The following is a 72,089-nucleotide window of genomic DNA, read 5'->3' on the forward strand; positions in this document are numbered from 1 at the left end:
ACTATGCATTGGAACACTAGAAACTCGCTTAAACTACAGATGTTCTTGCAGAGGAGCGGTTCGCAAACTGTTTGGTGTCAGAACCCTTTTACCCTCTTATAAATTATTAAGGACCCCAAAAATCTTTTTTATGTGACTTATATCCACACATATTTCTTATATTGGAAGTTAAAACTAAGAATTTTTAAGATATTTATTATTCATTTAAAATAACAATAATAAACCATTACATATTAACATAACTTTTTTAATAAAAAGCAACTATGTTTTCCAAACCCCCAAGAAGTTTATTGAGAAGGGTGGCACTGTTTTACAGTTTTGCAAATCTTCTGATTGTCTGGCTTCATTAAACACACCTGAATTCTCATATATGCTTCTCCATCCAACCTGTTAAAATATCACACATCATGTGACCTCTAGAAAACTCCTCTGTACATTCACAAGAGAATAAGAGAGTAAAAGGAAAATAACTTATTAGTTTCATTATGAAATTAGTTTGGACTTTTTAGATCTCCTGAATCAGTCTCCGGGACCTCTGGGGATCTGCAGAACCCACTTTGAGAACCACTGTTCTCTATATTCCATTTGTCTGAAATGAGTAAGGGCATGTGACACAGAGCCAGGTTGGAGGATCACTGGATGATACCCATTTGAAGTCCTGAAATACCAAATGTTATACGAATCCAGAATAACTAGGAAAATGTCCAGGAACTAACTGTTCAGACTGGGAGACAGAACCAAACTCAAGTTAAGCACAAATTGTGGGTGGGTAGATGAACGAGAGAAGTGTCAGAAATCTGGTTTCTTTAAATTTTGCTCTAGAGAAGTTCACAATGCTGACTGTTACCAAAAGACCCTTTTTAAAAAAAATCTGAAAGTTTGTTTTAAAATATAGTTATCTGGGTCATACTTCAAAAGATTCTGAATTAGAATTTGATGGAGGCTGAGCAAAGCTGTCTCTAATGAGCTCCTCTGGTGATTCTGATGCACTGCCAGGTTTAGGAACCTTTGCTATAGATCACACATTCATGTTTTATATATAATAAAAAGGCCACCCAATTGTATTAAAGTGACATCCATTTTTATTTTTATTCCTAAGTGTATCTTCCTAGAATTCTCTCTATATCTGAAAGACACCTAGCTTTTAAAAATCACGTACCCATAATCTAAGTATTACAGGCTTAGTAGCTATATTTCCAGCTTAGTGTTTTTCATATACACTATTTTTTAAAACCTAACTCTAAATTAAAGGGATAGAAAATGATACTGCTATTCATAAAACAAATAGATTCCTTGTTTCCATAATAAACTTTTAAGAGAGTTTGTTCCTAATGGAAACTCACTGTTACTGAATAAAAATCTTCTTGGGGAGGACAAATGTACCTTCATACATAATCTACATTGAGGATGCAAATTGTAGAGAAACAGACACCAAAGGATTTGCATTTAATCAAATCTAAAGCAAGTCATTTCAGAAGCATCACTACCGTGTACAGAAGCCTTTCCCATCAGGATCAGGCTGAACTTTCCAGGAGACCAGGACCCCTTATCGAGGAGAATACGCCATTGCCCGGAAATCCTACATTGGTGTTAAGAAGGAAATTCACCAGAACCATCCAGAATGGAAAGTGGTGAGTCAATATTGATTATTAAAATGTAAAAAAAACTTTAATAATCCTAATGTTTATTTTTGATGTCACAAAGTCACAACATAAAGTAAAGGACAAGAAGAGATATCCCTAACTCTGGCTATACAAAAACACAGACCAGAGGCCAACAATTTAGAACTCCTGGTAATATTTTCATAATTTTACTATTTCATAATAGTCACAATTAATCACTAATTGTTAGATGTATGTTTGCCACATAGAGTTTAGGTATGTGTTTATTTTGAAAGATCAACTTTATTGAACATTATTTTTATAAAATGAGGACTTGGATATTAAAGCATTCTTTTCCAATATAGAAAAATTTTATGTTAAATGTAACAACTCTCGGTAAGCCGTCAATTACTATAAGGAAAGTGCATAAGAATCAATATTTATATAGAACTTGAAATATCTTTTATTTATGCATCTCACTTTAGGCTGTTAGGCTAAGGATGAAGGACTTTCCACAGACACATGCTAAGGAAGAGCATGAGCTGTTATTTAATGAATTCAAACTATATAGAGATCTTTCCCAGTTTGTTCACTCTAGGACACAAATGTTACTGTCAACATAGAGTAAAACCCATCCATTTAGGAACAAATTTGAGATTAAAAAGTTAGCATTTAAAATGTTAATAAATAATGACAGAAGAAGTATTTCAAAAATACCTTGTTAAGTTACCTTGAAAGAAAAATTAATATTTTTTAAAATACCACAGTTCTTCAAAGTCAGATCTCAAAAGATAAGAGGATAGCAAGAGCCGTAAGAGGATCTGTGTTCTGCAGCATGGAATTGGTTATTGACAGAAGTGCTAAGTTCTTGGACCCAGCTATGAGGCTTAAAGTTGGGAGAGAGGGGTGGCTATTGGGAGGGGCATATGGATGCCGATGGTGTGGGCAAACCAAAAGTCTACCAAATCCTAACATGTTAACTAATTTGGCCTCATTTCTTTAAAAGCTTCAGTCTTTATTTCTAGTTTAAGATTTCATAAGTAGGATATACTATTTTATGCTTAACAATTAATATTTTGAACATTTCAAGATTAGTTGCCGAACTTGCCTTCTGCTGGAGTTTTCCCATAACAAAACTAATATGAGATCATTTCCCCAGATCAGAAGTGGAAACACAAACGCTGAGCCTCTAGTGGGTGTAGAGCTAGAACTATTTATTCTTAGGTGGGTTATCACCTCCCCTCAGCAAGAGAGCTCTGATCCTCAGCAAGGCAGGCTGAGCTGGGTTAGTGGGGTGAGAAGAGGGGTCCCCACACTGCCAGGGGAGCACCTGAGCCAGACGGTGGGTCAACACCCGGCACTGCCACTGGACTGTCCGGGACCTCATTCTTGGCGCTTCCCTGACAGGCAGAGAAATGCAACAAACATGGATGCTATCTACCAATAATCCATCATTCAGGATTTTTATTCTGCTCTGTCTTAAGTGAGAGTGTGCCTATGGTCCATACCTTGAGGGACTACAATTCAGCGAGACATCGTCTATCATCTTAATCTTGCCATTGTCTAATGATGTAAATCAAAATGTGAATTGTTTTTTCCTAAAGTTACGGATTTTTTTTGTTTTATTCTTTTTTTGATTTGAACTATCTCTGTATTCTCTTACCTTATATAACAAGCACCTGCTTAGAGATTCTAAAGAATTTAAAAGCAAGCATTCCAGAAAATGTCATCAAAAAATAGTAAAATCAGGGCCAGCCCCGTGGCTTAGCGGTTAAGTGCGCGCGCTCTGCTACTGGTGGCCCGGGTTCAGATCCCAGGCGCACACTGAGGCAACGCTTGTCCCGCCATGCTGAGTTGGCATCCCACATACAGCAACTAGAAGGATGTGCAACTATGACATACAACTATCTACTGGGGCCTTGGGGAGAAAAAGGGAAAAAAAGGAGGAGGATTGGCAATAGATTTTAGCTCAGGGCCGGTCTTCCTCAGCAAAAAGAGGAGGATTGGCATGGATGTTAGCTCAGGGCTGACCTTCCTCACAAAAAAAAAAAAAAATCATTGAAAAAAAAAAAGTAAAATAAGAAGATGCTTCAAATACTATAAATGTACTTGATATTTAATAACTAAAAACAGTTTAGGAATCACCTAATTTTAAATATTGAGTTTCAGAATATATGAGTTTGACTTAATAGAGAAAATGTTTAATTTTCAAAAAAAATATTAAAGCAACAGCACCATGAAATCTATGATAGGCCAGATTCTTCATCAAAGGGAACAGAAATAAGGAGAGGATGTGACTGAGACAATTTGCTGCATATAGATAATCACAATACTACAGTACAAAAAATTGTTTTCCAAATTCTAAAGGATAAATTGATTCTTATTAATAAATTTACTTGTGCTTTCCCTCCGGAAACACGTCTCTGTTTTCTAAACAACTGATCTGAATGCAAGTTTGTATCTAGAGTATTTGAATAAAAACTCTTAAGCGTCTCCTGGTTTATGCAGGTGTGGAGTCTTTAAATAGACACAATGCACAGGGGAAAAAATGTTTGGGAGTAGGAATACCGGTAACATTTTAAACTCTAAATGTCACTCCTCTCCAAAAGAGAGAAGCCAGGTAGATTAGGGAACTTTCAGAATTCTCAAAAACATGAAGAATACTCCAGGTGATAGTTTAAAGAATTTATACTAGGTTCCATTGTTTAGTTAAAATTTATTTTAATTCACCTCATGTGCTGTGTAAAGTGTCGGTTCTCGCTTTTTTGTCCCTCTGTTTCAGAGCATGGTTTAGCCCCACTGCCCCTTTTTTCTTTCCATCAGGCTCTCACAGAGCCTCAGAGAAAGGGTTTCCTTCCCACCTCTTATGAAACTGCTCTCTTCCATGTTCTAAAGATCTGCACCTTTCCAAACCCTATGATTTCTGAGCCTTCATTTTCCTCAACTTCTCCACAGCACTTTATTTACTTCATGGGTATTTACTGAGCACCTACCTGGTGCCAGATACTCGACAACTCTGGTTATTCCTTTCTCTACACTCCCTCTTGCTTTCACTTCCCTGACACTACTACTCTGGTACATTACATACCTACATTGCCGACCTCTCCTCCTTCCGCGTCCCCTGCCTTTCCCTGGGCATCAGAACTGTAGCCATTTCCCAAGGCTCAGAGTTCAAATTTCTATTCTTCTCTTGCTACAAAGGCTTCCTTGGAGAATTTATTTTCACAGCTTTAATTACCATAGTTTAAAAGATATTTCTTAGGTGTATAGTTCTAACCCTGGTCAACGTTCTCGGCCTATCTACAGGGTGGTTGTGTTTGATTATGCCACCACAACCTCAAAATCAACATGTTCAAAACTGGATTCTTCTTTCCTCAGCAAAACTGACTCTCTTCCCTGCCTTCTTCATTTCTCTTTTTAATCATGGTAGTCTTTTTTTATTGTGTGTGCGTATGTTTTCTTTTGAAAGGCCTCTTAAATATGTCCTTTCCTTGTCATTTCCACTGTTTCTGGGTAGCCTCTAACTATTTTACCATTTCCCATCCACTCTGCTTTCTCATCCTCAACCCATCCTGGGATCTACCCTCAGTTAATCTTCTAAGAGTATTCCAATTCTTCCCAAAAATATGACAAAGTCAGGATACTCTTCTGTTCAAAGAGTTCAACGGTTTCTATTTCCTACAACATAAAGTATAAATTTTTACAGCCTGGTTTTCAAGACGTTCAACACTTCCATTATTCTCAATGAAAAAAAAAAGATGCTTTCACCAAATATTTAATGAAAGCCTACTATGTATCAGGCACTGTTCTAGACGTTGGCACTTGAGATGTTTCAGTGAGAAAAAATGAGCAAAGATCCCCACCCTCGTGGAGTTTACATTCTACCAAGGAGCAGACAGACAATAAACAATAAACTTAATAAATAAGGAAATCATATAGGACATTATAAAGGGACAAGTGTTACATAGAAAGAAAAAGTAGAGTAGGGTAGGGGGAATTAGGAATGTTTTATGGCGAAGGTACAACTTTAAATATGTTCTCATTGAGAAGATAACATTTGAGCCAAAACTTGAAGGAGATAAGGGCATTTAGCTATGTGAATTACTGGGAGAAGAATATTCCAGATACAGTGAACAGCCAATGCAAAGGTCCTAAGACAGAAGTGTTGTGTTTGGTACATTTCAGAAACTGGCTGGAGTTCAGTGGGCAAGGAGAGAGTAATAGGAGATGAGATCAGAGGTACCACGGAACAAGGTTATGTAGATCCATTGTAATGACTTTGGCTTTTACTCTGAGTGACATGGGGACCCATTGTATGGTTTTGAGAAGAGGAGTGATGCAATTGGACTTTCTTTTTTAAAGGATTACTTTGGCTGCTGTGTTGACATAGACTGGGGACAGGGGTGAAGAGTGGGAACAAGGAGACCAGTTAGACGGCTGGTGTAGTAATCTACACTATAGATGTACAATCTACTATTGTACGTGGATATTAGCAGTGGAGGTGGAGAAAAGTCAGCAGATTCTGGACCTATGTTGTAGGTGGCACTGTCAGGAATTCCTAAAGGATGAGTTGTGAAGTATAAGAGAAAGAGAGGAATCAAGGATGACTCTATAGCTTTGAGACTGAGCAACTAGAAGGATGAAGCTGCCATCAATTGAGATAGGAAAGTTTTAGATAAAGCAAATATGGAAAGGAGAATGGAGTTTAGGTTTAGACATGTGGAGTTTGAAATATCTGCTAAACATCCAAGTGAAGATAGACAACCAAGTCTAAAGTCCGAGACAGGTCTGGGCTAGGGTCATCCATCTGAACTTATCTATATATTGATGACACATAAATCCATTAACTCCAATTACCCCAGTTCCTTACCCTTTCTACACATGCCTTTCTCCTTCCCACCTCTGCTTTGCTCATGCCATGCCTGATGCTCGAGGCCCTTCTCCCTCCTCCTAACCTATCCACATCCTTCTAAGTCCAACCTAAGTCCCAGCCCTTCCCACAAAACTTTCACCAACAAACCAAGCTGTGTTCTTCCCCTCCCCTACTCTTTCACATGTGAAAGTCTTATTTCTCTCACTACAATAGAGTCTCTTTGAGGACATCTGTTATATGTTCTAAACTTATTTCGCATCCCCTGTGGCATGTAGCCCCATATTTTGCGCTAAGTCAATGCCAACTGGTACATAAGACTGATTGTTTTGTTTGACAAAACTCCAGAAGTTTTGATCTGGTTATTTGTCATCTCATAAACTTTATTCCTCTGTTAGTCACCTTGTGGTTATTTGTTAAATGTATTTAGAATAGATGTATTTCCTCTAGGCTTTTTGGCATACACATAAAGAATAAATTGGTAATTCAAATTGAAATCATCAACTAAAAAGCCCTTTGGAAAAAAATAAAGCCAAGACCATATGCAAACACACACAGGATCTAGCCTGGACCTCTTCAACTTCCAATCCGTCCTCCTTCTCAGATCTAGGTCCACACCCATCATCGGTCAGCCAGATGTTCCCCTTTTTGGTCAGCTAGGAATGCCTAGGTTAGAGTTGGCCCTCACCTCTACAGGAACCTTATAATGTCCTTACCCTTATGTATAGCCGTGGTTCTCAAACTTCAGAGAACATCAGAATCACCTGGAGGGCTTTTTAAAACACAACGGCTGGGTGCCCCCTAAAGTTTCTGATTTGGTACATCCGGAGTAGGGCCTGAGAATCTGCATTTCTAACAAGTTCCTAGCCGATGCCAGTTGCTGCTGGCCCGGGATCACACTTTGAGGGTCACTGGTGTATATTCTCACTTTGACTCGTCTGTCTGGCTTTGACCCCTGCCTGGTTCTGACCTTTAGTACTTGAGTCACTATCCTACTCCAGGCTGCTGGACAGGCACTAGAGCTGTCTCAGTCACTGACCCTACCTCCCAGCCTCCACCCCTCCCCCGCCTTCTTTATTTCAGTCTCAGCGGTTGAAAACCAGCCTGTGCCCTTGACCCCAATTTCTTGCTTCCTCTTCAAGACCATCTTCTATCATTTTCTCCCTCTTTCCTAAATCTTGAGTCCCTCCTTCTGTCCTACTCAAATATCCTCAAACCTGTCCTACCCATAAATAGACATAAAAACATAAGCAAACTTCTCCTTGACCCTGGTGTTCTCTCCAATGATCATTCAATCTGTTACTTCCCTTTCTCATTCAAACTTCAGGAAGAAGTAGTCTCCCTCCCTATCTCTATCTCCTCCCTTGACATTATCTGGCTACTAGTTACCCCACACTTCCCAAATTGCCATTGCTAAGGTCAACGCTAACCACTGAAGGGAAAGAAAAGGATGCTTTGCTGTCCTTATGTTCCTGGATCCTTCTGCTGCATCTTATACTTTTTCCTTCTTTCTTGCAGTCTCTTCCCCTGAATTCTGTGGTGCATACTTCCTCTGTTTTTTTTCTGGTTCTTCTCCTACCATTTCTTCTTCATAGGTTTCTCTCCTCCTCCTCTGACAACCCTTCAAATGTCAACAATCCCCAGGATTCCATCCGTAACCATTAAGTCCAGAGCTTCCCAACCAGTGTGTCAGGAGTCAGCATTATAGCAGTTCCAAGATATTGATCCTCTCAGCCCTTGGGGGTAGCCTGGCCTGTTTGTACCAGTGTGCCAGACACATATTGTTTCTATATGTGCCACCATTTGACTTTGTCTTTCAAACACTCCCCAAAAGATGTCATCCTCTTCCTGGTTTCATTACCATCAACATCATGATGGCTCTGAAACTTACATACCCAGACCAATCCCCTGGTGGAAACTTGAGAATCACCCTTGAATCCTCTCACTCATTTCTCTCCCACATCTAAATAATTTTCAAACCTGTCTGCTCCTTGCCTTCCTATCTACCCCTACTCAAACCCCATTACCACTTGCCTGAATTATTCTAGAATCCCCCTGACTGATCTCCCCGTGGCTTTGTGATTCTTAATCTACCCTCTACACAGCTGCCAGAAATGTCTGTCTAAAATGCAAATCTAACCACACTACTCCCATGCTTAAAAGCCTGCAATGGCTCACTTCTGACAGGATGAAGTCCAAACTCCTTCACCCATGAGAAACTTCATGACTGAGCCCTACTTGTTTCATTTCCCCAGGCTCACTTCCTGCCACTTCCTCCCTCACATATCTCTTTCTATTCTTGCCTCCAGGCCTTTGCCCATACTGTCCTCTGTACCTGGAATGTTCTTGCCCATTTTGCCGTCATCACCCTTCCCTTACCTTAGCTCGAGTATCACCTTGCCTTCCCTAACTGCCCCCCTCACAAGGAATTGACACATTCTATGTTTTTCTGACTACCCTAGGCATATTTCTGTTGTTGCACTTAGCACATTTGCATTATGATTATTTTTTAAGTATTTCTCTTCTCCCACTAGACTGCATGTCCTTTTGTATCCCCAGTTCTGACACAATGCCTGACACATAGAAAATACTCAATAAATCATTGATGAATAAACGTAGCCTTAGGCTTTTCCAAATATTAAGACATTACCTAATTCTAGGAGCAACACTTAGATTCCTTTGGAACAAACATAAGGTTATTAGCTTTAAATTTGAGGCTAATTTGAAAGAAATACTTCCAACTTCTTTAATTAAAAGTTATAGAGACCAAAATTAGATCCTGTCAAAATTAGACCCAAAGGACCATTCAAATAACTGTTTTGGGTCCAGCCTTGTGGCATAATGATTAAGCCCACCATGTTTTGCTTTGGCAGCCCAGGTTCACGGGTTCAGATCCTGGGCGTGGACCTAAACCACTTGTCAAGCCATGCTGTGGCAGTGACCCACATACAAAATAGAGGAAGATTGGCACAGATGTTAGCTCAGGGCTAATCTTCCTCACCAAAAAAAAAAAAACAAAAAACAAATAACTTTGTTTTACTAAAGTCAGGTTGCATGTGGCTTTATTTGAATTGAATAATAAACTGTCTTGGAACTTAGATTTTTTTTTCTCCTTCATTTTGTACAGGTATTTTGTATAAAACTTGGTAGTTTTCAAAGTATTTTCCTATGCATATCTTATAAAACTCTGAAGTCACCTACAGAGAGATTACTATACCCATTTTACAGATGAAGACTACAGGGCTGAGAGATAGTGATTTTTCCCATCAGTGACTAATATGTGGTCATGTGGTCGTGTAACACTGATTCCTAAGCCAGCAGCCTCTTTTATCTAATGCACCACTCCGTCTCTGGTGTTGGTTTTGGTTTCTTCCTTTCTTCCTTCCTTTATTCTTTTTGTAATGATATTTGACTCATAAATCAAATATATCTTAGACTATCTACAAGTTTAACCAGATTAGAGAATATTTTTGGTTATATGCCAAATACATACACATACATATGTACATATATATATATGTTAATATATTCTGCCATACATAAGGATGCTGAATTCTGTGCCAGCTGAAATTGCTGGTAAGCCAGCGACACTTCAATTAAAATGAATTGAAACCATCCAACCTGCTGCAGATCAATGATTTCAGAGTTAAAAAAACTACCTTAGGGCCGGCCCCGTGGCTTGGCAGTTGGGTGCGCGTGCTCTGCTGCTGGCGGCCCAGGTTCGGATCCCAGGCGCGCACCGACGCGCTGCTTCTCTGGCCATGCTGAGGCCGCGTCCCACATGCAGCAGCTGGAAGGATGTGCAGCTATGACATACAACTATCTACTGGGGCTTTGGGGAGAAAAAAATAAATAAATAAAAATCTTAAAAAAAAAAAAAATACCTTATAATTCCTCTTGTTCAACTACCAATTCAGCACCTAAATGCTTTCTCTAATAGTCCAAACAAAAGGTTCTCCTGTCATTGCTTGACCATCCTCAGCGACAAGGAACTCACCATCCCTAGGAGCAGTGTTGCCAATTTCAGAATCTTGGAGAAACATTATTCTTTATCGTCTGTTATCTCTCTGTAATTTCCTCATGGTGAAAATAGCAAATTTTTCTGGTTGTTAGTGCGAAAATCTGACCTAAGTCTGGATCCCAGCTCTATTGCTTATTAGCGGCTATGAGACCCTGGCAAGTAGCTTAGCCCCAGACCTCAGTTTCTTCATCTGTAAAATGGATCAAATGGAATAATACATGTAAATTGCCAGGCATTATAATATGTTCAGTAAGTGCACATGATAAGTGCTCAATAAATATTTGTTAAATGAATGAATGACTCTTATCTTTGGCCTAGGTTCAAAGAAGCAACTCCTCATGTTGAATCACTATATTTTCAAAAATAAAAAATACTTAATTTAGTGCAGTAAAAAAATGAATTTCTTCTTAGGAACAGAATCTTCTTAAAAGAGTCCAGTTGACCTGCTCACCCACATTGGGTAGAAATATGATGCAGCAGGAATACTGTCACTCTGTAACCTGAATCATGCAAATCTGACTTTTGCATCATATAGTATGAAGCATTATTTCAAGTTGCATCTGATCCATGATCTTGCGATTAAAGCATAAATTGTAAATCCTCCTGGAATAAATCTTGACAAATCAGAGTACAAAAAAGAGGATACTTTGAAGATCTGTTGTGTAGAGGATGCTTCTTTCACTTAAGCAGAGCTTGGATGAGTTTCTATCAAAAACCAGGAGATAAAACTAAATGAAGTTTAATTCTATTGAAGCCACTTCAAATTCAAGTGTATCATTCTAACAAGAAAATAGCATCACAATTATCAGCCTTTGAATAGGTCCCTTGGGAGGTTAACCTAATTACTCCATCCGCATTTGATGGTTACTATTTCATTTGCTTAAGTCCCAGGAGACTACAGCAAACGCGTGTATCAAGGCGTGAGAGTGAAGCACACAGTCAAAGATCTACTGGCAGAAAAACGATCCAGGCAGACAAGCAACTCAAGATTTAATGTAAGTCTCAATTTAATACATTCTTAAGTCTTTGGGGGCTTAAGTCTTCTATTAAGGTCAGTTATCCCCCTTCTCCCTATATCTACACATCAATCTCTGGCCTCTGGAGTCTGATATTCTCCGTAGCAAAGCCCTCCTTTAACTGGCACACACTATGTAATTACTATTATTAACATTACGGCACATCTGTCAAGCTATGAGCAAGGATTCCAAGAGCTCTGTGAGCTTATTGGCTGGCTACTTCAGCTAGTGGCAATGAAAAGATGATGTGACCTGACTTTTTCATTTCCCCCAGTCATGAATGAACAAAGGCTCAGTTGGTGGGAATAATGCTGACCTTCATTCACATATTATTCCAAACCTGACAGCAACAACTTAGAAAAATCCTCTCTGTAATATGCAAAATCAGGTTTTAAAATCCTAGTAGAAGATGTCTTTAAGTCTAAAACCTCTACCTGCCATCATGTCTTCATAAATAGCTCCACTCTGTGCCTAAAATGTTTAAGTAGTTGTACCCAGATCTTCATAGATGATTCTAGAAGGGAAATAGCAGTTGGTTATCAAGATGGGTATATAATCACTTATTCTATGAGGTAAAATATAACAACATGAATGTCAGGCATCTGTCAGGCATTGCTGGGTGCAGAACATGAGAGCAGATGACAAGGAATAAACAAGGCACTCACGTACGGCACTTGGACAGAGGCTGGTACACGATAGGTACTGGTTCTTCCAGTGTGTCTGCCCCAAATGTCGGCACTATGTTGAGCACTACTCCAAAATCAAAATTCTGAGACATGTTTTAAATGGCCCAACTCAAGATTGGATTTATTACCATCCAAGGACACATTTTATTGCACATTTTCTTTTTTCCTTTCTTTTAAACCATGCCAACTTCGTCTCTTGAGAGAGAGAGAAGAGAGAGAGAGAGAGAGAGAGAGACAAAGAGAGTTCAGTCTACTCTAAATGAACCACACCCTCATGGAAGCAATCCAGATTTCTTGACCACAACTATAGCTAGAATTGTGAAACTTGATGAAAGTTCCAAGCAAACTGTCAGTTGAGAAGACAAGAGTCACAATGAGGATAACGTCATAGTCCAAGAGCAGAACTGTATCTGCCCTACGTGAGTAACGATATCACTCACTCCTTGGCATCATCACCAATACCCACATTCAAATGATAAGGCACTATACCAGACAATTACACAAAAAGACAGGTTACATAAAAAGATAAGAAGGCAATTATCCAAATGGTGAATATAAATATATTTTTCTTTAAGAAATTACATAACATGACTTCTTGCTCAAGATCTGTGACTATCAAACAGTGTGTTTTCTCTATTTTTTGATGTTTTTACTTTTTAAAAGCTATAACAATATAAACATAATTAATAATAAGCCATATTATTTGATTTAATTTTAAAATGCAGATTCCTGGTCCCTGTCCCATATCTACTAACATACGGTTATTGGGCTGGGGCCAGAGAATGGTCATTTGTAACAAGCTCCTTGGGTGATTCCTTTGTACATCACAGTTTGAGAACTTTACCGCAGAGCAAAGGGCAAGTGTCAGAACATCACACACCACAGCCAAGGTACTGATCTCCACCCAGATAGGAACTTGTTGAGCTGTTGCTATTGGCCCAGTGACATTGAAAGTGTTATAGCCAAAGTGGGTACAGGAAACGCGTAATACACAGTCTGTGCCATTAAACACTAAACAACCTGGGGGAAAGGGAAAATACTTATATGTTTAATAAATACAAGACCATATAACCAAGCACCACATTGAACACTAAAGACAAAAGGCCAGGCAGCATGGCCATGTGACATGAAGACCGTAATACTGTCTATATAAGCACAGTTTAAAGCGTACTACCTTGTGTGTTATCTCATTCATAGATATACTAATCCTGTGAAAGTGATATTTACATGGTTTCTCATTTTACAGACGAAAAAGTTGAGAAAAAGAGAAGGAAAGTGATTGTTTCCAAGCTGCACAAGTGGGAGGTCTTCTGACTTCTAATTCCATGTTCCTTTTAAAGGGAAAGATCAATGTGACTGGAGTAGAATAATCTCTGGCTCATGCTGTCTTCATCCGTTTGGGCTGCTATGACAAAATACCACAGACTGGGTAGTTTAAGAATTTCTCACAGTCCTGGAGGCTGGAAGCCCAAGATCAGGGTGCCAGCATGGTCTGGTTTTGGTGAAATTCCTCTTCCAAGATGCAGACTTTTTGTTGTATCTTCACAGGGTGGAAGGCCCTAGGGATCTCTCTGGTCTCTTTTCTAAAGGCACTAATCCCATTCATGAGGTGTCTGCCCTCATGACCTGATCACCTCCCAAAGTCACCATCTCCTAATACATCATACTGGACATTAGAATATTCATGTATGAATTTTGAGAGGACACAAACATTAAGGCTATAGCACATGCAAATAAAGAAAATCAAAACATAAGAAAACATATCATGTAGAAAGAACTTCTAGGACTGGAAATGTGCAAACCAGCTCTAACTGTGGTAGTTTCTCTCAGGCATCGAGTACATGGGCAGTATGAACTCAGCCTTAACTTTGTGTTCACAAATATTATCCAACGTCTCAACATTAGTATCTTACTCTCATCCTCATTTCAATGTCCTTTTAAATTTGGGTAATTAAATGCATACAGTCCCAAAATGTGGTTATTTGGACTTTAGGTATCTCCATGAATTGAATTGATTTTACTGTCCACTTAGTCATGTTGAATCTTCTCAGCCACTATACTAGAATATCTGTATATCCCAAGAAGGATATCGTATTAATTAATTATCAACTCTCAAGGACCTATTTCTGTCCCTGTTGCAAACACAAACCAATGAGCAGGAATCGTGGAGAATTATGGAGAATCATGTTACCGGCAGGCACCTGTGGGGCTCTACTTTCATGGGTAGAGACTACCTCCTCTTTTTTATACCGATGAACTAGATCACAATAAGTTCAATATCTTTTAATAAGTTCAGATAGGCAATCCATCCTTGGACATGTTTAAAATTTGCTACTGATAACATGGATAATAATCAGTCACAGGCTAACTTGAGGAGATTGAAGGCCCTCCCATGTGGTTTTACCGTACGTATTGTGCTAGGCCAAAAAATGGACCTCCCAAGGATCCTAAGTCAAATCTCTAGAACCTGTGAATGCTGCCTTGTATGGCAAAATATGTGATTAAGTTAAGGATCTCGAAAGGAGGCACTTACCCTGGTAAGTGGTGGGCCCTGAAAGCAATGGCATGTATCCTTATAAGAGGGAGTTTTGAGAGAGACACACACAGAGAAGAAGACACGCAAAAGAGGAAGAGGCAATGTGACCACAAAGGCAGAGATTGGAGCCACATGGCCACAAGTCAGGGAATGCAGGCAGCCACCAACAGCTGGAAAAGGCAAAGGATGGATTCCCCCCAAGGGTCCCATAGGGAGCACAGCCCTGCCAACACCTTGATTTGGACTGCTGGCCTCCAGAACTGTGAAAGAATAAATTTCGGTCTTTAAAAAGACCTTAAAAGCCAGGCTATGGTAATTTGTTACAGCAGCCCTAGGAAACAAATACACATACATTATGAAAACCATGTACCCCCGGATAAGTATCCTTTAGGAAGCATCTATCTGATGCTCAAATTGCTGCTCTTCTCTTTGTGACTACACTTTGATAAGTTTACACAGGCTGTGTTGATCCATCTTTACTACAATTTCCCTCAAGAACATCTGCTTTTGATATCATGAGATGTTTTTTACATCTTTGCAGTAGGACTCAAAGGGGAAAAAAAATCCCTTGCATCAAAAGAGACTTTCACCAAAGACTGGACTTACAACCACTTCTGTATGTTTTAGCCATTACCCTGTGGTTTCCCAACTATTAGTATGGATATCTGTTTTTAAATAATGGCTTTTCTCTTTCTTTCTCACATTTTTCTGTTATTCTTCACTATACTACTAGATCTTGCACCAGAATATTTAAAACATGGGCCATTCACCAACATCTAGTACCAAAAAATATATAATTAGACTTTTCGTGTAGGTTTAGTTGTATTTTTTCTATTACACTATTTCAACTGAGTTCCATAAAAGCTAATCATTGAAATTTTTTAATAACATCACAAAATTCAGTGAACTCTTAGTTATGTATAGTAAAATAAAAAAGAAGTGGCAATAAGCCTAATAGCCACAATTTTTCATTTTGTTTTGAAATTCAGTGAATGATTTGCAGGCTATTGAGCTTTCTAATCAAGTTTTTCTTAAGCTATCATAAAGATTCATTTAAAATCATTGAATATACAACAGCTGGCATGAGGAAAAAACTTTTAAACTTGCTGAGTAGGAAATAGAAAGCAGTTTAGAATTAGAATTGTGTAGTGGAATTGGGGAGTACAATGCAATATCGGGGAGATTAAGAATGGGAATCAGGGTCTGATGTTCACTCTATTTTATTGGTTTATGGACACACTAATAGCTATCCTGCTCTGCTCACTCATCAAAATGTTATAGTGAGGAACAATAAGGAAATAGATATGAAAGTTACTTTAAGTTAATATTCTACATAGACGCGAGGAAAAATAAGTGAAGATTTCTGGTTGTTTTCGGAAGGTCTAAACTGAGGAAAATGTTGAGGAGATCTCTCCCAAGTGGGAAATATATTTGGATTATATCAGCATTGAATTATACATATTTATACATACACAGACAAAAATTGAACTATTTCCACTTGGCATGATTCTTTTTATACCAACCTGAAGTGCTTGCTTTTCAAATAATAATTATTTACAATTATTTTCCCTTTGTGTATTTTCCCAAATCCTTACATTTAAATTAGCTGCTAAAATCTCTACATAAGAACATATAGGATAAAGCTGTACTGTCAGCTGGGTGTTTTGGTTAATAATCTTTCTTAATTATTTTTGGAAGGAAAACATGAAAGGAGCATGACAGTAGTACACAATGATGAAAAAATTTGAAGGAACAGAAGGTAAATGGGTGCCATACAGTGCATTTATGGCATAGAGTAATCGAAAGTGTTTGATCTTGGCTGAGAGGTGCGTAAACTCTAACAGTGGAACAGATGTGCATTGCCTGGCTCCATCCGTAATAACTGTCTGTCTTTCTACCAGGACGGCTAGTTAGAGATTTGTTTAGTTCTATATCCAGCTGCTGTTTTGCAGCACCAATCACATGAACACTTCAGTTACCAAGTGTAAACATTGTGATGTCCATATCTGTGATTTGCATTTGGATTTCTTATGAAGTGTTAGAAAAAGAAAATATGCAATTGGGAACTGTGTATTAAAGCATCTCAAAGTTTCCTTGATTTCCCTGAAACTTTGGAAAACACATCCGAGACATCTCTTCTACACCAAAAGAGAAATCGCTCCTTCCTTAGTCTGATTGAACCCCTCCTTCTGGCTATCAGTGGTCTCAGGCAATTCCGTTCTCCTCACTGGACTTCAGTGTCCTTATCAATAAAAGTAGAGAGCTGGGTCACTCCCATTTCAGTACTCAATTTTAATACCCAAACTTTTAAAAGTTTATCCCATTCCTTTATCTTTTTTATTTTTGTTATTAGTATTTCAAATGTTTCCATCTCACTGTTTAGGATTCAAAATAGATCTGAATCTCTGAGAACTAGCTCACACCCAAGCTGAAGCATCTTTGAGCTGATGTTTCAGATCACTCTGTCAACTGGGAACCTATAGCACTTAGGTTGACTGAAGTTCATCATCACAAACACAGGCCGCATAGCATCGTGAAGAGTTTGGGCTCTAGATTCAGATGGCCTGAACTCAAATCCCAGCTCTGCCATTTGCTAACTGTATGGTGATGGTAAAGTTACTTAATCTTGCTGTCAAGGGAAGAGAATATCCACCTTGCAAGGATTTAATATTTGTCAAGGGCTTCACACATGGTGTGTGCTCAATCAATGCTGTTGCTATTAAATACTTACCGCACTCAAGGAATGTTAGAATTCAAAGTGACATGAGAAATTCATTGACCTGAAGAAATTTACAGTCCAATTGTGGGAGAAGGAATTATACTTGAAATAAGTGATTAAAAATAAAAAGATGGCTTTGCTCCAAGTGCCAAATGCACAATAGTGACCATCAGTGAACTCTATGGAGGTTGAGAAGAGGATGAGCAAAGCATGGACAGGGTAAGAGGTAGAAGACTTCTGGGAGGAGGGTGAGCCTTGAGCTAAGCTTTGAATAAAGAAGATAACTCAGGTGAGCAGTGAGGAGCGGTAGGGGCCAAACAGAACACCTGGAGGGGGCAAAGGTCCAGAGGGAGAGGAGACACCCTGATGTTCAGTGGGTGGACCAACTTGGTCTGTGGGTGGAGAAGTGAAAGCGCAGGTTGAGAGGCCTGGCCAGGCCTGGCACATGACCCTTCAAAATTCAGTTCTAGTCTTGCCTGCTAAGTTCTCCCAAACATTCCCCTCTGCTCCCAGAGCCTCCAGCACACTTATCTGCTAAAATAGTTATTACATTGCACTATAACTGCTTGTTTTCTTAAATGTCACCTCACTAATGTCTTGCTATTTCTGTTTGTTCCTTTTGGACCCTCCAGCCCAGGGGGAAAGGTAGTATGATAGAATGGTTAAGAGATTGTGTTTCAGAGTCAGACAGACTGAGGATCTGACTCTAGCATGTGAAAGGGATCTAACTTCTCTGGGCCTCAGTTTCCTCCTATGTAAATGGGAATAGTGATACACACCATAGAGGTGTCGTGAAAATGAAATTAGATAATGGGTATAAAGCACCTAGTACAGCTGGTGGGTGGCACCTTGTAAGTGCTCAGCAAATGGCAGCTTTTATGGTTTTTATAGCACCTGGAACATGGTAGCATTTGATCAATGTTCCAGTGAAAGTGTGCCATACAAAGGTAGATACCCTCAAGATTGTGGCGAGCTCTAAACAGCAGCCTTGGGAGTTAGATACTTCTGTCTTCATTACTACAAATTCTAATATAATATAAATAAGTCAAACCATTAGAAAGGCCTCTGGGTGACTTTTGTAGGTTTAAAAAATTGATTCAGTACGAGCAAATGAAACAACAAAATAGTAGAAGCAACAGTTAGCAACCTTATTTTTATTCTGACTCAGCAATGCCACCTTCCTCCATTTTGTAGGACAAGATGGCTAGAGTTGAAACTCTAACTTTGTGCATTTCATCAAGATAAAGTCAACTGCTCCCATTCTACGGTACTAAATATCCAAAGACTTAACCAGTCTTGGATAACAAACCAAGTATTATACTTACCCATCATGGACTACTGTTTTATGAAAACTCCAACTTCAAATGGCAGGAAGAAGGAAATAAACGTCTTAACATTTTGATTGGATTTGCCACCAATTTACTGACCTAACAAGTAACGTCACTTTTTTTAGGCCTACATTTCCTCAATTACAAAGGATCATATAATCTTATGAATGGTACAGATGGGAGGGGACCAGTACTCATAGTTTTTGATGTATCCTCTTCTCCCCACTGAGTACGGCTGTTTCTCTTCCTGACTCGATAGCTTCTCCCAACCACAAAACATGTTCCATCCGTAGGTACCTCTGCCCCCAACCTCCAAGGCCAAGTTGAACTCCCTCTTTAATCTGAGAAAGATACATCCCCTTTCCTCTAGTTCCACCAGAGTTTTGCAAATTGAGTTTGCAAGGGAAATAAAGAACAGAACAATCACATAAAGCACAAGAGCAATTATGTGGAATGCAAACATTCTCACACGAACTTTAATATCTGGTCAAAGATGGGCATGGCTGGGACAATTGAGGTAACTTCCAGGCCTGGGTCCCCTTCCATCACCTCAATTCCCCCTGGGATAAATAATAATTCTTAATAATAATAGCTATCATTTACTGCTAGGCTCTGAAGTAGGGACTTTACAATTATTTTCATTTATCCAATTTAACATATATTTCATTTATCCACTTTAAAATATATTTCATTTATTGACAAGAAACACAACAGCCTTAAGAGGATGCCACTAATATCTATTTTTCAGATGTGGAAACTAAGAATCAGGTGGAAAGCAGTGGAGCTCAGATTTGGACCCATGTTTGTTGGACTCCATGGTCTTTATTTTACCCAATCTATTGCCTTCTTAAATTTACATTCCTTCCAAGGAAGGACTAGTTTTGGAATAACCACTCTGCTTCAGGTCCTCTGCTCGGAGCTCATCTCACTCTTCACATTCCATACATGATGTTGGGCCCCCACCATGACTTTTGCCTCCTCTCAACCACACGTCTGTGTCTCTGCCCATCCCAGCAGGTATTCTGTAGACTGCTCAGATGATGCCACACCCAGCCCAAACCAGAACCCGGACCTTCCTTTCCCATGATACCCAGACATCTTAGAAGAAACTAGACATAAGAAGTTCTCAATTTCCTTCTAGAACCTAACTCTAATTCTGTCCCAGAACCTGCTTCCAGAATACAGTTCCTCTCTGTCATTCCCCACCACTCCTGGACCCCCCAGTCTCTTGGGCTCTCCATGGCACCTGGCTCTCTCTGTAAATGAGGAAATATTTCCTGAACCAGAGTCAAAGCATACCACATTGACCTTGCAGAAGCCTCTTTTCTGCTCTCCTAGAGATATCTAGGACCTACCTCACCCAACCCATTTCGCTCTGACCTTTTCTTCTTGCCTGAAGCTTACTCTCCTGCTATGCCTTTTGATGAAGAGTGATATTTTTTCTGAGTATTGCCAAACTGGCCTGAGAGGCTGGTATCCCATGGCTTGCTCCTGGGACTAGACGTAGAATGCCACTTCTCCCACCTTTTGAGGGCTGGAAGAGATCCCTGAGTCCAGTGAAACATAGAGCTTACCAGCTCAGTTGACCTGCTGGCTCTGGTGATCCACCTCTTAGATGCTCTCCCAACCTCCATGGTGTCCAGCATTCTCTCATAGTTTTACACAATACAGAATCATATGCATATTCTTAATAAATATAATAGCTAATAAGGAAAGGGGAAGGTAATTTCCTTATCCTCCTACCTTCTTATGAAATTATGGGAAAAGATGGGGAGGGAGGACTACCAGTGGACTCATTTCCTAGGTGCTAAGCCAATTTTTAGTATTCCATGCTAAAGACAGATGGAAGCATTTACTGATATCGAACTCTAATTTTAATCAAGATATAACCCCCAAAACCTGCTAAAATTTAGACAATTTATATATTGTGCTACTTCTCTTTGGTTCTCTAATGGTAGTCCTAAACAGCAACAAAAAGATAGAAAGAAGAAAGAAGCAGAATGTAAAGAAGACTACAAACTGATTATCTGTGCCTTAAATTTAGGAAGCTGACCATACATAAATTCAAGGAAGAAATCACAGCCATTGCAGCCATCACTGTATTGTCAAATCTAAGAACAGAGCACATGTGTGTTATATTGAATCTGTAGTTAGAAGAAGGATAAGCTTTGGACAGGGGCAGCCTAAGCTTCGAAGACATATGAGTGCAAAAAAGTCTGTATCACTGCTATCACAGGAAATACTCCTGCTCTTCTCTGATTTCTTAAAATTTACCATAAAACTTATTTTTCCTCCCTTCAACTCTCATAAACTGAACCCATCCTACAATGTGTTGCGGCTTTAGTAAGATTTTTACGCTTGCCTGGGTGCAGCAAATGGTCATCAATCAGATGGCCCAATGTGTGGCTTCCTACTTTGTTAGTGTTTTATTTTTCTTATATTATTTTTATCATTTTTTAGAAATACCTGTTCTCTTTGTGTTTGATTACCAAATCTCCTAGGAAAACTGTAATTTTTCTCTAGTAAGTACATCTCATTTGCCCTTGCTACTTTTTTCTGAACTGCGAGCAGAAGGACCCATTTATTTGTAATGTTTGCAAGGTTACTGATAAAGGGAATCAGTGTCTACCCTGGGAGAGTCTCCCCCACATCTTTTGCTCACTCTCATAGTGCTTTGCATATTGCTTGTTAACCTTCCCAAATAACCCCCTTCATGAGCCCAGAAAGAAAAAGAAAAAAACATTTTCTGAGCAGGCAATGCCTTGTAAACTCAAAATGCCAATGTTTGAATACAGAAGTACATATTATATCTTTGCCATTCATTTGAATGAATGTTTTCTCTAAAGCTTTCAAAATGGTTCATTGTCTGACTTAATTAGCCCACTGTCCTGCTCTGTTTAGAGAACTAAAACACATTTCCAGGGCTTTCCATGTTCCCCACCCAACCACCTGCTCCCTCACAATTGCAGAAATTTTTTAAAATAATAATAATAAAGGTGAACCTTTTGCAAGCAACTTATTTTTTCAGCTGTTCTGTTGGTTCTGTAGTTTTTTTAAATGTCATGAAATTTAAAATATTTCCTGGTGGTGAATTCTTTCACACGGCTTGCAAAAATAATCAGATTTTGCAGCGAAACAGCCATGGCAAGTCCATCTGGCAGGGCTGAAGCTCTGCAGATCTGCTCTGTTCAAAGTGTGCGAGACTATTTATCAACTTGTGTCCCAGTGCCTCCTGTTGTTCTAACTTAGCTACGTAAATACAAACAGCATTCCAAAAGCACACCCAGACCCAGGGGTAAAAAATGTGTTTCACTTTGTAAAGTAGGCAACAGAAATCAATTTCTCACAGAGACAGCCTGGACACAATTTTGTGCCAAGCAGGAGAGTTTTAACAGTAAAATTTTAAGAAACTACCAGAAAGTTGGAATTCTGTAACAATGTTAGCTTTCCAAAGGACATAAAATAGTTCATATACCGGAAATTTAAGACATTTGGAATCATAGTTTTTTAAAAATTTGAGATGTACAATAAAGATATAAGACCTAAATTCTATTTTTTTAACTTTTATTAACTATTTGTTTTAATTACAAAAGTAACGCATGGCAAAATTTCAAACAGAATAAAAGAGTATAAAGTAAAAAGTAGTCTACCTACCTTCCCTGCCCCCCCATCCCCTCCTTCTACTTCCCAGGCATCAGCACACTGAGTTTCATGTACAATCTTCCAGAAATTTGCTGACATTTTATTAGGAAGAAACTAAGTTGTTGCACCAACAAGTTAATGAACATCTTTTAAAACATTATGCTTAACGTTTAAAAATTTGTGTTTAACATAAAAATCTACGTTTAACATAAAAATCTATGTTCAATATAAAAATCTATGTTAGATATTTACATGCACTGTTATAAAAATGTATAAATTGGGGCCAGCCTGGTGGAGCAAGCAGTTAAATGCGCGCGCTCCGCTGCGGCAGCCCAGGGTTTGCCGGTTCAGATCCCGGGCGTGCACTGATGCACTGCTTGGCAAGCCATGCTGTGGCGGCGGCCCATATAAAGTAGAGGAAGATGGGCACGGATGTTAGCCCAGGGCCAGTCATCCTCAGCAAAAAAAGAGGAGGATTGGCAGATGTTAGCTCAGGGCTAATCTCCTCACAAAAATAAAAAGTATAAATTAATGTTTTCATGGTAAATTCTCTTCCCCCTAGAGAGAATCTAAATACATCTTTTAGTCTTCATTTTACTTCTATACATTTCAAGGCCTTAAGCAAATCACTTAATTCCGTTATGTCTCCATTTTATGTCAATTACATAGTACCTACTGTCACCTGAAGCTGGTGATAACAGGAACAAGGTCCGAAAAACCAGATAAGCTCTTTCTTTATGAGATAAATCCTCTATAATCTAGGCTTTGTAGACACAAGGTAACTGTTCTTAAGGATATATGTTTCAATATTCCTTCCTCACAAATTCTCACTGGCTTTAGGCTAGGACCTATACAATGTACTATTAAATCATTTAAGAATGTACGGGTTTTTTCTTTTTAAATAGGGCAGTATGAGGGAGATGTCCCCTCTTTATACACAGGTATAAAGATGTATCAGCAGAGAGGTTGGTGACAAAGAAGAAAAGAGAGAAAGAGCCCTGGGAATTGGTACAACTGGCACAGGTGGCCAGCAGCCCTCAGCACCCAAAGGGCGAGTACCAGCCCTTGCCAGGCTCTAAAACAAAGCCAAATGGAGGTGAATACAAAAGTCACCTGTTGGCCTCCTAAAACCTCACCCCTACTGAGAGCACATCAGACCCCCATCACTGAATCTCTGTTCATCACTATAGCCCCTACACTCACCCCATCAACCATTTCTAACCCACCGTTTTCAGCACAAGATTAAATTTCCTAGAATGCCACTGTGATCATATCTACATTGCTAAGGAACTTCTAAAGGACCATTGCCTGCTACCGGACACAGTCCAAGCTCCTTAGCATGGCTCAAAAAGTCCTTCATAGCCTGGCTCCTGCACCCTGTTCCAGCTCCTCTTCAGCTTTCCTGTCTGCACACATTTCCATGTCTCACACGCTGTCCACTCGTTCCAACCTTTGCTTTGCTCCCCAACAACAACGCCCCTTGTCCTATCTGCTCACTGATTTCCTTTCATCCTTCAAAACTGGACTCATATATCACCTACAGTATGACGTGTTCAGTCACCTTCCCCCAAGACAGCAACTCACCTCCACGCCGACCCTCATCCTTACCGCCACCTCCCACCCCTACCTGCACTAAATCATGATTAGACTAGACCTGTGTTAGAATCCAGCCTATGTCACTTACTAACTTTGTGACCTTGGACAAGTCCTTTATATTATCTATCACTTTTCTATTCTATAATCTAGAGATAGTAATTTACAACAATCTATTTCATTGATTAATGGTGAAGATTTAATGAGACAATGCATGTAAATCATTTAGCACAGTGCAGAGTACATAAAGCACACAAATGTTAGTTGTTACTAAAAATGATGAAACACACACTAATATATGTAAAGTGCCTGACATAGAGTCTGGCATGAAGTAGGTATTCATGAAATGCTAGTCCCCTCAACCCTTATTTTCATTATTGCATTAATTACATATATGTTTAAGCAACTATCTTCCTTATGAAACTGTGTGCTCCCTAAGAACAGAATCCATGCCTTATTCCTCTTTGTATTTCTGGAAACTACCATAATTCTGATGCATAATAGTCACACAATACATTTTTATTTAACCAATTAAGTGAAACTTCTGCTCTCAACAAACCCACTTGCTTATTATTCCTTGAAGAAGAGCTGTGCTTTCCCACCTCTGTGCTTGGTTCACAAAATTCCTCGCACCTGGAAGCTTCCTTTCTCCTCTCTGCATCCTCTCATCCTTCAGTGCCCAAATCAAATCCTCAGCACATTGAGTTCCCCCTTTTCTGACTTCCAGAGTATGTAGAGCATGGACCATGCACCTGGAAACCAAGTAAATACTGTTCTATACCATGAGCTCCTTTTTCCTGGTAGATCTGTATCAGGTACTTATTGCTGCCTAAGAATCCACGTGAACCTTCGAAATTGATAATAATGATTTGTTATTTCTCACAATTCTGTGGGTGGCTGGAAGTTCCTCTGCTAGTTTCCCCAGGGCTCACTCACGCAGTTGCGTTTAGCTGGAGGTTCAGCCATGCTGGAAAGTTCAAGATGGCTACTCACATGTCTGGCAGTTGGTGCCAGCTGTCAGCAGGAGCACCTGGATTTGCTTCCACGTGATCACTCATCCTCCAGGAGGCTAGACTGACTTTCTGAAGAAGAAATCATAAGGCAGCATTTCAAGCAGGCGAAGGTGAAAGCTGCAAATCCTCTTGCAGTCTAGACTCTGAAACTCACACGTGACTTCTGCCACATTCTATTAGTCCAAGCAACTCACAAAACCATCCCCAATGCAAGGGGTAGAGGAATATAGACTCTACTTCTTGATGGGAGGAGCTGCAAAGAAATTGTGGTTAGATTTAATCTACCACAAATGGCTTGTGTCCCTCTGTAGATCTTTTTTTTTTTTTTTTTTTTTTTTAAAGATTTTATTTATTTATTTTTTCCCCCAAAGCCCCAGTAGATAGTTGTATGTCATAGCTGCACATCCTTCTAGTTGCTGTATGTGGGACGCGGTCTCAGCATGGCCGGAGAAGCAGCACGTCGGTGCGAGCCCGGGATCCGAACCCGGGTCGCCAGCACTGGAGCGCGCTCACTTAACCACCAAGCCACGGGGCCGGCCCTGTAGATCTTAATCTAAGCACTTTGGTTGCATTTTTTCTAGCACCTGCAACATTCAGCATCATGCCTTGCACATCAGAGGAGCTCAGTAAATATCTGTGCTTTCATGGAAGGGCTAGTGCACAGAACTTGCTTGTTATGTCATTGAGAGGTTGAGGGAGCATAAATTTGGGAGTCAGAGAGTTTGGGTTTAAATCTTAGTTCTGTAATTTACTAAATGGGTGATTTGGGGCACATTACTTAACTTCTCTGATGTTTGGTTTCCTCTTTTGTAAAGCTGAGATGGTAATATCTACTTTATAATAAGATAACATTATATAAAGCACCTGGCATGTGGTAGATGCTTATAATTGTAGTTCCTATTCTTTATGGAGTATTTTTCTTATTTGTGATTAAATTACTATGTAATTCAGATAAGTGGGCCATAAATCAAAACCTGTTTCAAACTTTGCAAAACTAATAAGACTTATTAAAACAGGTTTGGTATAGTTTAGTCAGTGTATAAGATTTCTCACCAATGAGAATGCCCCTGGTTCTACTGCATACTTGGCACATTAACTAAGCCTTCTAATTCTCTATGCGCATTTTTGTCTGGAGGAAGAAGATATTCTGACCTAACATGGGTACCCATTTAAAGTCTAACTTGGTTACATCTGGCATTAACTTTACATTCATTTCATAGTTGGAGGGAAATCATATGACCTACTATGGATCTAAGTTCAGATATTAAAACTTGGTTTTAGAATGGTCAGTATAGTATCATAAGCTCCACTTCTCTCCCAACCACAGATATGATGACAAAGAGAAATTAAATATATATAGTACTGTGAATCCCTTCCAAAGTATCCCAGCTATTCATAAGTGGCAATGATTATTATTATTTAAGCATTAGTAGCAATCTTTAAGTTTAAAGAGACACTTTCTAAACTACGTAATCAGAATTAAGAAAATGTATTATATAGCAGTGTGAAAAATTTTATTCTAGTCGAAGATCTCTTCCTTAGTACATCTCAATATATTCCTTCAACTAGATTGGCACCTAAAAATATTATAGGGTCATAAAAATGACTATAAATGTATCCAAGGGAAACTTCTAATCTTATCACTTTACTACCTTGGTGACCTATTAGTTCAAATTAACTCATTTTCATGGAGGGGCTTTGGGGCAGCTGTGAGGCTGCTGTATTAGCTACAGGAAGTTGCAGACTGGCAAATTTCATTCAAATATAAACCTCTAAATTTGGCTACCTGGCATTGCAGGATCCTGTTGTTTGCAGTATGCAAAATAAAAATTATATACCATCTCGGTCAAAGTTATCGGCTCTTCAATATTAATTTCAATGCTATTTCTGGAGGATTCATATGGTGAGAGGCAGCTGTGTGAATGTAATATCTTGAACAAGGAAGAAAGGAATGTGAGTTTTCCCTTCACTTGAGCAATGACAACTAGTGCTCGTGCTGAACACCCACGTTTTAGTCTGCTCTTTCTCAACGCATAAAATCTGGGAGTGGGATGAGGGAGTAAAGGCCAGCTCTGAAATCTGTCCAGTGAAATCCTTTCCAGTCCCAACACAGGCTCTTCAGAACTTTTCTACGCTCTGTGAGACGAATGAAGTGGTGTATTATCGTTCCGTTTTGTATTTATCCATCCAAATATTTCCCAGGCCACCATAGAGGGGGCAGCACTAATTATAGCTATAAAATAATTAATTTGATGGAAATGTTTTATGTCATGATTATGGTATTGGGTCACAGGAGTCTGTCAAAATTTGTCAAAATTCATCAAATTGTACACTTAAAATTTGTGAATTTTATTATATGTAAATTACACCTCAATAAAGCTAACGCCCTAAAAATAGAATATCAATTGAAGGACTAAGGGTATATACATATAGATATATATAGATATACATATGAAGTATTAATCCCACTTGATCTTCTTTGTGAGCTTTTATATAATTATATGATCTCTCTGGATGTCCCTAAGTTTCTTTTATACTAAAATTTTTTTTTAACTATGATGCTTTCTTATGTTTATTTTTGAGTTATTAAACTGCTTGGAAGGCAGTATGGTGTGGTAGTTAAGAAACAGGCTCTGAAATCAGAAAGGTCCTTGTTCGATCCACCTACCACCACCACCACCAACCTCATCCTGTGAGGGAACTTGTGTTATATGTATTATCTCATTTAATTATCACAACAACCCTAGAAGATAAGTAATATTATTCTCGTCTTAATGCTGAGGAAACCAAAGCACAGAGAGAATAACCCATTTGGCCATTTGCCTAACAGTGTGTTTATGAAATTACCACAAGAATGTGCTTATGAATTACTTCTATTGTAATTTAAATCTCTGCTGGAAAATGTTGGAAATCATAGAAAAATAAAAGATTTTGTGCTGTGTGAAAAACAGGAAGGTTTCTGGGGCCGGCCCTGTGGCATAGTCGTTAAGTTCTCGTGCTCTGCTTTGGCGGCCCAGGGTTTGCAGGTTAGGATCCTGGGCGGAGACCAACGCACCTCTTGTCAAGCCATGTTGTGGCAGCGTCCCATAAAAAGTAGAAGAAGATGGGCATAGATGTTAGCCCAGGGCCAATATTCCTCAGCGAAAAGAAGAGGATTGGCATCAGATGTTAGCTCAGGGCTAATTTTCCTCATTAAAAAAAAAAAAAAACAAGAAGTTTTCTACATCCAGTTTCCATATTTAGGCATTTGATTCTGTTTCAGGCAGACTAGATGGTCTGGGGGTGGGGAGATCTCAGCCACAACAAAGCTGGATCCTGAATAAAACACATTTTAATGAGTTGTTGAGCTGGCAGGAAGTAAAGGAAATCTCCAAAGCTCAGATGGGAGGGAGGGTTGTCATGGGAGATTGGGGAAAAGTTTGAGCAGAAATTAAGACACTGAATGATGAGAAGGTGATCACAACAAAAAGGCAGGTTCCCCTGAGAACAGGTCTTCAAGTTAGCTTTACGCATGAAGACTGGTCCTTGAGCTCTTGCCAAGGTTGAGAGGCTGAACCTGGGACTCCATTAATCTGCGAACCTGGAAGAGAGCTGGCTCCCAAGAAATATAAATATAAATCTTCTAGAGGAAAGCAACCTCAATTTAGGACTCTGGCTTTTCACATTTTAAGGTTAACCAGATACGAGTTTCAATCAAATATCACCAAATGCATAAAAAAGCAAACCACTATGAATGAGGGTTAGCATAAACAATAGACAATAAATGTAAATTCCCAGAAGTTTCAGATATCAGAATTACCAAATACAAAACACACCATAGCTTAATAAATAATGAACACTCAACAAGAGACTATCAAAAGTTACCGAGCAAATTTTGTAAAAATCACATGGCATTTATAGAAATGAAAAAATAAGTAATTATTGATAATAAAAAAAATACAATGTATGAGTTAAACAGCAAATTAACTACAGTTGAAGAAAGAATTAGTGAACTGGATGCAGATCTGAAGAAATCTATACCATTTTATAACAAAATATAGAACAGAGAATCATGGATGTAGAGAAAGTAACATGAGATTAAGGGATATAGAGGACAAAAGCAAAAGGTTTAACATACATCTAAACAGAGTCCCAGGAGGAGAGGATAGGGATAATACAGACAAAGCAATCTTTAAAGAGAGCATGGTTGAAACTTTTCCAGACCTTATGAAAGATATGAATCCCCAGACACATGAAGCACATCCTATATCAAGCAGGATAAATTTTAAAAATCTACTTTTCAGGCCAGCCCGATGGCACAGTGGTTAAGTTCGTGCGCTCTGCTTCTGCAGCCCAGGGTTTGCGGGTTCGGATCCTGGGTGCAGACCTATGCACTGCTCCTCAAGGCACGCTGTGGCAGCGTCCCACACACAAAGTAGAGGAGAATTGGAATGGATGTTACCTCAGGGACCATCTTCCTCAAGCAAAAAGAGGAAGATTGGCAACAGATGTTAGCTCAGGGCTGATCATCCTCACCAAAAACAAAAATCTACCTCTAGATAAAATGAGGTGAACTTGAAGCACCTTAAAGACAAAGAGAACATATTAAAAAGCAATCAGAAAGGAAAGAAAGATTGTCACAAAGAATAACTGTATGGTTAATAGCAAACTTCTCAACAGCAATCACGGAAGTCCAAAGACTGGAGTGAGATCTTTAAAGTGCTGAGAGAAGAATACCTATAAAGTTACAGTTGTGAGCCCAGTAATATTATCTTTCAGCTACAAGGGCAAAAGAAATGATATTTTCAGATAAATAAAAACTGAAACAGTTTACCACCAACACCACCTACTCGAAAGGAATTTTCTAAAGGATTAGTTTAGAAGAAGGAAAATGAATCTAGAAAAAAAGCTTGGAAGAAGAAAGCAAAGAACATTGTGAGCATGTAAGTAAATCTAATACAGATTTACTTAATAAAATGATGATGATAATTATGACATCTAATTTGTGGAGGTTTAATAAAAAGAAACAAGCTGAAATGCAAGAAAACAACATACTCGTCAATTAGGAGAAGGGTAGTAAGAGTTAATGTTCTAAGGATCTTGTCTGTCAGGGGGATGTTTAAGATATTGTTTGTAGTCTTTGTTAAATATGCAAGGTAAAATTTTGTGGGTAACCACGAGGAATGGAAATAGAGTGTTTAATTTCCACAGCAGGTAGAGGGCAAAATTATGTAGAAGAAACAAATACAACAGGCTTATTTTCATCAAATAATAAAATCGACCAGACTTGTAGTTGTGAAACCTTTGTAGAGTATTCAGGTATTAAAATTGGGTTGGGGTGGGAACAGTGCTGGCATTTCCACAGTAATAATTAAACCCGAGCAGAAAAAGAAGAAGGAGTGTAAGAAGATTCCAGGGATTGTTGGTAGAAGGGAAAGATAGGAAAGCTTTTGTACAGAGACGTCAAAAGCTGAAGGGGTTGTGTCAGCATAGACAGATTTCTCCATGCCTTGGGCAGAGGCCAGAGGCCAGAGGCAGAGCCATGCCAGTCGATGAATGAGGCTGACAGATGCTGAGGGAAGAACAGGGTATTGATACTCATGTCCATCAAATTAGCACGTGTACTGCATCTCATAGAAGCCTTCCTCCTAACCTCAGCCTTGGCCAGAGAAGTTTAAGGGGGGTGAGAAGGTAGGAGAACAAGGTGACGTCTCCCCAGGCAGCACCCAGGACAGCTACCACCCTGCCACTCCCTACTTAGACATGGAGGGAGGCTGAGGCAGAAGCGACAGGGTGTAGGCCTTCGTACAAGCCTTCGAGGAAAGACCCAGACAGACAGACAGAGCTGGAAGCTGGAGGGAAACCCTGGATATCATGGGAAAATGTGCCCAAACACAAGTGCTTCTATGTTTAATCACTGCCTCCTTGCCTTCCCAAATAAGACGTTAGGGCACCCTGATCTACACCCATCTCTGACCCTGCATGCCCAGAATTCTCTTCTGCTACTTAAAAGTGTCAACTTATTAAACAGGAAAACACACAAACAGAACATGTTTAGAAGAATACACCATAAAAATAAGGGACATAAAAATGCATCTGAGGGGCCGGCCTGGTGGCCTAGTGGTTAAGTTCACACACTCCACTTCAGCGGCCCGGGGTTCACGGGTTCGGATCCCAAGCACGGACCTACACACCACTCATCAAGCCATGCTGTGGCAGCGTCCCACATACAAAAATATAGAGGAAGATTGGCCCAGATGTTAGCTCAGGGCCAATCTTCCTCACCAGAAAAAAACATGCATCTGAGTGATAGTAACTAACATTTCTATCCTGCTTACTCTATGCCAGGAACTATTCTAAGTGCTTGACATATATTGATCATATATATATGATCTCATTGAATCTTCATGTACCCAAGACCACACAGCTAATAAGAGGCAGAGCTGGGATTCAAACATAGACATTCTGGTTCCAGAGTCTTCACTCTTAAATACTATGCTACTTCTGAGTGGTTGGTGGATATTTTACCTGGAGAAGATAGAATTCCAGGTTGGTGCTATGGACTGAATGCTTGTGTCCCCCCAGAATTCATATGTTAAAGCCCTGATGCCCAATGTGATGGTATTTGGAGGTGGGGCCTTTGGGAGGTGAGTAGGTCATGAGGACAGAGCCCTCATGAACAGAATTAGTGTCCTTATAAGAAGAGACATACGAGAGAGATGATCTCTCTGCCACGTGAAGACACAGTGAGAGGTCAGCCATCTGCAAACCAGGAAGAGGGCCCTCACCAAGAACCCAACCATGCTGGCACCGTGATCTCAAACTTTCAGCCTCCAGAACTAGAAGAAATGTTGGTTGTTTAAGCCACTCAGTCTATGGTATTTCTTAGAGCAGCCCGAACTGATTAAGACAGTTGGGAAATGATGAGTTATCTTCAAATGTTTGAAGGATTAAACTTATTCTTTATGGACCAAAGAGATTAGAATTAAGAAAGTGGCTCTTTTCAGCTTACTTTGTAACAGTCAGAAGTCCCCGAAGAAGAAATGAGTTTTCTCAGATGGTGCTGATTTCTCCATCACTGGAGGCCAAATGCACCGAGTGTTAAGAATATGGAGAAGATTTCACCATTGAGTAGGTAGTCAGATGAGACCCTCGATAAAATCTCCTCCAACTCTTGAGAGTCTATAGGACCGTGAGGGTCAGGGCTAAGAGCTCAGATCCAAAGAACTGGGTATTAAGGACTCAACTTTTACAACAGCCAATTTTCCACTTAGCTTTGTTCCTGGTCATCTTGAAGCCAGAATTTGCATTTGTATATTTTAAGACTCTACACACCTGGATACCCTTCCTTCAACGGTCAGCTTAGATGTCGCCTCCTCCAGGATGTGTTCCCCACTCCATCCCTCATGCCAGCTTAGGTGCCCACCTCACCCCCTCTTTCCCCAACCATGCCACTTCTTATACTATAGTGAATTGTCTGTTTTGTAGTCAGTCATTCCCTGTGTTAGTTTCCTAGGGCTGCAGTGATAAATTACTACAAATGGGGTGGCTTAAAACAACAGAAAATTATTGCCTCACAGTTCTGGAGGCTAGAAAACCAAAATCTAGGTGTCCACAGGGCCAGGCTCCCTCTGAAGACTCTAGGGGAGCATCCTTTTTTGCCTCTTCCTGGCTTCTGGTGGTTGCTGGCAATCCTTGGTCTTCCTTAGCTTGAGGCTGTATCACTCAAATTTCCGCCTCCATCTTCCCATGGCCTTCTCCCCCTGTGTCTGTGTCACTGTGTGTCTCTGTCTTCTTCACATAAGGACAGTAGTCATATCGGATTTAGGGCCCACCCTAATCCAGTATGACCTCATCTTAATTTAACTAGTTACACCTTCCAAGATCCTATTTCCCAATAAGGTCATGTTCACAGATACTGGGAATTAGGACTTCAGTATATCTTTTGGGGGGATATAAGTCAATCAACAACATCCCCCAAACTTGCATGCTCACTAGACTGCAGTTCTTTGAAAACCGTATCTTTATTCCACATATTTTTATTGTGTCTACTATTGGGCACTGAGTACAAGTCACAGTCAAGGTCCCTACTCTTGGTAGAGCTTTGCTTCTACCTGAAGACAGACAATTAAAAAGTGGCCATTCAATGTTGAAGCCAAATGCCAAGCATATAAATGTATATATATAAACCACTTAATATATATATGATGAAGGATATTAACACAAACAGCAGAAAACGAAGGATAACTTGTTCTACTTCATCTAGCCCACGCTTTTTGGTATGTTCATCAGTCTAAAACTTTGGTTTCTCTCTGTCCCTTGCAAAACTTTGTTCTCTGGTACTTGCATTCTTATTCTGAGTTGGTCCCCCTAAACTAACCCTCCAAATAATGTTTTTTAGTATAAGACAATAAAGTGTGCAAAATGTATTCCTAATCTTTTTTTTTAATTCAAACTTGCAACTAAAGAAGAAAATGCTTGCTCTCTTTGCCTTCCAGGGCAGCGTCAGTTCCTCTCAGTCTCCATTTGTCCAGACGCCAGGTGAGTGCTTCAGTTCAATGAGCAATTCATTAATTCGCTTTTGAGTTTAAACCGGGCATTTGGGCTTCCATTCTTTTATAACAGCTTTACAGCACTTTCAAAACTTTGCTTCTTTAAAATAGTTATTTTTTAAATACAAAATCAGTGAAGACAGATCTCATTCAGTCATTCCTGAATTTAAAATTCATTCTATATTGAAGGTAAATCCCTTGCCTAGAAGAAGTTTATTGGGCAAAAGCAATAGCAATTAGGCCCTTGATACAATTTAAAAATGTCTGAAATTCTGGCACCATGATCTGATAGATTATGCACCTGCTTTAGAACAGAGAGGGAGACCTGCTGGAAGATGCAGGAACTACCGTTTACCTGCGTGCTCTCTATATGTCAGGCATTTAGTTCAGCATTTTGTATTCATTTCAATAAATATGTCTCATACAATATTGCTATGGGGATGGAAAAGGGGTATTGTTAATAACAGTGTTGGGCACTCCCATACCCGTGCACACATGCACACACGTGCATGCACGCACACACACACACACTCCTTCCAGATCTCAAACTCAAAAGTGGCATAGGCTTTCTCAATAATTTTACTAACCCTCAGAGTTGGGTAAGGGAAAGGAATTAAAGCAGTAGAAGATCCCACATATCTGAATGTCTCCATGTTGTGTTTCCCAATCATATTTACAGTCACTGAAACCCGGTTCCATCTTCTCCTTTCTATAGAAGAAAATCTCTGCCACTTCTCTAGAATTATTCTTCCTTTTTAAGGAGAAAGGTATATGCTTAAGAGAGTGGAGGGTTTTTTCTTTGTGATTGCTTTTATTTAGAAATTGGAAATATAGACATGAGACCCTGGAAGCCCAGTTTACATATTCTTCATTCTGTTCTCAGCCTTAACCACTCCTGTGGATATAAATTCCTGGTGTGAAACAGAACCTTATTTATTGATATTAATTTTCACTTGTGCCAATTTTTTTCCAAGGAAGGATGCTTATGATGAAACCCCCAACTGCAGCTTTCAAATTCATGAGCAGATTAGAAGTTTGGGGCTATAGAATTTAAGATGAAAGTGGGGTGAGTAGAATTGTGCTGTAAGTTTCTATGAGGAATTTTGATTTCCTCTGAATAAATGAATAAATTTACATGTAATTGTTGAACACAGTGTTATACTACTGGGTTTACAGAAGATGTGTAAGACATAAGCTCTGCCCCCATGGAGCTTGCAGGTCAGAGGAAAGAGGATTGTAACTCAGGTGAGAGAGTAGTGAGCATAATCTGAAGTGTCATTTCATGTGGCAGGGGCCAAAGTGCTGTGTATGTAGAGAAATGCATGACTGAGCTGTGATAAGAAAGGAGAAGGGTCTTGATGAGTCTGTCTCCTCTCCCTGCAGAAGAGTGGGCAGGGTGGGCAGGGACAAAGCTCAGAAGTGGTCCACTGTGGTGGGGGGAGGTAAGAAAGGCACGCACCTGCATCTTCCTCCCAAGTCCGGCTTCTGTGACCTCTGGGTGTAGGTCTTAGCTAATTAGACCACACCCACCCCAGCTGGAAACAATCAGTTCTACAGACCTTGAGTCTATGCCCCTGAACATGTTCTAGATGATAATGTGTTTCCTGCTACAACTGAGCTCTGGCGTCAGAAAGTCTTTAGCAAACACATCTCTTCTCTTCTGGGACCATTTCACTGGCCTTCCCCTAAATGAGACTCTTCTCAGTTTCAGCCTCTTCCCTGTTTTTGCCAGGGGAAACTTGCTCTTCGCAAACTTGCAGTGCCCCGGAGAGCTGAGTGAGGGACTCAGTATGGCCACAAGAGGGCAGCAAATAAGTGAGACATCAAAGCCAGAGAACATTTTTTTTGTGTGGTCGTCTTAACTTGACTGCACAGAAGCCATATGATCCCAAAGCACTCAAGCCATTTCTTGATGCCTGCTAGGTGCGAGGCATCAGGTTAAAGATCAATATACAAAGAATTAGAAGAAAAGTACAACCCGCCTCTGATTTGGGGTGGGGTTACAGTATCATCTTATCTAGAGATGCTGAATCTCAGACAATGTGCCCAGAAGCAGCCTCTTGTTAACAGTCCTGTGTATATGGGGACAGAGCTCAGAAGCCGTGAAAAAGATGCTCATTCTATAAAATGTAAATGCCAAGGGATTCTTATCTCTTTAAGCCCAACCCCTTCCTAGGAGTGCCTGGCACATAGATGATGCACAATAAATGTATGTTGAATGAGTGAATGATTGACCAGTTATTGCACTGCCTAAAATGAATTCATCCCCAAAGACAGAGTGAACTTGAAACACAATAGTCATTGGGTTGGACCAGTTAAAAGAGGCAATGCAGCAATATTTAATGCTTTTCAAGACATTTATCTATTTAAATGTTAGCCTTGGTGTCAGTCATGTGTGAGACACACCATTTCACACGTGGAGAGACTCAGCTGCAACACAGATGCCTTGACTTTGCCATGAGGAAATTTTGCCCTTTTGTTTTTCATTTGCCAACAGGTTCACCGGTAATGTCAGGTTACTATGGCGTCAGAAGATCTTTCCTATCTGACTCAGACTTCCACAACACTAAACAGTTTGCAAACGACGTCTGCACCTCGGGCGTGGCGAAGCCCTTTCCCTGCGAGTCCTCCGCAGGGCAGAGCCACCCGGCCCTCCTGGATTCCTACTTCCCGGAGCCCTACGGAGACCACCGCCCCCCGGCCCTGACCCCCAACACCGGCTCTCTGTTCAGCTCCTCGCCCCTGCCGCCGCTGCTGCCACCGCCCTTCCCCAGCGATCCCACACACTTCGTGCTGGTGAGTAGACAGAGATTTCACGTTTAGGGAGTAAGGTAAGGTCTGGACTCATGCGCATCTGGCCAGTGCATGCACTCGGGTCTGGCTCCCGGTCTGGCTCCCTGGAGACCCCTGAGGCTGCTCTGCAGCTGGCCCGCGAGATGCCAGGACGGGCCACTCTGCCAGGATACACTCCGAGGAGCCTTCCTCAAAGATCCATGCCAACTACCACAGCAAGAGGGCCTATCCCGGGGTTTGGGCCAAGATGACTAATAAGGCAGGATTTATATCTATTTTGTTAATACTCTGCTTTTGCCAAATGTCCCCCGTCATTCCTTCAGAACATAAGGAAAGAGCACTGAAGTTACATCTCAGACACAATCTCCCAGGGCAGGCACGTCGGTGCTTCTCTTTCCCTCCCACTCGGCTGCCTCCCCTCCCCCACAATATTTCTACCCTACAGAATCTTGTCCTCTCATAATCCTTCCAGAAAGATGAGTTCATAATGATCTGAAGAATACTAACACCCTTCTTATAAAAAACTGTAAAGCCTTCAACCACAAAGGAATGAATCTCTAAAGATGGAATTTTAGACAAAAGGCAGTGGGGATTAACATTATTGAGTAGCTACTCTAGGGAACTTTTATGTGCCTTTGTTTATTTAATACTTGGGATATAGTTATTAAAGCACCATTTTACAGATTAACAACATGAAGTGCTCAGAGTCAGGAAGGTAGTAAGTGGCACAGCCATGCGTTGAACCCAAATCTTTCCAGCTCAAAGCCTACAAGGTTCCTACCTCTTTACTCACCGAGGGCAGGGTGGTTTTCCTAGCCCACTCAAAAACCTACTCCTTCCAGGAGTAGCCGGCGCTGACTCCCCAGCTGTGGAAAGGGCGTTCTAGGACCCCAGGATTGTGAAGCTCAAAAAGAATGCAAGACACAATGTGTTGTAAATCGTAAAATGCTGTATAAATGTCCATTTTGTTATTCTCACATTTCACTCATTTAATGTTGTTTTCTGGGGAAAGGAATCTTCGTATATATAGGGAATCTAATTCTAGAGTAAGAAAGGAGCTAAAACTTCCACTGCTGCTGTCAATCACCAGAGGGAAGCGCTATGTGGTAAGGAGGATTCCGAGAGCAGAGGGAAGACACCAGGTCCGCTCTGGAAGCCCTGGTCCAGCAGCGCGCCCTGTTGGGGAGGAAATCTGTCCCATCAGAGTCTCAACTAATGACTAACCCCAGTGACCTTTCCATTCTCCTCAGAGGGACTCGTGGGAGCAGACGGTGCCCGACGGTCTCAGCCAACCAGACCCCGTGCACGCCGATGCCCTGCAGACCTTGCCGCCCGGAACAAGTTGCCTCTCCCAGCTGGAATCGGGGAGCTCCGCCCAGCACAGGAGCCCTAGCTGGGGGGTCCCCCTATCTACAGCTCAGTCCTACTCACTGCATGCTCTGGAGGATCTGTACCACACGCCGGGGTACCCCACCCCGCCCCCCTACCCCTTCACCCCTTTCATGACGATGTCGAATGACCTGCCGCCCAAGGTGGTGTCCCTCTCCCCAGACGAGGGAGCAGACACCTCTGCCCTTCAGGACCCTTCTGCATGGGCGAAAGAAGATGGGAGCACGGCGTGGGGGCTGTACGAATGCCGCAGAGCTTACTGAGGGGTGCGCCAAAGGACTTCTACTATGCTTTTCTTTAACTTGGGTCTGTATTCCAGATGGTTTTCAGTGTGGCAGCTCATTCAGGACTGGATTTTCAGGATAAGCCATCATGCCACCCTTTGTTAATGGACATGGCATTTATTTGTAATCCTCCCCACCATAACCCCACTGAAACACAACACAATGTTAATTCAATACATCAGGGACCCTATTCTAGTGAGACAACCTGACAGTGAGGTCTTTGGGGAACCTTAGGAATCCATTACATTCTGAATCTTCTGTTACCTTTGAAGTATCATTTTTGGCACTGGTATTTTTTTCTTAAATTACATTAAAATTTATGAAGATCATAAAACATACTGATTTTCCTGTCCAATTTTTCTTAGTTATGAACTATGAGTGTTCCTTAGTAAAAGAGAATGAATAGAATATAATATAGATTAGGGCACATGAAACAACTGACATTCAAGTATGAAGCGTTATATACATTTCTCTCCTTACAGTGACTTGTAAAGGCCCAGTAACAAATATTGGCACCACACACGAATGCTTTATTGTCATTAAAATAGGATGAGGTCAGGAGACTCTGGCTTCATAAACATATAGTTTTGACTCTGCCCTAAAGCCCAGGATGTCCAAAAATTAGGCTAATCCAAAAAACAATAAAGGCCAAAAACTTGCTTTGATCAATGGTAGCCTTAATTAAGCTAGACCTTGTCTCTCTGATGGAATAAAGTTACAATTCAGAGTGGATTAGTAACATGGGAATTCTGGGATCAAATAAGAATGCATGCATGGGGCCGGCCTGGTGGCATAGCAGTTAAGTTTGCATGCTCCACTTTGGCAGCCTGGGGTTCACCGGTTTGGATCCTGGGCACCGACCTACTCACCACTCATCAAGCCATGCTGAGGCGGCGTCCCACATAGAAGAGCTACAACTCTACAACTATGATACACAACTATGTACTGGGGCTTTGGGGAGAAAAAAGAAAAAGAGGAAGATTGGCAACAGATGTTAGTGCAGGGCCAATCTTCCCCAAAAGAAAAAAAAAAAGAATGCATGCATTGTAAAGAAAATACAGAGAGGAGGACTGGGCTCCTGGCAAGAAACAAGAGAACACAGAACACCAAGAAGCAAAGGGGCTTTGGAGAAGGACCTATTGTCAGGTGTGCACCAGTAGCATTACACACAACATCTTCCATTTGGAGGAAGACCTTGTTGGTGGCTCATCGGTCAGAAATGTACCACTCTTACTATGTATAAGTGAAGAAAGTGACATCTGAAGCGTTCGTCTTGGGAGAGTTCGATTGGTGTAGATTCCTTTGCCATTATGTTCCCAGAGTAATTCCCACCAAGCAGTGTGCCCCTCTGCAGACCAAGCCCATCATAAATGCCTTGCACAAACTCTGACTTTGCATTGCATGAGCCGAGGCCCACGGGTTACATCCACACTCCTGCTCCCAACTTCCTACCACCTTCCTTTCTTTACCACGTTTTTCGGATCCCCCTGGTCCCTCCTGATCCAATGCCTTTTCCCTCCATCTCCTGGGGTCCCAATGCTCTCATTTTTTACCTGGTTTCCCAAAGCCCCTCAATACAGTCTCCATCACATCCTCTGTGACAGTGTCCCATGCTGTCCCTCAGCTAAGTAGGAGTCCAAAAAATCTAATTAAGGATATTAATTCACACTTAGAAGTGAATAATTCTTATTCTTCCTTCTCCAGGCGTTCAAGGGCATTTTCTGGTCAAGGAAACATACTCCTAATTTATGGAGTGCCTGCAGAAATGCCTGGATAGGGAGACTTCTTTTATCTCACACCCCTCAGTTCCCTCCCGGGAGAGCATCCCCACAGGAGCAGATCAAGGAGGAGCTCTGGGTCCTCAGCTCTGGGCTGCACTCTGCCCGGTCCCTTGCCTGACTCATTCCCTCCTACCACTTCTTTTCACAGCCTGATCTTCAGTTTCTCAATATTTGCTCTTTAATGAAAGGAGGCAACTTCCACTGTAGGAGAGAGTGCTGCTCTTTCTTAAGTCTGGTGACTTGGGACCTCAGTCCTGGTTCCCTGTGTCCTTGGCAGAGCCACCTGCCATCCAGCATCACTCATACCTGGACAGCAGGCCTGTGCATCAGAAGAAAGAGACCTGGCCCTCTCTATATATAGATTTAGGGGTCTTCACAAGGATCTCAAAGTCATTTCTCTAGATTGGTTGTGTAACATTTATAATAATCACAATTATCTCCTGCTTACCACATGTTACTAAGTAACACACAATAATGGTTGTGTAAATCACAAATATGGGTCCACATCACTTTAACTTTGATTATAACACTAATGTTGGGCATGCTCATTTCTCTTAGTTTGCTGTTATCTACTCACGAACAATGTTCATCTCACAATCTGAGGATGCATCGGCTCTCAGACAAGTAGAGCTCAGCAACCAGACCTGGAATTAGAAGTAAATGCACTGAGTGCAGGAGTGTCTACATTCTTCTTAAAGCAGCCAGGCCCTGTCACAGTGTTTGAGAAAATTAATTTCTAAAGAAGGAGACCTACACCAGCCCATACTCCATTTAATATCCATTCCAGTCACCTCGTCTACAGTGGGGTCCGGGAGTGGGGAGTGGTGCTAGTGATTCCAAATGGTAAATGATTTTTAAGAATTCTATTTAGCTTGACACTGTGTTGCTATATTACACATATTTTAATTCAGTTCTGTTTCATTGTTCTGGGAATTTACAATACTTTGTTAAAAAGTGAAAGCAAGCTACAAAATTATGACGGAAATTAATGATATTTCCCTACCCCATTTCCCAACCAAGCACGCTCTATCTCCTACTGCATGCTGGGGACTAACTGCAACACTTCATAACACTGCACAAGGCCAGCATAAGAAAAAAATACACATTCTTCTCTCCCTCTCCTTCCTTAAACTTGCTGTTCTAGGACTCATAGCCTTCCTGGGACAGCCGGAGAAAATTAAAGAGCTCAGGTTCAAAATGCCATCTCTTTCAGGTCCCTTAAGATTCAAAGTAAGCAGAGATGTGATGTCGAGTTCAAGCTACTTAAGAAAGTTGACTAGAGGATAATGTCAAGAAGAAGTGGAAAGTGGGGCTGGCCCTGTGGCATAGCAGTTAAGTGCGCGCGCTCCGCTACTGGCGGCCCGGGGTTTGGATCCCGGGCGCGCGCAGACGCACCACCTGTCAGGCCATGCTGAGGCAGCGTCCCACAGAAAGTGGAGGAAGATCAGCACGCATGTTAGCCCAGGGCCGGTCTTCCTCAGCACAAAGGGGAGAATTGGCATGGAGGTTAGCTCGGGGCTGATCTTCCTCACAAAAAAAAAAGTGGAAAGCAAAATTTGCCCAGGCAAAAGCTGCATTATACATAGTCCTCCCATAAATCACTGGAAACAGACATTACAGTATGTAGTTGACAATGTTTGTGTTTCTCTTGCAATGTTATACAAACCCCAAAGAATGAGAGAAGAAAACCACATCTTTGCCTCATTTACTTAATAAATGCTTTTAAATGAGCATTATGGCTTGCTACAGCTCAGTAAACAATACAATATGATGGTACTATTGTGGTAGGGGAATAAGTACTTTAGTACTGAAGTACTAGAATACTCTAAAAGAAATTCTACAACGGGAAAAGAATTACCAACCCCAATAGTAAAACATATATTTACATACATACATACATACATATATATATACATATATATAAAAGTATTACTAGCATCTTTATGACCCATTTTTCAATATGTAAATCTAAATAATACATTCATAATAAAATATCAGTTATATTTAAAGAACTGAAATAACAACTAACGTCCAAGATTTAATTCACATTACATTATAGTGATTCTACCAACTTTACACCAAAATTATACTCTTTCTTTAGGTTCTATGATTAGGTTCTGTTTACGGTATCCTCTCTATTCAAAACAATATTACACTGTTCTTCTTATACACCACATTCAGTAACTATTGACTCTAGAGAGGTTATGTACAAAATCATATACTCTAGCTTAACAAGTGAGTCTCTAACTAGACCCACCTAGCAGAGGACTCATGAATGGCTCAGCAATGCGTCCCCAGCACCTGGTTTAATGCCCAGGATGTTGTAGTTGCTCAGTAAAATCTTTGTTAAATGGAACTAAAATTATACCACAAAGATGAATAACTATTTAGACCCTGACTCTGCCGGTAACCACTCTTGGAAACTAAGGGAAGGAGAAAATGCTCACTGTGTTTAGTATTTAACAATAGCCATACTCTGCAAATTCTGACAGTAGTAGACACTGAGCTTTAGTGATAATATATTTAAGATGATTGATTTAGTATTTTTTTTTCCCCCAAAGCCCCAGTAGATAGTTGTATGTCATAGTTGCACAGCCTTCTAGTTGCTGTATGTGGGACGCGACCTCAGCATGGCCAGAGAAGCGGTGCGTCAGTGCGCGCCCGGGATCCGAACCCGGGCCGCCAGCAGTGGAGCGCACGCACTTAACTGCTAAGCCACGGGGCCGGCCCCTGATTTAGTATTTTTAAATGTCTTTAAGAAGGATAATTACTGAACCTTTGAAGTAGCACAGAAAAATGTTTCATTTGGTATCTACATGTACTATAATATATTGCTCAAGTCTTATAAATAAAAGTTATTCAGTGTTTGGTATTATCTCTGGTGTGATTAAAACAAAGATGATAAATAGATCAGGAAGTAGAATCCCCCCAAATCAGGCTAAATAAATCATAACTGAAATCTTCTATAATTATTAGCAAATGATGACACTAAGTTAGCTTTGATCTTTGATATAGAAGTGCCCTGTAATCATAACCTCTGACAAATGTGTGTGTTTGCCATATTCAATGTCATTGCCAGTACATTACAAGCTAAAAGGAGGGAAGAGTAAAAGATTTTTACGAGTTCTAAAAGGAAAAAAATGTGGACAAAACAAATAACATCTAAGAATTAGCTCTTTTGCATTAGGAAAGTTGATAGATGTCCCTGCTAACCTTCTCCCTAACCAAAGAATAATCCAGAAGTTTATGGGTAATAAATTAATTTAGTCATAAGTGAAAGATCACTCAACTGTTTTATTTCCCAACCTTGGTAATATATTCATAGATTTTTAACATGGTATTCTGTATATGTTTTTCTATGTCTTAACATTGCATAATAAAAATGTTTTAAGTAAAAGATGAATTTTCATGCAGTGTCTGATGGTATTTTCCTTATTTAAATGATAAATTATCAAATGCCCATTCCCCCATGGAAGCCTCTTAACGAAAAGTTGAAACTTTGAATATGTTTTATGGGAAGAGACTGACTTAGCACAAATCAGTAAATAATCTCCATCTAATAGTCGTCCTGGGCATTTTCATATGGACCAAACATTCACTCTAGGGCCCAGTAAGTACTTGTTTCCTCCATGTTTTTGGAACTTGATATTTCCCACAAGGTTTGGTAACAGTGTCCCAAAGTCAAAATGACAAAAGAACTTTGCATTAATAAAGAGAATTTAGAGCTGTAGTCAAATTTGGAGGGAATAAACTCTCCCTTTTCCTTATACTGAAAGTCTTTTCATATTCATGTGTCTAAGTTTAATAAAATCTCCTTCTTTGGGGGAAAAATATAATGCTCTGCAGTGTCATTTGCATACAAAAGCCTGCCAAAAAATTTCAGTTGAATATTCGGTTTAAAACTTTAAAAAGAAATGTATTCCAGTCCCATTATTCCGGGTGCTAAGTGACTTTAAGAAGATCAAAGACAAACTAAAGGGTTTCTGAGCTCAGTGGCTCAGAGATCTGAAAAACTATAATATATGAAGAACTAGAGAAACTACAGAGGGCGAGCCTCAGAAAGAGAAGGCTTGGAGTGGAGGGTGGGAATGGGCATAACTTCTTCAGGCTTAGCACTCCTGATCAGAGTAGATAATCAGTATATGCTTGTTGAATGAATGAATGAATGAATGAACCAAACAAACCCATAAAGGAGAAACAGTAGCGTGGAAGTGGGAAATCAGTTATTCCATGTTAATCACAGAGCAGTTAATGGCACAAACCAAGACTTACTTATCTTTGTATTCCTAGTGCTTGATACCATGACTGGTACATAGTTGGTGCTCAATTAAGTCATAATTGGATTTTGGCTTAATCAGTGATCATTGTATTCAAAGCAGTCCAACAGTGGAACAGGCTGCCTTACAAATAGTGAGCTCCCATTCCTCAGCACAAATCTACTATGGGCCAGGAGCTCAGCTAAGGAGTGGAGGGAGCCAGAGGCTGGACGACCACCAGCAGGGATGTTGGAAAAAGACTTTAAGTCTCTCTCGGCACCTCAAAGATCCCTTTCAATATCCAAACGCCAGAACCCCGTGTTATATTTTTAAGCAAGTGAGCATGTTAAAGCCTGTTCAAAGCCCAGAACATTTTTTTCAGTCTTTTATTAAAACCCCAAAATGATTATCAGGACTTCAAGGTAGACACCCTGGAGGTGACAATGCCCCCAGCAAAAGGAAAGAGTTCCCAGTCTGCGAAGCACAAACTGTAATGAGCATCATAAGTGAACAGCTCACTGTCACCTCTAGCCAGCCTCTTCCTCAGGGTTCTGGCATTCCCAGCCTTTACAGAATAATCGCAATTCAGTAGGCTGCACTGCTTTAGTCTCCTCACACACCCCGTTAGTAAAACAGACAGCTCACCAAAATACTTTCATATGCACAACATTGACAAGTGTATTTGCACATCTTACAAGAAGTATTTTTCCAAAGGAAGTCACAACTCATTAGTGGGTCATCAAATTATCTTAGTGACTCCCAACCAACACATATTTTTCATAAACTGAATGAAATGGAAAACACGGAATAATAGAACAGAAAATATCAGAGTGCCTCATATACATAGGTGTAGATTGTTTTATGAAAAGTTTGTTTTATAAATATGTAAATATTGTTACAGATATAGTATGTGAACACGTAAAATGAATTTCCTATTGCGGGTTGAAGTGAAATGAGTTTGAAAGCCTCTGCTATAAAAGATCAGGAAGACAACAATAGTTAAGAACAAGGGTTTTAGCATCAGATTTAGGAAAGTTTGATTCCCAATCCTGCCATTTCTGTGTTCAATAATCTTAGGCATGCTGCTTACCCCTCCAGGCCTGTTTCCTCATTTGCAAAATGGGGAAGCTATACAATACAGTGCCTGACATCCAATAAACACTCAATAAATGACAACTTTTAACAGTCTCCTAAGAGGAACATCCAACTCTATGGGGTGTAAGGGTAGCCCTGGTTGCTCCAGGCCTCATGACACCTGCAGATCTGTAAGGAGGATTCACAGGAGGCATTTAGAAAGGATTCTCCCTTACCCCCACAAGCATGGCATTCAGCTCTTATACCTGTGCTGGGGTTTTGCAATTATAGAAACAGCAGGAACCAAAATTCCTCAACGTTAGGCTAAAAACTGGGAGGCTTCTTTCTCCAAACAGGGCTCAGGCCAGGGGAAACCCCGTTTTCTGAAGTTGCTGGCCAGCAATCACACTAGAACATCCATCCCAGCAGCAGGGGCCAACAGAGAAGCCCCCAGAACTGCTGCATGGTTCAGGCAGAGGCTCCTGGAGGAAGGGACAAAGAGTTCTTTGCTGTCCCTACAGACTTCCAGTGAGCTCACCTAGCCCTGCCTGCCCTATCTACAGGGCAGCCAATCATCAGCATCAACCTCAGTGATGTTGCCAAGGGAACTCAATGGCCTCCTGCCATCCCTGTCCATCTCCACACAAAAGGAGAGGCTTGGAAGGAGATTAAACCTAAAAAAATGAGACAGCACCCTCAACAGGGGAAAACAGAGATGCAGAAGGGGCCAGGGAGAAAAAACAGCAATGCAGACAAGAGACAGACGAAAGCAGTGACAGGAAGAGAAACAAAGAAAAAGAAACTCGGAAAAAAATTAACAGAAAGGACAAAGTGGGAGATTGTAAAAAGCAAACCCAAAAATAAGTAAAACAAAAAGGAGGAAGGCAAAAGAGAGAAGAAGTAATGGAAGAAGCTAGGAGGACGAGAGACATCCCTAATTCCACGCTGCTTTGCTCCCTGTTCATTCAGGGGGTGCAGAGCCCAGGCAGGGCAGGGCAGGGAGAAAGGACCTAGGGGCTCTCTGAACTCCCAGTGTCCTTCCCCTCTTCCCAAGTCTGCCTCAGCCTGACCTCCATCAGGAAAACTCAGGACACAGGCTCAGGAGCCTTTGGAGAAAGAAGCTCTCGAAGCTGATGGATTCCAGCTGGGCTGGAGACAAACACACCCCAGCCTGCCCTCCAAGGTCAGGTGCCACCTCATGTGTTCCCAGCCCTCATCCCTTCCCCCAGAGACTTGGCTTCAGTTGCCAAGCAAGTCTTATCCATCACAGACTCTGGTGTCTTGTCACTCTCAGAGAGCCCCATTCCCCGCTCTCTGAACGCTCCACCCTGCATCGGGCATTCAGGTCTTTTTCTGGTGGTCCGTGGGGCTCAACTCCACTTAGTGCATTTCAGAGAACTCAGGCAACATAGAGCAGAGGCCTCTAACCATCGCCTGGCCTGGTATCAGGGGAATGTCTTGGCTCATTTGGGAACCCCAAATGACAGACAAGGGAACCCCCCTGTCTCTCTGTCTTCTAGGGCTGCCCCCTCCCCTCAGGGCCATGAGAGGATTTGGCCTGGCACTCACTCCCTCTCTGGATCACTCCTATCTTCTCAAGCTTCCAAATCACACGAAAGAGGCAGAGCCAGTGCTTGGAAAACATAACCCAGCACAGTCCCAGTTATTTGAGAGACGCGCGGGCCTGGACCACAGGGGCAGCCTGACCTCAAAGCCCTCTCACCCCAACGTATGAAGGCCTGAACAAAATCCACGTCCTTTCAGCTAAAATGAGCAGGAGCCAAGCTTATCACTGTTTCTCAATACATGCTCCTGCAGCTAAAAGGCAGGCATGGCTCTAGAGGGAGAAGGAGGAGGGAAGAGGGAACTTTACAGTGAAGAAACAGCAGCCTCAGAAAATCTCTGAAGGGCGAGGCCCCACAGGCATCCCCAGCTCCTTGGGGAGGAACAAAGGGTCTTACTGGGCAGGTATTCTCTATGCAAACCCCAGTGTCTGGGGCCCAGACAGAAAGTGGCACAAAGGGAAGGGAAGCCGGCACGTGGCCAGGCGGGGCAGAAGGAGATGAGGTGCAGAGCTAAGGCCTCTGCCGGGCCTCCGGCCTGCAACCCGGGCCCACAGTGACTCTCTGCCATGCCACACCTACTGGCTGCCAAGTTCACTCCCCAAAACCTGAGATTTTCCCTTAAAACGGAGTTTGGGGATGTGGGAATCAGTGTGGCTGGCCAGCCTGGCTCAGGTGGTCATGAAGAGCAGCCTAAGTCCCTCAGAGCCCCTGGAGCTGCCTTTGAGGCAGAAATACAGAGCATCTTTGAGGACTCCTGATCTGTCTGTGGGAAGGTGGGCAAAATGCTCAAAATACAATAAAAGCAGGGGCCAGGACCCAAAGGGGTCTCACTCCCTGTTTCTCTGGACTCTCTGTGGGGTGCCTGTGTGCAGGATTTCTGCAGAAGATAGTCCATTTTGTTAAGCCTTTGAATATTCAAATTGAAAGTATCGCGCAATCATTGATTGTCAAATCATGGGTTTCTAGAGGTTTTAAATACTTGGCATGAGGGGGAAAAAACTCAAACCTATACCCGAAGGTATAAAACATTAATTCTGTTTGTCTCCTGCTCCAGGAACCTGGGTGCAACTGGATGCTTTGTGAAACTTTAAAAATGTTGCATCTCTGCTTCTCTCCTTGCACAGGAGCCCTCCTAGGCGCAAAGTCCCTGCAGCTGCAGCATCCAGCCACCGGCCCAGCTTCTGCTGACCACGATGTCCGGTAACTCTGGGCTGCTTCTCCTGGGGTGGGGTCATGCGGGCCAGGGGCGTTTCGATCCCAGTGTATTTCCACAGCTTCTCCTGCATAGAACAGAGAGGCACGAAGTCAGGGCATGCAAGTATGAGCCCGGGATCCTGAGAGGGCCCGGGCCACGCTGTGGCCGCTCCCATTCGGCACCTGCTCCCAAGGGCAGAGGTCCAGAGGCCGAGTTGGCCGCTGCGGACGTCCGTGTACCCCGGTCCCCCACCCGTCCTCCCACTTTGCCACAGTTGTGACCCTGGGACTTCGCGGCGCGTACTCTGCGCGCCCAGAAGCGGCGGCTGGGGGAGCTAGAGGCTCACGGTGAGGCCGGGACGCGAGCAGGGCGCGCCGGGCGCACACGCCTGAGCTGTGGCGGTCCCTGTGCGACCCCGAGCCGCGCCCGCTACCTGCAGAGCCGCGACCCAGGCGGGCAAGTTGGGAGGAGAGACTGGACCGCGGAGAGGGCGCGGCGCCCAGGCCCTGAGGGCCGGGCACGGGATTCCCTGTGTCTGGGCGACGACTAGCGCAACCTCCATTGCTAGGGAGACCCCTAGCTCCTGGGACATGGCCAGGGGGGCTGCCTGCTGTCCGGCTGCGGTCTCCGCAGTGACCAGGCGAGGCGCTGGCGGCCTGGCACTGTCCCCAAGCGCCCAGGCTGATCGCGCGGCCGCCCCAAGGCGCGGGGCCTGTGGCCCCTCCCCGCGCGATTCCCCCAGCGCACGCTCCAGGGTCGAGGTCAGGGCCGGAGTAGCACTGGACTCCTGTGGCCACCCCCAACCTCGAAAGCTCGCCCGGCCCGGCGTGGCCTAGCAGCCCGGCCCAACCTACTCACTGCGGCTCAGCGGGGCCCGCCCGGGGCCGCGGCTGCCCCCGCTCCCGGCGCGCAGGCACTCTCTGCCCGCCGACCCCTCCGGCCTGCGCTCGGCCTCTCCCGCGAGCGCGGCAGTCCCGCCCGGCCCCGCCAGCCCCAAGGGCGGCCCCTTCCGGAGGGCGGCCTCCCGATGGAGTGCGCGATCCTCGGGGGCCCGGCCCGGCCTTCCCGGAGCTCGCGCCGCGCGGACTCGACTCGGAGCCTCCGTGCGCCGCGGAGAAATGCCTGCACCAGAAAGGGAGGGGGTGGGGAGAGAAGAGAAGAGAGCAGGAGCGGGGCCGAAGGAGGGAGGAGGAAAAAAGATGGAGAGCGGCAAAGGCGGAGAAAAGGGGCGACGGAGAGAAGGCAGAAGGAAAAGATAGACGGGACGGAGGGAGGGATGTCCCTGGGCCTGGTCCCTTTACTGGGTCAGTGTAGCAGGTCCCTCACCGGCCCAAGGGCAAAGCTCGCCAAACCGCACCTGTCCGCTGCCTGCCCCAGGGCTGGCTTTCAGACCAAGGGCACATAGAGGTCGGAGCCTCCCCAGGAGCCACGCCTGGTCTGGTGGAAAAGGAAGGGGCTCAGAGCTTGCACACGAGTGGGAGAATCCCGGTGGGGTGGGCTAGGGCAGCTACTCAGATCAGAGAGAGCGCCCCTGCTCCAGCGCCCAGCCCCTCCCCAGGTCCATAATACCCTTTCCCAGGCCAGCAGGCTGGGCCCAGAACACCAGGTTCCCCTAACTTAGCCAAGATGGGGAGCTCTCCTAGACTGGTCTCCACATTCCTAAGCAGAAAAACCTGTGTGCTAGTGGTTTAAGGAGAGGGCCCAGCCTGAGGTGGGTGGCCCCACAGATTTCCATAGGTTCTGTCCCCACTGGGGCCCTGGACACCTGCCCAGCCTCTAGAGCTTCATCCTTTCAAGTTTGAGAAATTTGAGTTTCTTTCCCACCTGTCTTTTAGCATTCTCTTTGCAATCTCCAAACCTAGAAACCTGACCTGAGGTGCTGTAGTCTATAAAGAGGACCTCCACACCCCAAACCATGCACTTGACCACTGACTCAGTTGCCTTTCCCCAGAAAAACCGAAAGTGTATCAAGGTGTCCGGGTGAAGATCACGGTGAAGGAGCTGCTGCAGCAGAGAAGGGCACACCAGGCAGCCTCAGGGGGAACCGTAAGCATAAACCTTTCACTCGTTCAGCCCAACTCGTTCAGCCTCATTCAGCCCTGTGTCTGGGAAGGTATAGGAGGCCGCCCTAGGACCCAGTCGCCCTCTCCAGACCTGGCCTTCCTCAGCTGTTCTTATGACTTCTGTGCCCAGCTTCATCCCAGTACATCACAGCAAGCCACAAAGAACAGCTGGGGCATGTTGTGGGGCTCAGGATGTGGGGGAGCCCACTCCTCACTGATCATAGTTAAGCATCAAGGGCTTGTTGGTCCTGTGCAAGGAGAGGAGCAGCCAGCAGGTACGTAAGTCGTTATTCTGTTAGGAAGACAGTGTATGTGCCCTCGCATATCCAAAGAAAATCTCTCCCAGAAACTCATTTCATTTTAGGGAGGCCTTCAAGGAGGGAATCTCTGTGAAACATCCCCCCCTCCCTCCTCATTCTTCGAGAACCCAGCCTCAGAGGTCATTTATCTGTAAATCACCAGGCACTGAAAGTTCCCGGCAGAAAGGGGCCATGTATCTGCAAAGGAGACAGCTTAGAATATAGAACTACCTCCTTATGATGGAATGAAGCCGGAAGCAGTTTCGGTTATGACGAGATGGATCTGGGCAGTCACAAGGGTACCTGCCACTTTATATACGTCCTAAAACAGATAGTGCTGCCAGGATCGCTCAGGGCAGCAGCAGAACCAAACAAACTAGCTAAGATTATCCTCCAAGAGAGGGCAATTCATCATACCATTACTTGTGGCTTGGTTTGGGTGTGGATTTAGGAAATTACAGATGGGGCCCATATTGCCAGTGTTAGGATTGGTGTTGTCTCAAGCTTATTGGCATCTGCCCCACAATGGTTTTTGTACCTGATGCTATGTGCAACGCATGACTTCATGAAATGGGCCTTTGTGGGAAGAGGCTAATGATGTAGGGGCAGTGAGCACAAGTTCTAGAACCTGTGGACTGGTTCTCAGCTCCTCCGTGGTGTGTATCCTCTAGCAAATTATTCAGTCTCACTTGCCTCAGTTTCTTCATCTTTAAACTGGAGATAATAGGATTTTGTGAGGGTTAAATGAGTTATTGCATAGAAAACACATAGAAGATTTCCGCTTAGTAAGTGCCCACAAAATGTTAGCTATCATAATTATCATTTGTGAAAAGTGACTAAAATAAAATTACAACCAAGGATTGAAAGCCAGCTGTTCAGTAATGTTCATTCACAGCCTTTTCTCAGAGTTTAGAATTGAGTTCAGGTGTGAGTTCGCTGTGCTGTGGCACGTACGGCACAAATATTACATTTGCTGGAGATGTTAGTACTTTTGTATGCAGAATTTCAGCTAACGCAGTAAAACTTCCTTGCATTTTTATAGGGTTTTACAGTGGTTCTTTTAAAGCACTTTCGTACATTCATGGTTTCATTTAGGTCTTATAACAACCACAGGAGGTAAGTAGATTAGGGATCTCTATGCTTATATTACAGCTAAAGTTCAAAGTCTTGCAGTTACTTGTGGTAGAGCTAGAAATAAGACCAAGGTCTTCTTATTCTTAATATAAAAAAAACTTCCCACCTATTGGTTCCCTAAATTCATCTTTCTGCAGATCGAGCTGTGCTGAGCAGGACTGGTAGCCTCAACCATCAACTCTTCAATTCAGAGATGGTTATAAAATTAATAAAACCAGGAACAAGGGAACTGGGAAATGCTTCTGGAGTGAAAAAAAAAAATCATCAAGATGTTCATAACAAAATGTAATCTTTCATTAAGGAGCTTTAGTACATGGTAGAATTCTGCTTCAGCTGCACCTGGAGAAGTCTCATTTTGGGCATAGCGATTTTATTGCTGTTGGCCTCTTCCAGGTTGGTTTGGCTACTGTTCCCTTGTTAGCTAGCCACAGGAATGAAGAGCATGGGTAAAACATTTCATCGTGTATCTGACCAGTATCTGTTCCCTGGAGCAGTGTGACTTATCTAAGTTTTTCTGAATTTCCCCCTGAGAAATAATAAAGCAGTACTTCTGAACCAGTGCCTTGCAGGAACATTCAGAGCAAAGCCTGCTTTACTTGGCTTCCTGGAAGATTCTATCTTCCCATGCCTTCACAGGCATGTAGGAGTAACACAGAGATGGTTTAATTACAAGAGCAGATGTAAAATCCCTCACTGGGAACCATCAGAAGGATCTGGGATTCTAGGAAAGCTGTGAGGGTATAGTCAGTAGGGAAGGATGGCAGATCCCAGGAGATGATGTATTGCCTGCTTCTTGGTGTAGATCTTTCTGGTTTAACAGAGATGATCTCCAATTTGTTCGATGGTTGAAGGACCCCTCTGGGAAGCTTTAAGCCAAGGAGAGAGTTAATTTTATCAAATATACAAAGCAGGAAGAAATTTATCTTAATCTGTTATAAAGTCAGAGTAGGATCCACAATTTGAAATTTTAAGAAGGCAATCGTGAATGGAAGTTATAGATTGAGACAAATATCAGGATCTCAAACAGTGCCAGGAGAAACACGTGCATGCCAGATTTGTAAATTTCATTTAAAAACTTATTTTGGCCAGATAATTTGCAAACAGTCCTACACATACACACACACACACACACACACACACACACACACAATTCTTTTCCCTTTAGGATAAAAGGAAACTTGAGTTAGTACTCATCAAAAGATATAATTTACCCTTTTTTTTTACCATTAATTTTTTTTTAAACAGCCTTGATGTGTTGTTATAAATTGTAGATTGTGGATTTTTGTGCTGTTTGAAATCTAAGAAAGAGGTGCCTTTCTTTGTATTCTTGGAGCAAAGTAGAAAGTGAACCCATGACTAGAAAGATCATATCAAGTAGGATATTGTAAACATACCTGAGGGAGATAACATAGGGAGGCAGACAAACACACCATTCGGGGGACAAAGGGGGTTAATGAGAGCTCCACAACGAAGCAGATTTTTTAAAACCCACCCCTTCCAAGTCCTTTAGCTCAAGCTGCAGCCAAATATTTGCATACAGAGCTGGTGAAGGATTCCAGCTTCCTGGTTCATGACATTACAGCATGGATCATTTTCAAAATTAACACCACCTCCTTTTTCAGCAGTGGCTGACAGTGCAGTCTCCCAGTGGCTAGGAGGACAGGAGTAAGTACACCCTGTAACCCAAGAGAGAGGTGTGGTGAGCTCAGCTTCCCAGCACAGAATCACAGAGCAATGCTGGTCCCTTTAAACTTTAAAGCCACCACCTGCAACGTAAGGGGGAAAAAAAAATCCTACATTACTCGTTTAGTACAATTATCAATTCAACTGGAAGATAAAGGCTGCTTGACTTTAAATAGGAACAGTCTCATAAACTTTAAGTATCTAAACCTTATAGTGAAAAAAGCAACTTTTATAGAAAATAGTAAAAGAAAATACAGAGTTAAATATTTCCTGACCATTAACTAGAAATGTAGATAGGCTCCAGCTTACTGATTACAGCTTTAAGAAAACATTTTCTATTTTAATATTTCATAGCTAGTAAGAACATGTGAATATTTTGAGCTATCCAGGATTAACAAAGTTCAGAATTGTGTCCTTTTGGGAAAAAAAATTCCTAAGGCTAAGCCACCAGATAGTATATGAAAATTTTGAGGAAAATGATTGACAAAGTTATAGATAGTTGAGATTAAATAAATGTTGGTTCTCATTAATTTTAAATAGTTTAATAGAAAGGCTCTTCACTGAGTTTTCTCAAACTGTTACATTTCTGTAATATAAAAATCATTTAAATTAATTTTTTGTTAAAATTAATAACCTTTAAAATTTAAGTGGGAGAATTTGATATTAGGAAAAAATCCCCCAGCAAACATAAAAATTGAATCTAAATAAAATATAACATTGGTTGTATCTAACAACAGCAAGTCTTTTTAGAAGAAAGAATCTGGCTTACCTTAGAGCAGAAAGCAACATAGTTCACGTCAAAATGTCTTAACTTTCCTTTTACAGAACTTTTATTTCACTTTGCTTTATGGTCATATTCTTGCTTTGGCAGCTGTCTGGAGGCAGCCGTGTCCACCTGTCCGACTCAGTCGCACCATCTTCTGCAGGTCAGTACAGCCAGCATTACAATTCCCTCACAAGCTCTTTCAAAGGTCCATCTAGAAAGCCTTTCAGTGCTTGATTTAGGGGTTAAAAGAGGCACCACCATTTAATTGGAATCCAACCAATCAGAAGGTGAAAAATGCATAGTCACTCCAGATGCAAACCCAGCAAGGAAACAAGTGCAAAATTGTGTCCTCCTTTCTGAACTGTCTATTCTCTGCTGTCTGCTCTGTCCCAGGAGTTTGTTCTTCACATTTAGTCCAGGTCCTTGTCTCCAAGTACCTAAGCTTGATTAAAAGAGCAGAATTGTTTTCAGAAATTTATATTTTTTAGTGTATTGTTAGATGGAATACAGAACATTCTGAGATCCTAGAAGAATGCCTTTGCCCTTGTTGATTTAGTCTCTAGCCGACAGGGGCTTCCCTCTCCTTTTCTCTCTTCCCAGAAAGCAGCTCAAACAAGTGTAAGTTTTCTCAGCCCAATACGAATAACTCTATTACATAAACACTCCTACCTATGCCACTCAACAGCCAAGAGTTTAAGGAGGTCATATATAAGGAAACCTGTGCTTATGGTCGCTCACCACTGAATGTGCCACTTTGACTTCACCTTAAAGGAACCTTGAGACTTCAAAAAATCCAGTGTTCCGTCGTCCCTCTGATGGACACACTCTAAACCTATCTTCTTTGAGCATTTAAGGGTAATAATCAGAAATTGGGCCTATTAATACCAAAATGGAAAAGGAATCATGTTTTCAGAATTATTCTTGTTTGGTATTTAACAATCTATATTAATTTCATTATCATGTTAACATATTCACTAAGAAAACATTTTTGCTTTTTGTAATTTGAAACAAGTAATACTAACTTGTACTCTACATTCCTGGCTTCCATTTTTATAATTTGTGTTGCCATTTATATCAATCCTCGAAATTTAAGTTACTGAGTCAGTGTGAAAAGTTTGGGAAAGCAATAACCCTAAATCAAGAGGATTCTGTGCCATGGCATCAGAACTTTTCCTAAAGCCTCCAACAACTCTGTAAGCTACTTCTGAGAGGTTTACTTGAACTGCAAGACAGGGGCCGGAGTAGATGCTTCATAGTCCAAGAAAGTGGAATCTTGAGCCATTTGACTGTGACAATTGGCTGCAGGTTGGATCACCATTCTTTTATTTTTGCCCTAGGCACATTTACAGCCAATTTCCACATTATTAACCAGATTCATTTCCTTGGGACTTGAATTAGCTAAGGCAACTAAAAACTCCAAATTACCTGCCTGTTTACTTTTCAAGAATTTCTTAAACCCCCCTTTCCCCTAGACATAGTAAATATTCAGAATATAGAATAGAACTCCATTCAAATCCATAAGTGCAATTTTTAAACAAAAAAATCTGTCGTTTTCCTTTCTCTTCTAGGACTGTATTTTGAGCCTGAACCGATTTCTTCCACGCCTAATTATTTTCAACCCCGAGAATTTCCCAGTTGTGTTTCTTGTGAAGAAAACCCGAGCTACCTCGACCAGATCTTTGATTCCTACCTTCAGACAGAGACACACCCAGACCCTCCGCTCAATTCCATGCAAAGTACTCCACACTACTTCCCAGACAGCTTCCAGGCTGCCCCTTTCAGCTTTAACCAGAGCCTGGTAATTTATCTCAGTTCTTTACAAAACCTGATTATTGCTTACTATGGGGTAGTAATGCTTTGTAAGGGAATTCGCATAATCTCATGAGAAATCACACAAACACCATCAGCAAGGAAATTATCCAGGAAACAAGCAGACAACCATTTAAAACTCAATGGAGGTGGGAATAGCCACACATTGCAGGGCACAAACTTTTGGATACACACGTGCAGTAATAATGATTTCCCAAGTTGGCTACGCCCAAGTAAGTTGGTGTGTGGCAATAAAAAGTTTTCCTGGCAATATTCATGTAATGTTTATAAAACTGTAAAGTTAAGACATCTACTCATTTGGAAATCACTCATTTCAACAACAGCCCTTGGATTTTTGAGTTCTTGAAAATGGAATTAAGGCTCTTTCTACACAGTACCAAACTGTCATCCTGATGAGGAATTTTTGTTTTATTTTGACACTAAAGTGGTTCTACTAACTGGTTGTTTTGTCTGCTACAGGCAAAGGACTGTTTTGGGTCTGAGATGGTTAGTGAAAAATGAAGCCCGAGTACTTGAAAGAATTTGGCTTGTCTGTTCTTGATGGACCTCAAACATTTGAAAACATGTTATCATTTAAAATGGAGTAAGGTTTCCATTAGTAGATACCAGTTGTTTTAGATGTCTTTTAGATACTCTTATAGTTTTTTTTTAACCTTAAAAAGTAGTTTTTAAAAAATGTAAATACTTTTTTCTTTTGGTTTGTCAAAAGTCTGTGTAGGTATCAGACTAAATTTTAAAGGGATAGGAAGTTAACTGCACAGAATATGCATACAAGGCCCCAGTCATCCAGTTCCCTTCTAGCTTCCAAATTAGGCTTTGTCAGTAATAACTATAGACCCACTTAAGAGAAAGCAGAATACACCTTTCTCCTCAGGGAACAAGACTTTAGTGACAGTGAGAGTAGTTTCGCATCTTAGAGTCTCCCAGACGGTGGGTCATTGAGGATCCCAGTTCTACCTGTGTATGTTCACCTTGTTCTCCAGTCAAGGGTGTGGAGAAACATCCACGGAGCCACCTGCAGCTTATACTGTGACACGCAGCAGGATTTGATGTGCAGGTGACGGGGAGCACAATGGGATTTTATGGTTTAAGAACAAAGCATCCTCTTAAGTATGGTTATAACAAAGGCAGCCAGTGGAGCAAGGCAGTTTATTGTTGGGAAAGAAATAGGTAAATATAGAATGTGGTATCATGAAATCACACAGTCAGCAAATAAAATTACTTCTGCAGACTTGGGTTGGGTTGGGTGTTCTGTTGTGTTTTTTTTTTTTTATCCCTAATGTTCTTACCCTGGGTTAATAAATCCACTCTATTCAGTTCTTTTAATCCTGTCTAAGTTATCAAGCTCTTTGTTCCTTGGTTTTTATTTCTGTAGACCCCCGGATCGCCTTCAGATTGCTCCACTCTTTCTGGTTCCTTAGACTACAGTTACTCGCCAGCTCAGCTACCGTCATATGTTCCGGAGAATTACAATTCTCCCCCTTCTCTGGACACCAGAAACTGTGGCTATCCCTCAGAAGACTATTCCTACCCTCTCCTGCCCTCTCATGCCCAGTATGACTGCTTCTCCTCAGCCACCACCTCTGTCTGCTACTGTGCGTCCTGTGAGGCAGAACACTTGGACACCATCAGAGCGTCAGAGTATTTTTCCTATCCCAGCACAGATTATGTGAACTTTGCTCCCTCAGCAGCAGGAACCAGTGATTTCTATAAAAGGGAAACAAACTGTGACATCTGCTATAGTTAATAGAAATCACATTCATTTGGAACATGGCGTGTGTATATCTACTTTTCTACCACTCCAAGTGACAACTCAAAATATGCAACCTGTTAACAAAATATCACAAGCACGGTTTACATGTCACCATTTTCAACTTTCTGACACTAATTTAGGCATAAACGTGAAGTCCTCAGACCCAGTCGTGGTTCCACTCGTACTTTGTATGCTTATAGTTAAAATTTTTGTAGGGAATGTTCAGTTGTTTGACTTTTCTGTGTAACGAACAAATACTAATTTTTTTACTAATAAATAATTTTGTATTATCAAATGTTGATTTCTTTTTTTAATTTTCCACTATTACTTTCCAATTGGTTAGAATATCAATTAATTCTGGAAATCACTAATTACTCTTCAGTAGTTTAATCTCACTTACTCATGAATTTAAAATTATTTTAATGTGATGGGATGCCTTGGGTCCCAGGCGATGGAGGGTAGACACAGCTGTGGTGGCTGAAGAGGGAAAGTCGGCCTCACCTCTAAATGAGAGTGTACGTCTTGGACCAACATCAGAGAAAGACGTTTATGAATCATTAGTCTCTCATATCTAACATCAGCCAATGAAATATTAATATGACCAAAAAGCACATCTTACCTACAGCGATGTTAACCTGTAGATAATTCTTTTTCATTTCCAAAGTATTGTTTTGTAAACTTTCTGGGCAAATACTTGATCTTTCTCTTGAGAGCTGCCATGCAGCTGATGTATCACAAAGCTTAGAATTCATTATAAATACGTTATATGTACCTTTATATAGAAATACTTTACATATGAATTTCTGCTTTAAGTCCTTAAATATGTATCCTTCGTGTTTACAGATTGATTTATTGGATTGACCATGTTGTTTACAACTGAATTTCAGAGTTTACTTCCTCTGATCAATCTATTTAAACAAGCACAACCATCTTTCAAGATGAAAATGAGTTACTTAAGCTACCTATGCTAGACTGTACTGTTAAATCCTGTTTGCGGAGGGCATGAAGACACAGGACTTAATCCCTGCAGTGAAGTCTGGGGGGCATTTCCCATGTCCCAAGGTTCAGCACAATGGCAGCAATACTGGCACCATTGGCACTGGCCACAGCTACCATTTTCTGAGCCCTTCCTGTGTGCCAGAATTATCTAAGGGCCTCTCACACTTAGTCTTATTTCATCTTCACAACAACATTGATAACAAAATGAGGAGTCTGAGGCTCAGAGATGTTAAGTCACCTGCCCAATGTCACACAGCCAATGAGCACCAGAGCTTTGGTCTGAAGGACACCAAAGCCATGCTTTTTACTCATTCTCTGGGGGTGAAAAATCTGAGCCACCATTTGTGAAAGACTGTTCAGGAACCTGTGGAATCATCCTCTATTAAACCCTAACTTCCTCATACACACAAAGGTGTGTCCCCATGACAACTAGTCAGAGCTCACCAGAAGGGCTGAACTATCCACAGGATATAAACATGCCAAGCACAAGAGTTGCCAGAGTCCCCTATTTGGGGACCAAAGGGAAGAAGCTGACCAACTGCCACTTCAGTGGGCCTCTTTCAATCAGGAGACAGATATGCTTTCGAAATGACACTGTCTGATTGTCCCCTCCCTGGGGACTCCACTAAAGCTTGGGCAAACAGGACAAGTTGCAACCTGTCTCACAGAATTAGATGTGCCAGGGAAACAGAACAATTACCACCTTTCTGAGATGCCAATAAAACTACATTTTTAATAGTTTCAAACTAAATTGAAACTGGCCTGTTGTCAAAAATATCTCTTCACACAGACCAAAGTTCCTGCTTACCCTCCACCCCACCCCCGCAGCTGTCCCAAAGGGACAAAGAGCAGAGAACCCAAAGATGTCCAGTGGTTGGCACCAAAATATCCCTCTCCTGGATGCCATTCCTTTTTTTTTTGATTCCCTACTTCTATCCTTTGCCTTCTGAATCAGCTATCTTGCAGCTCTCACAGAGAACATTTTCCCACCTCTTTGTTTCTTGTTCTTTCTTTACATTGCCTTAGTTTTTGCCTAAATCTAGTATGGATTGAGATTCATAAAAGAATGTGAGACAAGGGCTTATATAGCTACTGTGCATCATGACAAATAACTCTACCTTAAAATGATCTTTAAGACTTTTTCAAAAATTTGAGCCAACTGGTCACCTGGCACAGTGTGAAGTGGATGGATGCTGCCCACCAGTCTCTTAACCACTTCACCTCACACAGAACAGCTCAGGACCCCTACAGCAGCACTGGGACAACCTAGAATGCCTCTCATCAACATATGCCTGGGAAGCTGGACAAAATACAGATGCCTACACCTCGGTGTGAGAAAACATGAGCAGTAAGTCTATGGTAGGGCCCAGGCATCTGCATTTTTTAAATGTACCTAAGTTGATTCTGATATAGGCAGTCCTCTGTCTACATTTGAAAAACATTGACATATGCAGTGTCTGAATTGTTCACTTGCAGGACCTAGAAGCACAATACTAATAGCTTACATAGACTAAGCTCTTTCTATGGGCCGGTGCAGCAGGCATTATCTCATTTAATCCTCAAACAACCACACAAGATAGATACTATTATTGTCCTCATTTTTATCAATGATGAAACTGCAGCTTGGAAAAATGAAGTAACGTGCCAAAGGTCACACAACCTATAAATCAGGGTAAGAATTCTCCAACTCAAGTTGTCTGATGTCATGGTCTCAACTTCCAATAGCCTCGGTATACTTTCCACGCATTATACCTGGAGGAATAATCTGTTTGGAATTTGATCTTTTGCCTTAAAAGTCACATATACATCTGTAGCCAGTTCCTCATACCACAGAGGCATTTAGTAAGATTATAAATGGAAGTTCAAATCAATGAATAATTTTGTTATTCAGAACCTTTAGAGAGATTAATAAAACAAAATATTAAGTGCTTACTGTATGCAAGACAGATTACGTGCCTTCAAAATGCAGTCAAGGGTTAAAAGGGGATGTGATTTTAAAAATTTAAAACTGGAATTTCAGTTAGAATGGGCATGGACTGATTTTCAAATTCTTGGGAAGTGTAAGTTAGGAGTCAACCCTTGAAGCCTGAGAGAGATAAGATGAGACAATGTTGAGAATAGTAAACATTTGGAAACTATTACCTCAAGCGATGGCCCAGAGCGGCGACATCTTGGCAGCGGGCCTAGGCCTGCAGGTGGACATCAGAAAGCAAGGAGTAGATAAGGGTAACTGAAATGATGGAGCCGAGGTGGAGGATGAGGAGGAGGCGGAGGTGAGGTGCTATCTTACGATAGAAAATATTTTTTAAAATCATTATTCAGTCTAGAAAGATGAAGGCTAAAAAGAGTGAGAATCAAAGCCAATGAAAATTGTGAATAATAGAGATTAAAATAAACATGGATTTACCATCATTTCTAAATCCTCAAACCCTATGTAACCCCCAGCACAATCCCTGGCAGGGCTGCTCAGGAAAGTCATCAACTCTCACACTGCCTCCCTTCCTCTTACAGAGAAAGGAATGGAGATGCCCTGTCTAAAAACAAAGGAGATTCGGTCTGCAGTAGGTGGGAGGGTGGGGAGTTGGGCCAGTATCTCAAAGCCCTGGGGGCTAGATTTTGGTGTGGCCGGAGGGAGCCATTCAGGGCTCAGTGGCTCTGTGCTTTAAAAGGCAGAGTGAGTGGCCCCATTTCTGATGCTCCAATAGGCCTCTGGGCAAGATGTAGGGGCTGGAAGATGAACAAATCTGAGAGGACACAGCTCTGCATAATAATAAAGCATCAAACTCGTTGAGGGCAGGAATCTGTGTCTGTTTAGAAAACAGCTTTTCTTGCTTAATGTGAATAGAGAACATGCTGTTGGTCCTTGGGAAATGTGGAAGAGTGTGTATGTGAATGTATGTGTGTGTGATCCTCTTGTTGCCACCTGGATAATCCGGAGGAAAGAGGAGACATCTGCCCTTTAACCTGTCCGGGTTGGTCCTAGAATGCCAAAGCTCACCTGGGACTGTCCTACCAAAGCCACCACCTCCCTCCCACATTGTGTAATTCTTGGTTGAATAAGCCAGATTTTGAGAAGAGCTCTGCTGTGGGTCACTCAAGGCCTAGGATCATCCTGATGAGAGGAAGGAGATGAATCCCAGGGAGAGATCAATTTGTGGGTAGGCGATACTTTCCCTAAAGGGGGCTAGGGTAAGAATTTCACTGTAGTCGTGCAAAGAAGGAGTTCTCTGAAAAGAGGGCTTAACAGAGGACAGAAGATTTAGAATAAGAGTTAGGGTACATCCTCAATGGGATCCCTCTGAGAAGTTTAATTTTAAGGTGCTTTTCTTTCAGACTGGGAGCATAGTCCCATTCAGCACTATGTTTGAATTTTTCTCCTCCCACTTTATAATTCCTATTGGTTAACTCCAACTGTTCAGGAAAGTCTGGTTCCCCAGAGAGCTTTGGGTGGAAGTACAGAGAATCAAGGGAAGAGCCTTTAAAGAGAAGCCTGCCCGATTCACCCTTCTCTGCTGAGACCTGTGCAGAGCTGGTGGCATGTATTGCAGGGGCTTGTGGTCCAGGGCAAACAGGAAGTGATCTGCAGCCAGTGAGAGGTGGCCATGGTGGAGCGAGATCATGGAAAAGAGCATCAACTGAGAAGCAGCGGCGCCCAGATAGAGCATGAGGATCACAACGCTTGAAAGTGAAAGAGGCTGGAGCTTGGGTCACTCAAATAAGGGGTAACTTCAGGACAAATAAAAGCAAGTTTTTACACAGCGGGTAATAACCTGAAAAAACCGTACAAGTTGAACATTTAAATAGTTTCAAAAAGGGTCGAGATTAATTTGACTGATAATATTTGAGGGCTGGAAATGGACCCACATCATTTAGTTCAGTAGTTCTCAACCTTGGCTGCACATTATAATCACCTGAGGAGGTTTTAAAAAATATTGACGTCCAATACAATCGCTAGGGTGGGATTCGGGCATTAGGAATTTTTTTAACTCTTTATTTTGAAATCACAGGAAGTTACAAAAATAATACAGAGAGCCCTATGTACCTTTCACGCAGCTTTCCTCAGTGATGACTGACATCTTAATTAACTATAGTACAATATCAAAATGAGGAAGTTGACATTGGTACAATACTGGTACCAATGGTACAAGATCTAGACTATAGATCTCATTCAGTTTTCACCATTTTATGCATTTATGTGTTGTAGGTATGTGTGGGTTTTTATGAAACAAGCATTAGGTTTTTTTAAAACTCCTTTGAGGATCCCAATATTCTCATCTCAGAGATGAGAACTAGTGGTTTTGTCCAACCAACCCGCATTCCACAGGTGAGGAAATTGAGTCCAGAGTGGCAAAGCGACTTGTCCAAGGATACCACCATCTTTCAGTAGGGAAACAGTGGACTCGTTTAGTCCAGTGTTCTTTACTGTGCGTAAAGTTGTGACAGGTCAACAACGTGCCACTGAAAAAGAACTGATTATCTGAGGGTTGGAACAAGAGGTAGAAGGGGCATGTGCCTAATTTCTGAGGTCATCTTAGGGGACAAACACAAAACACAACCTTTGGTAGCCCTTCCAACCTCATAGGGTTATGGAAAAACATTTCTTAAAGATACGTAAAAAACATGGGCCCTGACCAATAGTAAACATCCCCCATGTTCATTATTATTATCAGAGAATTCTGGCCTGGAGGGATCACAGGTCTGGCATGATGTGGAAATTCTCATATGCTTGACTTTCTCTCTGAGTGGCTCCTGTTGCTTGCTTCATGTTGCAAATGGACTCTCAGTGGCTGGAAACACATAGTCAGACTTGTTCATATGACCACCTGCTGTCCTCTACCTGGGGAACACTCTTCCCGTCTCCACTTCAGACATTGAAGCAAGCAGATGGGAGAACTCACTTACTTTCTATGGGGCTCTGTGTCTTCATTTGATGTGCTTTTTGGCCTGAGTAAGCCCCAGAAATATTTTTTCCTTCTACAGTAGCCTGCACCTACACAGTGAGCCTGAAACTGCTCTCTCTGTGGAACATGGCACACCCAGGGGAGGGCATGGAAGATGGCCCCCACAGGGGTGATACGGTTGCTGCCCAAGCCCTTCTCAGCCTGAGCTCTTCATCTGTCTTAGTCAATCTTTTTGCATACCACTCTTCACCTGAAATAGAAAAATACAGCAAGGACATCCATCTAAACTTGAACTGTAGTCTGGGCTCAGGACAGCTGCAGTAGATGGAGGGTCTCCAGAGATGGATGTGGCAGATTAGAACTCTGCAGCGCCTGACCCCGACTCTCCTCCTCTGACTGCGCTCCTGGCACCTGCTCATCATTCCACCAGCTCCAGCCAGTTTGAGTTGGGTTTGAGGAGCCAGACTATTCCTGAGCTGCTTGTCTCTCTGCCACGGGCTTAGTGAGCAGAGCTAGACATAGAGTGCTGGACAATCTCTCTGCACCTTCTTTAAATTTTCCTTTCAAGAATTTTAAGCATTGATTTCCTGATAACAGCAACAATAAACAAACACATAGAGACAGAGAAAAAAAAAAAAAAGAATTTTAAGCACTCATTCACAACCAAGCTTTGTGAATAAGAAAATGCAAAGGTTGAAGTTTTCTCTCTTCTCCAAAATTTCACAGGTTGTAAAGGAAGGATCAAAGTGTCAGTGTGCTTGGCTGCCCTCTCCTAAGTCTTCATCTCCCCTCCTGCGGGAATGGCTGGAGGAGGATGCCCTGTTTGGTGAGCAACCATTTGTGGCCGTGCTGGCATGTTGCCTCTCCTTGGCTGGGGAGCAAGAACTCAATGATTAACTGGAGGAGGCCATCTGTGGAGGACAGAACTGAGTCTTCTAATCTGGTTAGCCATGCGGAGCCTGAGCCTCGGTGTTCCCTCCCACTCTCGCTACGGGAGAAAGGTGCATTCACTTATATACTTCTTCCTGCAGCAGGAAGAGGGGGGTGGGAATCCAGCTTCTCAGACATTGCCTCCATCATTTCCACACAAAGCAGCACAGCCCAGACTGAAGAGCTCTGGAGCCAGACAGACCTGGGTTTGCTTCCTTGTTCTTCCGCTTATTTGCTCTGTAATATTGAACAAGTGCCTTAACCTTTCTGGGCTACAACTTAGTGACAAAAGCACTCAAATCAATGGAGTAAAACCTACTCATTCAGAAAAACTCTTCAAAATTGGGTTTGTCCTGGGAACAACTTGTGGAATGCTTTTTTTTCCTTTATTGATCAAAAGGAGTTCATATCAGGTGTCATCCCAGAAATTCAGGTCACATCACATGGCCAGATCATCCAAGACCTTTCCAAACTCTCTAAGACATTGAGACAAGAGGCCACCCTGTCTTGGAGAGATTGGGGATTGTGAGAGCATCATCAATGGCACAGACATCTGGTAAGAGTCAATTCATTCCTGTGGAACAGACTTCCCTTCTTATTTGGTTTTTTTTTTTTTTTTCCCTGTGAGGAAGATCAGCCCTGAGCTAACATCCATGCTAATCCTCCTCTTTTTGCTGAGGAAGACCGGCCCTGAGCTAACATCTATTGCCAATCCTCCTCCTTTTTTTTTCCCCAAAGCCCCAGTAGATAGTTGTATGTCATAGCTGCACATCCTTCTAGTTGCTGTATGTGGGACGCGGCCCCAGCATGGCCGGAGAAGCAGTGCGTCGGTGCGTGCCTGGGATCCAAACCCAGGCCGCCAACAGCAGAGCGCGCGCACTTAACCGCTAAGCCACGGGGCCGGCCCCCCTTCCTATTTGGTTTTTATGCTCTCTCTGCACTCGAGGAGAAAATCATGGTTTTGCCGACTTCAGCTGGTCACCTCTGCAGATGGAGTTCGCAGTTATTCTGTGTCTGCCAGACCACCTGCCTATCTCATTTAGTCCCCACAGCCAACCAATGGGGTAGGTATTATTATCCCATTTTATAGATAAGGAAACTGAAATTCAAAGAAATTGAGTCAAACGCCCAAGCCAATAAGTTATAGGACCATAATTCAAAACTAAATCTGTCTAATCCCATAGCCTATGTCCTTCTTCCACTAGGAAATGTCTTAGGTGCTTCTAGAACAGAATTCTCCTGAGATGGGTAGTTCCTACTACTGACCCACTCTTCATCCATGCTCAGCGTTGTCCGTCAGCAGAGTGAGGGCATCTTTGACTCTGACAACAAAATGCTGAATTGAAAAGCTATGCAGTAAAGCATGGTGCTGCTGAATTGAAAAGCTATGCAGTAAAGCATGGTGCAGAACAGAAAAGGAACTGAGAGACTTTGACCAGACATCATCATGGCCTCTGAGGAAACTGCTCCAGTATAGCTCTGCTCCAAATGATGCCATGGAACTATTATTTTAAATGTCCTAAAAAAAACCAAAAGGCCCCTTTAAGAAGCATTTTTGGGACGAGCTTGGAGTTGCTAGGCTGTTCCACATTCAAAAGACATTATACATAAAAAAGCTATTATATATAAAGCACCGCACCAGGCACTCCGAAGGATTAAGGATTAAACCTCACAATCCTATGTGAAATTCTCTTCTGTAAGATAAATCAAAAGAGATGCAAAAATTAAAGTACCAAACAAAAAAAATAATAGAAATACAAGCAAAGTGCTATTAACTCTAAGTGGAAGTACTTAATAAGTGGTTGCTATCTTTATTCTTCTCTCTAACAAGTGCACCCGGGTGGCTAAATGCTTTTGTTGAGCTACTTTCAAGGACCTAATCCTGTAGAGTGACTCAGAAAGTGTCAAGGTGTTAGAATGAAAACAGGTGACATTCAGTCGACAGAGTACTTATAGTGTGCCTAGGTATTTGGTTTCAGGTCAACTTCACTGTTTAACTGTTTTTAAATGGTTAGTTTTTATGAGCTGGTCATTGTTATCAGTTATGTCATGAGTGGTTAAGTATTTTTTAAGTAATAAAAAGTTATGTTCTGATAGAAAAAATGATGGGGACCGGCCAGGTGGTGTAGTGGTTAAGTTCACACGCTCCGCTTCGGTGGCCCAGGATTCGTGGGTTCGGATCCCAGGCGCAGACCAACGCACCGCTTGTCAAGCCATGCTGAGGCGGTTGTCCCATATAAAGTACAGGAAGATGGGCACGGATGTTAGCCTGGGGCCAATCTTCCTCAGCAAAAAAGAGGAGGATTGGTGACAGAGGTTAGCTCAGGGCGAACCTTCCTCAAAAAAAAGAGAAAAAAAGATGGACTGAATTATGCATCAGTTATCTCTGCTTTCTGCTCTTGAGAAAAATCCAGCTGGTTAGGCCACACAGCCACAGGCCAAGACTGAGCACGTCTCACACTTTCATGTGCACAGGAGTCACCGGGCTCTCATTAGAGCAGAGATTCTGACGGGGCGGGTCTGGGGTGGGGCCTGAGACCCTGCATTTCTAACAGGCTCCCAGCCGATGCTGACACTGCTGGTCTCCTGACCACACTCTGAGTAACAAGGGACTAAGATGCTTGTTCACCTGGTGGCAGCTACACAAATTGTAGTGATAGTGTCCAGAAGTAAATAGTGTACTTTTATAGGGCTTATCTAATGGACCCAAATGTACAAAGGCAAATATCATAATCCTGTTGTGATGATTTATTAATCCGAGAGTTCATTCTAAATAGGATTGCCCCACTCCAGGACCTGATTCCTGAGAGATTTCTAAACTTTGCCACTCAACTTTTCCTTTGGGAGTAGTATACTATAGGGGCTAAGACCTCAGAGTCATCACAGGTTTGAATCCCGAGGCGCATTAGCTTGGCTAAACTACTTAAGCTTTCCTAAGCCTCGGTTTTCTTGTGTGTAAAACGGGCATAAAAATACACTTGCTGGCCTCCTTTGGTTGTTTGAGGACTCAATGAGAACATACAGGAAGCAGCTAATCTGGTGCCTGGCCCGTAGCAAAGGCACCATCGCCATTAGTTGTTTAACATTAAGGTTTTAATTAAACCCTTCCGTAGAGACGTCTTGACGCCCGCTCTCATGCATCTCTGATGGTGGTCACAGTCTGTAGTACTAAAAAGCTAAGATTTCACCCTTCACTTCTGAATAATGATATATGCTTGTCTGCAATAAAATCTCATGAATAGAGTTCAGCAAATTCATTTTTTATTTTGTTAGTATTATTTTTTCAGACAGGCTGAGTCAGAAAAGTAAGGCTCAGATTTTTTATTTAGTTTTTCCAGCTACTAAGCATTCTTGTTACTAGCAGAGGACTAAAGAAATACAGAGAAGGGGGAGCTCTAGACTTGCCTAGTTGCCATCCAAGACCTCATCTTCCACCGTAAAAGGGTCTGTGCAGCGGAAACAAGGAGCTGAGGCTATAACCCTGCGCTGAGGAGAGGACAAGCCATCCAGGGCAGAGACAGGCAAACATTAGCTGCCGAAGCTGCCCAGACTGCAGCTAGAGCCACAGCCAAAGAAAGTGGCTCAGGAGGGCTTGGGGAGGAAAGGCAGTGCTCCAGCCATGGGCTCTGCAGCATAGTCACAGGCCAAGAGGGACACAGCCTCACTGAGAACCACACTAACAAATGTTTCAAGAAAGCCCCCGCATATGCCAGGTGGGGTGCAAGTTTAGGACATGGTCCCTGGCCTCAGGGAGCCCACAGTTCTGCTAAGGAGGCAAGATTGTCAGGGGTAGGGACAAAAATTAATGTATATAAAGAAAAGAAGGGGAAAATGAGATGAAAGAGGAAGAGGAAAATGAAGATGCAGAGGAGGGTAGGGGAAGGAAGGAGGAGAGAGAGAGAGCAAGAGAAAAATGAGGGGAGGAGAGAGAAAGAAGGAACAATGTAAGGATTCTCTTCCAAGAATATGTCACAAATGCTGATCTAAAAGAAAGAGAACAAACGTGAGGATGCTAGAACATCCACAGTGGGATGCCTCCTGACTCCTCCAGGAAAAGGAAGCAACTCACCACATAAGAAGAGAGAAAAGCTCAAAGAGAAATCTGCTGGGATTTGGCAGCTTGTCATACTGGGAAGGGCAGAGAAGTTCTCTTTGTCCTCTAGTCCTTTCACATATAGATGTGAAGCTGGGGGAATGGTACCCCACCAGGGAGTGCAGAGCTAACACTCAGGGGTCAGTCAGCTCCTGGAGCCCCAGTCAGATGTCTCCAGAACCACCAATCAAACCACTGTGTCTCCAGCTCTGGGCCTGACTCATGCAACCATTACCTGCCTCTCTTTCTCCAGCCTCATCTCACCAGTGAAGTAGGGATTATACCTGACTCTCCAAGCTGGGATCTGGGCAGGCTAAGATTAAGCGGAAGTCTCAGACTCACCCACAACCTGATTCGCAGAAATCTGTGCCTCCTGGCCTAGTGCAGTTCATTGTGCAGCCCCTCTTCCTCCCTGGCACCTCACAGCGATCAGCTCCCAGGTGCTCCTACTAACAAGTGTAAGGCCCAGTGGAGAAAACAGTGCTAAGGTTGCATCCACAAAAGCCGCAGGTTCTCCTCCAAACACCGTGAATTTTTCCTTCATTTGCTGGAGGAAAATAAAATTCTTGTTTGATTTACAAGTCTGTCACCTCTAAGGGGTCATTCCACTTTTTGAAACTCAGAAGAGAACCCTGAATTAACCAGAACTACCCTCAACCCTCTCACCTGACTCTGCATTGTGTTCACCTGACTGGGGCTTTGGAGCTAGAGGCTGGTCGACCAGATTTTTGATAATAAAGTTGATTTCAGACTGAACTGATCAAAATCAAAACCGAAGGGTGATCCAGATTATTCTTTAGTGACTCTCCGTGAAGCCAGACCTACCCTCCCAAAAAATGTCTCTGTAAAAACACCTTGCAGTCCATTTTAGACTGTTTTTGGCAATAACCATCCAGAGAATTTTTACAACCCCCTGAAAGAGTCAATCTACCCTATCTGCTCCATGACTGCAGACTAATGGTGCCTCATATAATCAGCCAACTTCTCATAAAACGTCAGAGTTCTGGCCTGAGATTGTTCTCAGAGATACACTATGCAAAGATCCAGTTGGTATCACTAGAGAACAGAAATTTAGTTTGGAAAAACATAGTGATTAGGAAGCCAGAGGAAGAATTCTAGGTCTCAAACTGGACCTCTGGCCCAGAACTTCTTTGAGAGGGTCCCAGAGGGATCTGGAAGAGGTTTTCAACACATGAGGCTCGATCCTGGTGCAACACCTCGTTCTCAGTTGAGATTTCTTAGACAAGTCATCTTGGGGAAATCACTTAGTGACCTGGGCTTTTTTGCTCACCATAATAATAATCATAATAATGCCAACCTCACAGGGCTCTTGTAAATGCAAAGAGAAAGAAAGGAGTAAAGGCAAGCAGCCCTCCTGACATGAGAAAGGGGCAGAGAGAAGTGAAGGAACTTGCCCAAGTTCACACCGTGGCAAGGTGCACTTTCAACCCAGCTGTGCCTGACACATACTGTGTTCTCTTTCCACCATGCCGTGAATATGATGGACTCATTTGCACTTTATGATTGCTGTAGTTCCCAATTGGATAATACATTTGAGCTAAACTCTCCTCAAGCCCAGTTTCAGCCCAGCAGAGACTTTTTAGGCGCAAAGTTTTATTACAACCACACAGCCCTTTCTGAGCAATCTAGTGAAGCACAGGATTTCCACAAGCTCAAACTCAGCTCAAATTCCTTCCTGCAGCTTAGGATTTGAAGCTGGGGCTCCTCTGAGTCTGAACAAGCAAGATCTCACAGCAGCCTCAGACCCACTCTTATACTCATCCCTGTCCACTCTCCTCTGAGCACTATTGTAGAGCTCAGAACTCTCGATATTCCGGAACCAGCTAATGCCATTAAAAATAATGATTATTAATTTTATGGAGCACCTAGCAAGGTAGGCCAGGCTGAGATTCAAAATGAAACTGAAGGTAAGTATTTTTTACCATTCCCATTTTACGGTAAAGGAAGCTGAGGCCTAGAAAGGCAGGGTGACCTACCCAAGGTCATACAACCAAAAAACGTGGGCAGGATTCAAATCCAGGTCCTCTTAGACCGGAACCATGCTTGTCCCAGGATGTCAGATGCCTCATTGCTGCTAAGGACAGCAGCCAGGGCAGCACACCCAGCACACCCGCCCCACTCTAGCCAGGCCTGACTCTCAAAAATGCAAAACTCGCAAGACAGGCAGCAATGCAAATGCACACACAGCCTGAAGTGGATCTACCCTGACAGAGGCAACCCAGGTGGCCAACTGGCCATGGAATGTGCCTAGCCTGATAAGAAGGCAAATGCCTGGCACCTTGTGTGGCCAAGACACGTGTCGGGTTTCATTGCTGGGCAAGGCAGAAGCCGTATGTGGTCTCCACCTGCCAGGACTGGCTGATACTGATGCCCACAGCTTGCCAGGCATGACAAGCCCAGTGGGGTGCCCAAGGGGACCTCCTCTTGCCCCAGGCAGCACTCCTAATGTCTTCCTAGTGGGGCACAGTTCCACAGCCCCGTAAGGCAGCAAACCAAGGAACTTCCTCCTCTCTGTACCCTTTCAAGGTCAGCTCAAGCCCGCCCTCCATCATACAGACTCCAATGCCAACTCTAGCCAATTCTAGCTATATGACCTTGGACAGATTATGTTATGTCTCTGAGCCGCAGTGTCCTTTTGTGAATAAAACGGGGTAAAAATGTCCACCTCCCATAGTAAGGATTGAGAGTCCAGTCCTGTGAAGCCAGTCATGGTAAGTGCTCAGTAAATGCTAGGCACCTCCTCACTTCTCATAGTGGCCTCTCTTCCCTGCATTTCAATTCCTCTTATCACTTACCTCATTCAACTTAGCATTTTATGAAACACTGGCTTGGATCTGTTTAACTCATCTTTTCCTAGTTATGTGTAAGCCTTGTCTCTCCCAGAGCTCCTTAGAGCCAAGAAATGAGGCCATTTTTTTCTTTTGTCTCCCCACGGAGCACTTGGCACAGTTTGGGACCACAATATGACCCATCAGCTGCTGGTGGGTTGGAGATCCTAAGATGTTGATAATACATTAAACGAAGAATGAACATTCTGTGAAAGAGTTTTTAAGTATTATGTGCTGTACTATGTGATTTACATACTTATGTATTTCATCCTGGCAAGATGAAGCAGGTGCTATTTTTATTTCCATTTTACAGGTAACCAAGTCTTAGGGTGGTGAAATGAAGTACCCATAGTCACAGGAAGTGGAAAAAATCAAGATTTGAATCCACATCTGTCCAACTCTAAAGCTCATGCTTTTAAGTATTATCTTAATCCCAGTTACTTACTCAGGGTCTCTTCTGTTGGACCAGAGTGCCCCATAAAAAAAAAAATAAAAAATAAAAAATAAAAACACAAGGAATTAAATAAAAGAGAACCAATAGACAAGGAAGGACCAAACTAAGTTCTGAGGGGAGGCCCAGAGGTACCTGGCAACTGCCTCTCTGATCCAAGATTGACCCAACTGTCATTCAAACAACTGCCTCCAGCCCACTCCTGCTAAACCCACACACAGAAAATAACGTGCCATATCAAAAGCAGAGAAAAAAATTCCTTCTTCTTAGAATTTTCTCCTTAAATGTTTTCCTCCTCAACACCACCGCCTAAAAGGACCACAGGATGGAAGAAACCCAAACAATTTCTACAGAAAAAAATAATCTTGCTTTTTAGTGATCAACTTTATGGCAGAAACTACCAAGAAAGTGCTGGCTTTTGAGTGTTAATTCCACCTGTCTCTTA

At 42.2% G+C, this 72,089-nt stretch overlaps 2 protein-coding genes across 2 annotated transcripts; both read left to right on the top strand.

The window, feature by feature from the left end:
- Positions 1-1,494: 1,494 nt before the first annotated feature.
- POU2AF2 (POU class 2 homeobox associating factor 2) lies at positions 1,495-38,001 on the top strand. Its single transcript, XM_004427352.2, has 5 exons — positions 1,495-1,631; positions 11,378-11,487; positions 33,503-33,545; positions 36,054-36,352; positions 37,600-38,001. The coding sequence occupies exons 1-5, from the start codon at positions 1,622-1,624 to the stop codon at positions 37,999-38,001; spliced, it is 864 nt and encodes a 287-aa protein (XP_004427409.2). The 5' UTR covers positions 1,495-1,621.
- Positions 38,002-47,876: 9,875 nt separating this feature from the next.
- Positions 47,877-57,667, top strand: POU2AF3 (POU class 2 homeobox associating factor 3). The gene is made up of 5 exons (XM_014785181.2): positions 47,877-47,898; positions 49,845-49,939; positions 53,944-53,998; positions 55,407-55,636; positions 57,044-57,667. The coding sequence occupies exons 1-5, from the start codon at positions 47,892-47,894 to the stop codon at positions 57,413-57,415; spliced, it is 759 nt and encodes a 252-aa protein (XP_014640667.2). The 5' UTR covers positions 47,877-47,891; the 3' UTR covers positions 57,416-57,667.
- The last annotated feature ends 14,422 nt before the right edge of the window (positions 57,668-72,089 follow it).

This window comes from Ceratotherium simum, chromosome 7 (assembly GCF_057802395.1).
Source record: "Ceratotherium simum simum isolate JZ-2026a chromosome 7, ASM5780239v1, whole genome shotgun sequence".
Classification (NCBI taxonomy): Eukaryota; Metazoa; Chordata; class Mammalia; order Perissodactyla; family Rhinocerotidae; genus Ceratotherium; species Ceratotherium simum.

What these genes read in the sequence shown, in the direction of transcription:
- POU2AF3 (XM_014785181.2), top strand. An exon ending in AGGCAGCCTCAGGGGGAACC is followed by an intron (nt 49,940 to 53,943) that starts GTAAGCATAAAC and finishes TTGCTTTGGCAG; the next exon opens with CTGTCTGGAGGCAGCCGTGT. An exon ending in AGTCGCACCATCTTCTGCAG is followed by an intron (nt 53,999 to 55,406) that starts GTCAGTACAGCC and finishes TTTCTCTTCTAG; the next exon opens with GACTGTATTTTGAGCCTGAA.
- POU2AF2 (XM_004427352.2), top strand. An exon ending in CAAGCAACTCAAGATTTAAT is followed by an intron (nt 11,488 to 33,502) that starts GTAAGTCTCAAT and finishes TTTGCCTTCCAG; the next exon opens with GGCAGCGTCAGTTCCTCTCA. An exon ending in ATCCCACACACTTCGTGCTG is followed by an intron (nt 36,353 to 37,599) that starts GTGAGTAGACAG and finishes CATTCTCCTCAG; the next exon opens with AGGGACTCGTGGGAGCAGAC.